At 40.8% G+C, this 72089-nt stretch overlaps 2 protein-coding genes and 3 pseudogenes across 2 annotated transcripts; 2 read left to right on the forward strand and 3 right to left on the reverse strand.

Annotated features, from left to right (window-relative positions):
- Window positions 1–564: 564 nt before the first annotated feature.
- Window positions 565–35004, reverse strand: rell1 (RELT like 1). The gene is made up of 8 exons (XM_085451186.1): window positions 34806–35004; window positions 23234–23431; window positions 19571–19642; window positions 13763–13817; window positions 8740–8988; window positions 6500–6632; window positions 4227–4270; window positions 565–4148 (listed from the first exon to the last, which is right to left on the reverse strand). Exons 1-7 carry the CDS (start codon window positions 34828–34830, stop codon window positions 4235–4237), a joined length of 768 nt encoding a protein of 255 aa, XP_085307312.1. The 5' UTR covers window positions 34831–35004; the 3' UTR covers window positions 565–4148; window positions 4227–4234.
- Window positions 35005–36693: 1689 nt separating this feature from the next.
- LOC146714852 (uncharacterized) lies at window positions 36694–37577 on the forward strand (annotated as a pseudogene).
- Window positions 37578–39813: 2236 nt separating this feature from the next.
- On the forward strand, window positions 39814–43332 carry LOC146714853 (uncharacterized). Its single transcript, XM_085451202.1, has 4 exons — window positions 39814–40605; window positions 40751–40942; window positions 41038–41310; window positions 41935–43332. Exons 1-4 carry the CDS (start codon window positions 40365–40367, stop codon window positions 42975–42977), a joined length of 1749 nt encoding a protein of 582 aa, XP_085307328.1. The 5' UTR covers window positions 39814–40364; the 3' UTR covers window positions 42978–43332.
- A 2334-nt stretch (window positions 43333–45666) lies between these two features.
- On the reverse strand, window positions 45667–48089 carry LOC146714854 (E3 SUMO-protein ligase ZBED1-like; annotated as a pseudogene).
- Window positions 48090–66018: 17929 nt separating this feature from the next.
- On the reverse strand, window positions 66019–68601 carry LOC146714855 (homeodomain-interacting protein kinase 1-like; annotated as a pseudogene).
- Between the last annotated feature and the right edge of the window lie 3488 nt (window positions 68602–72089).

The following is a 72089-nucleotide window of genomic DNA, read 5'->3' on the forward strand; positions in this document are numbered from 1 at the left end:
AGCGGCAACAACGTGTCACCCAGAAGCCTCGTTTAATCACATCCTGGCTGTTGTTCGGAGTGAAGTTATAACCTGAATTAACAGATTTGTATCTTTTTCCTCAGCTCTCCTGTGCCCTTTCTTTTAAGGTCACCAGCTCGGGCATCCTTTGTGTCTTTTTTGCACGACCTAACCCGATAAGACTCAGAAGGTCAAGAGGAGACAAAAAAAAAAAAAAAAGGAGTCGAGCATTGTTAATCCTCCGTCTAGCGCTCAAAACACCCCTCCATCTCCATCTCATCTCCATTATGTGGAAATAATATGATAGAGAGCCGGAGGTCGACAGACTACCTCCTTGAGATGAATAAGACAAATCATCTTTTCATTACGGCGCCGAAAAAGAGAGAGAGAGGGGCAGTGAGCAAAGAAGGAAATGAGACAGAATAGGATATGAAGACGGATGGTTCAGTCGCACGAGGGAAGGGGAGGGAGACGTCAGCCTGCAGGTCAGCGGACACTGGCTTTAATCATTGCAATGCGGCGGCGATGCAGTGCAGGACAACACAAAAAGAGGCGACTTCATGGTTTAAAATGTGTTAGTCGATTTTATTTTTGTCTTTGTACAATGAGGAAAAAAGACAGACCCATAATATCAAGAACAAAAAGTGCATGCATGTTTAAAAGAAATAAATAAATAAAAAATGAAATGGGTGACACATCTGCATGGCTCTCCACTCAGGGGAGGGACTTTTGCTTTCTGGTTTTAGTCACGGTCTAAAAACTGAAAGATGACGTCACACTGACAACAAGTAGGCAAACAAACTTTTATGTCTACAACTGGTGGAATTACCCTTTAAAATGTGCTTAAACCAACACATGAATCAGCTGTTACGTGGTAATCGTAGAAAAAGTAAAAAAATTACAACCTTTACTGTGTATTTCTGTTTAAGATCTTCTAGGAATAACCTTTGAAGTTCATCTTCATCAGAAGATAGCGAGAGTGTTCTCTGCCTCTGCAGCGACCCTTGGAAACTATTCTAAATGTCATCAAACTACAGCTTTATTGTTGCACACTGAGGTGTCAGACGTTGTCATTAAAGGTACAGGGGAGCTTATAAAATGTCTTTATGGGGTAAAAAGAATAACTTAACACATCCTTCAGTAGTTCAGCTTCTCCCCGGGTTGTATGATTAAACTTTGGGTGCAGTCAGTGATGCTGACTAGATGGGAAACCTTTGACTTGGGTGAGACCAATACTGGAGTTTTGGGGCAGCTGCATATTTTTGAAGTAAAAAATAAGTTGGTGTTAGTTCAGGGGCCAATCCAGCAGTAAATTCTGAAACTAGCAAAAAGCTTAAACTGCGTCCACAAAGGACGCAACCGGCTCATCACTTTGAAGCTGATCATTGGTCACAAGCAGTAATTTCAGGATATGGTTACCCGGGTAACCCCCTAATGTCTTTGCTACCAGGAAGTATGTCAGTCATAGGTATTCTTTATTCTCATTGGTAGTTGTTTCAGTTGCTCACCTGCATCTTTTGCGTGTAATCTCCTGAAGTTGCCAAGTAGCATTCACTTTCTACAGTTTTTGGTCGTCACGTCGCTGCTAATTGCTTCCAGTCTGCACACAACTCAACTGGAGCGATCGCTCGTCTCTGAGCCTCTACTGTCACGCTGTCCTGCAACATGAGCTGCAGATGCTGCTGAGACTGTTGTAAATACTAAGTCACTGACACCTGCATCATCTTCAATGCGATTTAGAAAAGACGAAAAAAATCTAGACTTTAACTGAAACATCTCTGATATGAACATTGTTGCTATGGGACTACATCAGGTGCTAAACATCAGCCAATCAATACAACAGTTTTAACCACGGGGGAAAACGTCTTAATAACATCTTTCTTTAAGGGGCGTCCACACAGGAAGTGACTAAAAGTGACGTGGAGATGAGAGACGACTGAAAGTCAAAGACACATTGAAAAGTTGGCGGGTCCTGAGTTAAACTTTTCTCTGCCTGGACATTAGCGAGAGAAGCGACTACCAATGAGAGCACAGGAAACGGCTGACTGACATTAGATAAGTTAGTAAAAACATACAACAGGGTTACCTAAGCAACAGGAGCCTGGAACGGCTGCTCATGACCAACTGTTGTGGCGAGCACTTCCTGTGACACCGCTTAACCTTCATGTAAGCACTTTTTTCTATGCTTAAGTGCTTTTAACCTTATTTAAGGGGAACTCGGGGTTCAGCATCCTGTCCAAGGATACTTTTACCTCCAGACCAGTAGAGCCGAGGATAGAACCGCCAACCATCTGATTGGTACATGACCAGGATCACCATTACAGAATCACGATGGAAAAGCGTTACATTTACATTTTTCAAATATTGTATTTGATGACATAACAGCATCACATGAAACTCTGATATAACATCATATTTACGCTGATCTACGTTAGTGCAATGTTCCAGAGACGTCTTTGGTTTGGTGACCACAGAGCAAACCTGCCGAAATTATGGCCACAAGCAACATGATCCACTGTGTTTATAGGCTTTTTGCCCACTTCCTTAGAGGTTAAGAGCAAAGTTAGCATGGCCACAAAAGTGATAGGATAAAGAGTGAAAATGAGTACACACCTCATCTTGCATCAGCCCATGGCACTAGGCCATCCTCACGTACTCACTTTAAGAGGTTACATTCACAATAAGACTATTTCCTTAAAGATGTAACTCACTCAGTACTCTGCTCTACACAGTAAACGATTCTTGATACAGTAAACAGAATGAATCACAGCACCTACCATCTGACCTTTGCCTCGACACACCTGTGCGAGCACAAGCACGTTTAGAAACGAAAGGCACATCTCATTAGAAAGAGAAAATAAGGCTTACATCCTGGTGGGCCTGCTGATAACATAATCCACAATGGATTAAACCATTTGTGCAGTATCTGCTCTCAGGATGGAATATAATAAAGGCAGCTCACGCTACAATACAATAAATCCAGGCTAAATTTAAAAAAAAAAAAAAAAGGCTTTGATAAATTAAGTCAAGGCAGAACGAAGTCGATAAGAAAACAAACAGCCTCATAAAAACCAACAGTTCATACTGAGGCTCACTACATCACAGCGTCGCCCTTTTTACTTTAATGTGTTTACAAAAGGTTTTAACTCAGAATGTGTTTCATACGTGTTCTCTACGCTAATATAACACAACACTGATATAAACTGTATTTTTGTTATTAAGGATACACTATAGCACAAAAAAACAAATCTAGAGTGGGACCAGTGCAGTATGTGTATCAGCTGCTTTCAGTTTGTCTTTTAGGTTTTGCTTTTTCATTTTAATTCTCTGTCACGGTGGTGGAGACCAAAAACGGAGCTAAAAGGAGTGATTACCAGGCTAGACTCCAAATGTATGCTAATATCTTCCAAGTTGAATGTATTAGCAGGATGCTGCACAGGACAAAAAAAAGAACAGAAATAACAGACTAACAGAAAACATCCAGCGAGCGGCTCGTGTCTGAATATTTGAACCGATTTGCTCTTTGACCCGGAGTTCTTATTAAAAGGGACGATCAGGTTGACATGCACTGTGAGGACAGTTTGTCATCCTGTTCATATGATTACAGGATGTGAGAACCTTGCTTTGGTCACGCCTGCTAATGTTCCCGTTTAGTGTCTGGCCACGATATACTCCTTCCTGTTTGGTTAATGATGACCTGAACTGGTTCACAGACCTGTTCCTGGGATTTAGTTCTACAAATAAACCAAGTAATACGTGTTTAAAACCTCCTTGTGAAACTGTAATGCACAAGCATCACGGACCAGTTGCTTTTTGAGGAGTACGGCTGTAGTTTTTGGGAGGGACAGCGCTGGTCGAGCCTCCATCGTTACATCAAGCAGTTGCCCGGCTTTTTTTTTCCCATTTACTTTTTGACACTCCTGGGCGAGGCACTGCTGTCCAGCTACCATTTCAAGTAGACACACCTGAGCCATCTCTACTTGTAAAATCACCACCACCATCAGCAGCAGCAGCGCATCACTCCCTGTGGAGCGACAGGACAGGGGGACGATTCCCGGATCCATCTGTCCCTCCTGCACTGATGTTGAAAGTTCTTATTTGGGTTTAAAAAGTGTCCAGATGTTGCTCCTCTTCTCCTTTTTTAATAGCTGTAAGAAATATAAAAGAATATGTAAACAGCTCTGAAAAATTAAGACACGCGTGCAGCCGATGCAAACACACTTTACCTGGTTTTCTATCGTTTCCCCTGGTCCACGCTGTCTGTCTGCTCCTGGTAGAGAGAAAAATACACAGACTAATTAACACATTGAACAAATAAAATAATAAAAAATTATAAAATCCATCCAAGAAAGATAAAAGTCAACATGAAAGCTGACAGAAAATGAAACAAACACAAAGACCTTTATCAGCAGGAAAAACTGTAGAATTTATGAAAATACAGTTAAATGTTACAAATTTATACCCTCTTTCACATTTCCAAAGCTGTCCGCTGGGACAGAATGGAGTCTTTCCTGGGCCAATCCTGGCCCCGGGCCCTTATGTTTGACACCTTCTAGTTTAGTGCTTTGTGAAGTAGCCCTCATGTCTCGTTCATCAGCATGTGCAGCCAGTTTTAAAGAATGATCGTACTCAAAGACTTCAAAACAAAAAAGTGTTGAGGACTGTGCACTCAGTGTGTGGCGAGTTCACCGATCCACTAATGCAGAAGGAGAAAACCTCTCTCCTTTTCATCTCTGGCGTTGCCTCTGCAGCTGATATTGATATTTCTGCACTTTTGTGTCTCTGGCAACATTTCTCAGAGAGTGCATTGTCTGTATATGGCTGTAAATATACAGAACATATACGTAGCTTTCTTTTTTAAACAGCAACTTGAGCCAACTGCCCCCCGTCAGAGCTGGTTACCCGTCCAGTTCTCATGGTCTGCTGCCAACCTCAATGCTACTGGAGTAGAGAACAACTCGTCAGGTTGCTGTTCATGTTTAGGCACATCGCTTTGAAGCCGATCCTCGGTCACTAGCAGACATTCCAGTCTCTGGTTGCCTAGGTAACTCTGTAAAGTATTTACCACCCATGTCATATGTCACTCGGCGGTATCTTTCACTCTCACTGGTTTTGCAAACGAGCAAAAAAACAAAAACACAGCCATGTAAAACAGAGTCGTGTGACGATTAGCTGTTTACGGCTAGCATCCATCAAGAAGAAATGCTCACATGTGTGAATGAACATTAAATGTGATGATCAAGGATTCACCTTGATGGCTAATTTCACAGCAGGAGCACCACCCACCCGATTTCTCTAAAGACCTTTGCAGTTTGCTGCAAAGCGCCTGAAAGCACCTTTTTTTGTTGTTCACTGTTTGTTTTTGTTTGAAGAATATGAAAACACGTTATCTGCGAGGAAATTTCTGTTGTTTAACGGCAGCAACAGGACGACGCAGCTTCCTGTTCCTGTAAACACTAAATTAGACATCGAAAAGAGACGAGTGGATGCTGCTCACGATCACCTGGAGCACAGCATTTCATAAACCAGACTTCCTGTGATGTAAACAGAAGACAGCAGGCCGGAGGCTGGTCTTCTTTTTTTCTCCAGCTCTGCATGATGAATTTTTTAAAGACTCGTTTATTCGTTTTTTCTTACAGCCACTGCAATAAACAGCATCAGTGAACAGAAACTAAAAACTACTGTCCATGAATGCAGCTTTTACTCCATCTCATTTATTCTTATTGAAAATACTAGAAGTAATATTTCTCTTGTGCCATGTGTTTATATTTATTCACTAGAAGTCTCCATCTGGACCTGAGTGTTTGCAGACTTCTACTGTAAGTGTTGCAGGCATTTTACTGACTTGTTACCTAAAAGCACAAAGTTTAGAGCCGAAATGACAGGTCGCGTGTAGTTCAGTACCTTCAGGCATTTTCTAAAGCTTTCCACAAGGGTTAGGAGTGTTTATGGGAATTTTTTACTGTTCTTCCAGAAGCACATTTGTGAGGTCAGACACTGATGTTGGATAAGAAGGCCTGTCTCACTGTCTCTACTCTAATTCACCCCAAAGGTGTTGGATCAGGATGAGGTCAGGACTCTGTGCAGGCCAGTCAAGGTCTTCCACACCAAATTCTCTTATGTCTTTATGAACCTTTCTTTGGTGCACTGGTGTGCAGTGATGTTGGAACAGGAAAGGGTCATCCCCAAACCGTTCCCACAAAGTTGGGAGCGTGAAATTGTCCAAGATATCTCGCTATGCTGAAACATTAAAGGGCTGAGACCAACTGCTGAAAATCAGCCCCACACCATAGCAGTGATTTTATAAACCTTTGGTTATTGAAGTGACTGAAACAACTAAATGCAATGATGTGGATGGTTGAGTAATATAGTGCATATTATAAAGAGGAATGTGAGATATGTGCACGCATAAATATTTATGGATACATAAGAAACGGAGCTCTTCTGCAGGCAAGACAAAAGCAGAAACAGGTAACATTTTCATCACACACACACACACCTGAGGGGACTTGGATGTTGGTCGACTGTTCGGCTCCACCGCTGTGGGCGATGCGGGGACGCTCCCATTAGAGTCTAATATCAGCAGAGTTCGCCGCTCCCTGGCTGGTTTTTCACACTTTGTCACGCGGAACCTGAGAACGATAGAAGGGTTTGAATGTTTGTGCAGCCTGCGATCCAAATGAGAGAGCTGGTCCAGGTCGCAGGGCTGGCTCAAACCCCTGTTCTTAAGCAGCTGACATGACAATGACTACATATATACAGTAGAGTGTATGAAGAATCATATTTTTACCTAAAAATAAAAGAGAATTTAGGTGGCACTTCATAAATATTATATTTACATGGAAAAATGACCAAGTTAAAAACAGAAAATGGTCTGTTATTGAGTGATCTAGGACAGAAACTCAGGTCATAAGCCATTCTTAGAGCCACACACACACACACACACACACACACACACACACACACACACACACACACACACACACACACACACACTTTCTTGGTTTCTTACTCACCTAAACATGACATCTCTCTCATCCGCCCACTCTAAAGCTTTAATTAAATCAGCAAATGAATATTTGTATCCAGGTCATGCTGACCCCTGTGCATATGGCGCCATTCATCTAAGTGCGCAAATGAAAAGAAACCTCTTCGCATCCCAATCAGCTCTCAGCGGGACATTGAGGAAGGCTGCGTGACGGCGAAGAGGCTGCACACTTTCCCGGCCTCACTGGTGGATTGAGAAATGGTCTCTTTACTTTAAACTGGATCTAGGACACAGCGGCACTAGATTTATGATGGGAGTACACTGCCAGGATTTAATTCTCACTGTGGTGAATTCTTCTTATAATTACTGAAACTAAAAGTCTGGACATTGAACACAAACACAAGAAGAACCAGAAAAATTCCTGCACACTGCAGGATCATTGGGTTGATGATGAGGGTGTCCAAATTCCCTGCACAGACATTGTAAAAGATGGACATAGGTGAACCCGGTGGAGAAGTGCCTTAAAGCTGCATGCTTTGCCCTCATGACCAGTAGGGGGCGACTTGTCCGCCTCAACAGCCCTCGGCTCTCTTTCTGATTACATTATGCGCTCAGTTGCCAGTTTCAGGTCAATACCAGAGCCAGAAAATAGGATTATGTTCATTGACGAACAATTTTTCAATCAAAAGTTGTTCGCCAATGAACATGCAGTGTCTATGGTTTCTCACAGCTCAGTCAGAGCAGCTCCTTGCCATGTCCAGTTTCTAAACAACAAGCAGGCAACAGCGAAAATGCTTGATACTTTTACTTTTTTTTTTAAAAATAAGACACTAACCAGTGACATCACTGTGATTACACCGTTTTATCTGTCTATGGTACCCTCACATTTGTTGCAACATTGTCCGCTGGTTTAAGAAAGCATTTTTGCTAACACCATTTTATTTGCAAAAAACAAATGTGATGGAGAGGGGCGGGTCGCTCGCTTAAAAATGACTTGTCAGCCACAACTCATCAGCCAATAAGCATGTGATATCAGAAACTAATTTTCTTACACACTTCTACAGGACCAGAACTCTTTTTGGAACCACAGCTATCGCCATCTGGTGGCTTTAAGAGAGAATGCAGGTACTTCGGGATTGGCTTTTCCAACCTGAAGCTAGGTCATGTTTTATACTGATTTTCTACAAGGGGACCAAATACACATGCTTTCTGCAAGCAGCTTGATGTCTATTAAATTGTAAGAATAGCTCCTGTCATCGATTAATGCTTTAGAGTTGAGTGAACACTCACTAGTCAACATGACAGTCCTGGTGATATCCTGAATAAGACATTAGAAGTCTGCTTATTAATGTTCGTGTCTCGGTTTTGTGAGGACCTGTGCTGTTAACAGTGGCACGTGGAGCAGTCTGACCACAAGTTTCTGACCTCCCAGTGTGGTATCAAAGTGCATGAGATGCTTGTGCCTTTTAAATGAAGTGTGAATATTTTCGAGAGTTAATGTTTGATTGTTAGCGCCGTGTGTGTGTCTGTGTGCACTCAAGCCTAGTGTCCCTCTGGGGCAAACAGTGTGTCATTTTTCATTTACTTCTGCTAATTAAACCACCTCGTGATGCGATTCTGAGAACATTTTAAAGGCAGGAAAATCATCAAAAGGCAGTAATACACCCAGGCTTGTCCTTCAGTTATGATTCACACACACACACACACACACACACACACACACACACACACACACACACACACGCGCCCACCTGCCTACAGCCAGGACTGTGACCTCCACACAGTTACTGTGTCGCAGCTCTGCTTTGCGGGCTGACGGCTTCCTCATTAGCGGCCATTTCTTCTGGTTGCAGCGGGTGCAGATGTTCTTGTTGCCTCCCAGGCCCCCGATGGTGTGCAGGTGGTTACAGGTGTGCTTGGCTGCTCCCGGGGGCGCCCCCGGCGATACAGGTGTCATTGGAGGAGTGGGAGTGCCGGGGGAGGTGGGGGTGAGCGGAGGACTTGAAGATAAAGGAGGAGAAATGTGTGATCCTCGCAGCTCTTTCTTCAGATTGCCACTTTTTAAAAGCCTTCATGAATTAATTACACAATATTATTGTGAAATGAACTAAGAAATCTTTTATAGGTCAACAACTGTAAACATCCAAAATGTGAGGTAAGAGGAACAAACCCCAACACGAGCTAAAGACTTCGGCCCATTTTACCCAGAGCATTTAAGCTCGCTGGATTCTGCAGTGCTTCCCTTATCGCAGCCCGCCGCTGCAGAAATGACACATCAATATTTCATACTTCAAAACAATTACTGACAAGCTCTTTGAGAACAATCACCCTCAGTGATTATCTTTAAAGTAAAAATGGAAGCAGTTTACTGCGGCTGCAGGTGAAGTTTCAGACACACCATAAGTAAACAATTAGATAAGCCCACAAATAGACGCAACGCAGACGCGAAGGGTGTCGCGTCACATGATGTTTGTCTCCAGCTTCCTCCTCTGAGAGTTTCTTCTTCATTCACTCCCCGTGTGTTCACACACCACTTTGCATTTAATCATTAGTTATTATTAATCTCTGGCTCTCTTCCACAGTGTGACTTTTGTCCTCCCTCCCCTCACACCCAGCCCGTCGCCTCAGATAGCTGCTCCTCCCTGAGCCTGGTTCTGCTAGAGCTTTTAAAAGTAGTTTTTCCTTTCAACTGTCACCAAGTGCTGCTCAAAGGAGGCCATCTTTGTTGAGGGTTTTTTTCTAATACTGTGGAGTCTTTACCAGTGCTGGAACAAAGTTACATATTTGAGTAATGCAGTATTGTAATGCGTTATCTTACTAAATTCAGTAATCATGCTACAGTTAAAATTACGTTGTGACCTGTATTACAAAGATTATCCGTGCCTGGCAAATAGAAAAGAAAAAAAAAAACATGTGTACTTGCTACAATCAGCTGATTTCAGTTCGTGTGTGTCCAGGACAGGAACAGCTGCATTCCACTGCTTCAGCTCTTTGCAAGCCTCTGCACAGACAGCACGCTAACACTAAGCTAGCCAAGAACCCAGAGTGATGGTAAAGCCGAGCACATGCAGACCCCAGCCCAGCAGCCAGAGCCTGAACTTCAACAGGTAACAAAGGCAGTGATGAAGCTTAAAGCCTCAGCTTCTACCTCTTCATGTTTCTATAGTAGAATCAATCGTCGTCTTTGCTTTGTGCTGATACCTGCGCTCATGGCTCTGGTAGCTATGATAGCTGGGATAGGCTTCAGCCCCTCCCCAGGACACTGATAAGGACAGCGGAAGAGAATAGATGGATAAAAAAGGGTCTTTAGACGAGAGTTGTTATTGTTGATGTTGATACTGCACTATATAAATAAAATTTAATTTAATTTAATTTAATGAGCACTATGTACTTTTAAGCCTCAACAAATCTGGTTATTGGGACATTGAAAGCCTTTAATGCCTTTTAAAAATTATTCCAAGAAATGTGACAGCTCATAAACATATGCAGCCACTGCAGATTGAGTCATTGGCCAATAATAGGGTACAAAATGTGATTTTGGTCCACCGGAAGAACAAAAGACGTGATGTTGGAGATAAAGTGACGAGAACAGGAACTGCTGTGGAAAGATGATGAGAGGGACTAAAGGACGGTAGAGAGGTGGTGGAGGACTGATGGCAGGAGAACGGAAGTTAAGCACTGAAGCTGGAGAGGCAGATAGTGAGCTCTGGCGACACTACAGTCAGTCACTCTCCTCCTTGAAGCCTTTTCTCCATCCCTCTCTCCTGCTTCCTCCCTCTCTCCTTCCCCAAGTATCCAATAAATTACCCCCACCGATATCCTTTCTTCCCCTCCTATTCTGCCATCTCTAAGTGATCCACTGGCAGGCTGCCCATCCTGGCTGAGAGCGCGCGAGAGAGAAAGACAGATGTGGGACATAACAGCAGGAGAAACTACCACAGAGAGCCATCTGAGCAAAATGAAAAAGCGAAAGGCAAACTAGGGGTGGAAATATGTGAAGGAAAACATTTGGAGAGAGAACTGAAGAAGTGAGACACATGAAAGTGACGCTGGGGATTGTGTGTGAATTCACAGTTTTCTAGTTTTTTTTCCCTTTTATGTATTTATATGTTTGTTACAGGACACTCGGTGTGACACAGCAGAATACCTCAGTACCTAATCCTTGGCAGATGCAACACGGCTACCATTTATCCACACTGTTTTCTCCCAACAAAAGAAAACACCTTTCCTCTCTTATCTCCTTTCCGCCCAGCACAATATGAAGCGGAGAGAGAAAGATGACAGCAGGAGAGAGAGAGATACAGAGAGGGGGGAAACATACTCCACTAACTCGATTTACTTAGACTCCTACTGTCACAAGCATCTCCTCCTCTAATCCATCTATCTGCCCAACTCCTTCTCCCCCTGTATTAGAGGCAAAGCACCACTACACTTGTTAATGTGCACTCCTCTGCTCATGGCTCTGTATGGACGGAGGTGGGACGGTGAGCGGTGTTTCCCCTGCACCGATTTTCTCTGTTTGAGGTATGATTGCTCCAAGGAGTAAAGACATTAAGTTACAGGCTTGCATGCGACCTCACCAAAATACGTCTGCTAGATTATAGAGGAGTATTAGGCCAAAGCCCATCATCCTGTGTTTGCTGGTTGGGGGAGTCCAGTTGCAACGCTATCAGCAGGAGAGCTACTGGTGCTCTAGCCGTGGCTTGTTTCCCTGCTATCAGCAGCTTTTATTGCACTTAAAGCTACACAATAAGCTCTTATGAACCCCCAGTAATGTCTTTACGTCACCTCCACGCTCCACCGTGTCATAGCTCTTTTACGGGTGGTGGGAGACACTCCATATGCATTCAGGCCATCGGGTTTTATACTACTGGGTGATCCTGGCCACAGGCAGCAAGCTAAAGCTGCTTTAGCTCATAGCTGCCCAGTTTTCACATGGTATGCTAGACATGTCATTTAATCTCAAGAGCAGCTATTAGAAGTGATTTAATGTAATAATTCTTGTCACATACTGTATATAGTGTGATTTCTAGCAGACCAACAGCTTCGTGTTTTGTTAGCCGCAACACACGTTTAACATGGAGACCTGCTATTCAATGAATAATGATAATCTTATGATAAAAAAAAAAAAAGTATGTAGCAGAAATATATCTTTTACCACCATCTACATTGTAAAAGTGAGTGATGAATACACAACAGTATTCTTTCCACATTTACTGGTCAAAACATCTTAGGAAAAACATTTTGAATGTTATTTGAGGCAGCTCAGATCAAATGGCTAAACAAGTTTTGACTGCCGATTCTTTAGATATAGCTTTTATGCTGTGGTGACCTTCAAAAGTAAAGTTAATTCAAATAGTCCAAAATGACCACCAAATAAGGAACTTCAGGTATTTCATAGCACTGCTAAGTGGCAAGACTCAAAGGACTTTAGCTAGCCAACTTAAGCTAACTTAAGCTAGTTAGCATTATGTTATATAAGTTTCTTTGTATTTTCAACTGACCCTAAAACAACTTAAAGGTTTTTAAAACGGGAACTAGATTTCTTTGTTTGCGACATCAAGCTAAAGCTAATACCAAACAAAAGTTTAAATCAGATTGGAGTTTGCTTGGCAGCCTGATTTACACACAAGGGGAACCACAAACAAAGGTAACATCACATTTCAGATTAGAATGGCCCTTTACTATCATTGTACATGTGCAACAAAATCTAATATTTATTCTATTCTATTTTCAAACTACTTTTTATAGAAAAGACATTTATGATGATCAGTTTAGTTGTCATAAAACTGTTTTAATAATGCTACATATTACACTTTTTTTTTTTAACTGTATAAATTACAAAAGTTATACAGCCAATATGCTAATAACTCAGTTTAACAGATTAGACACTATATATATATTAAATACCTTCTAAGGTTCACTAACTTCAAAAGTTACTCTCACTTATTTTGTCAGTTAATTTAATTTAGTTCAATACCATTTTATTTATATAAAGTCAATTCACATCAATAAACACATCAAGATGCTTTGTATTGCTTAGTCAAGTCCCTTCGATACCAGAGAGAAAATCCCAACAATCCCTTTTGGCCAAGCACTTGGTGACAGTGGGGAAGAAGAACTTACCTTTAAGAGGAAGAAACTTCCAGCAGACCCAGGCTAAGAGCGAGGCAGCCATCTGCTAAGGCCAAGTTTTTGTTAACCAACAATTAACTGTGGATTTGATCTATAAATGTCTATAGTTCGATATTTGACCAGAAGTTCAAAGTCTATAGTGAACATTATTCTTCTAACAAGTGATAAGTGGCTCGACTGACTAACCATCCAAAGCTTCTGCTGTTCTTAAGCCTCCAGCATTTCTTATATTTTCACTCTGTTTAATTACTTGATTTTACAGCCAAGAATCTTATGAGGAAATATGTCAGCAGCTCCAGTTACTATGTTTTAATAATCCCACAATACAGTGAAGTGGCGCACAGTGGCTTTTTGGGAATGGTCTCCAGCTACGTGTCCCCAATCGGACCCTGCCAATGTGGATAGGATCAGGAGGAAACTGTGGCCTCATTGCCTTGACTCTTCTTGTCCTGCTCTGCATGCTCTCAGTTCAGACACACTCAGACACAGAGTCTCAAGGAGGCTTATGGTGCCACCTGGTGGTCAAACCAGTTAGTACACAGAGTCTTTGCCCAATTAATTTAAGATGAGCCCAACAAAGACAGAAAGCCTTTTTAATAACAGATGGACTTGTTCTTCACAGCGTGAGATCACACTTACCCATCCGAATCAATGCTGTTTTCATGAATCATGGCATTTAGGGCATCAGAGTTTGCTAAAGAGGGAGAGAGAGAGAGAAAGTTATACGCTTATAAAGACGGGGAAAAAAAAGGGAGAGAGACGGAGGGAGATAAAAGTCGTGTTTGGAATTAGTGAGGAGTACGCTCCAGTGACTTCAAAAGCAGAGCGCTTATTGAAAGATGGCTCGAGCAGATTAACTCTTTAACACAGCGAAACGGCACATCACATGCAATCACTGCTGTACACAGAAGACCTCGGCTGGGTGGGAGGAATCTGCCAGACCGTGAAAACTTTTGTCTGGAGCAAAGTTGCTTCAGAGTGTTACTCGGAAAAGTTTCAAACTTCCACATAACCGTCGAGAATGCAGCCTTCGGAGGTAAAGTTTGAAAAATTCTCACAGTGCGCACGATCAACAGCGCCCGACCTCTGCTTGCAGACAAAGTAGCTCAGGCGTAGATTTACATAATTTGCTCCCAGAGACACATTTCCCCAAGGCCAGGCCTCGATGCATTCACTGACTTCACTAACACACCGCTGTGTACACAGATAAAGAAATCTGTGCAGAGTTTGTGACAAATGAGCTGCACACACACAAACAAACACAGATGACTCATGTAGGTGGACGTAGGAGTTTCATGTTAAGATTTCACATCAGCGTTCACAAACGTCTGCCTCAAACTTCCTCCTCGTGTCATGAAGGAAGCCTCGGTGAACGGATGTTAATTTTAGTGCAAAAACATTATCTACTTGTTTTTGCCAGAAGAAGGCCCTAACATGAGTAGTGGTCAGAAGAAAGAAAATAAAATGTTGGCATATTGTTGGTTCATGCACAGCTCTCTTAATTTCAGTCCTTCCTTTTCTTTTTCAGTCATTCTGTTGTAGATTTGCTACTGTGCGATCATAGTGCATGACCAGTTTGAGCCAAGCTTTAGCTGTCAGACAGACGGCCTCGCATTAGAATAATTTGGTATTCAGAGGAGTTCTTGGTCGACTCAGTGGCTGCCAGGTGTCCGGGTCCTGTGGCTGCAAAACAAGCCCAAATCATCACCCCTGCTCCACCGTGCTTCACAGCTGGTATGAGGTGTTTGTGGTGATATGGTCGATTTGGTTTCCTCCAAACATAGCGCTAGCTAGGTCTTGTGGTTTTTTTAAGATGCAACTTTACAAAGTTAAACATTGTTGTCATGTGCTTTTTAGAAAGAAGAGGGTTTCCCCTGGCAACCTGTTCTGTTTTTCTATTGTAACTAATTGTAATTGTGTTGTCATGAACTTTAACATTTAACATGCCAACTGAGGCCTGTAGAGTCACAGATACAGCTTCTGGGTTTTTGTTTCTCTGAGGGTCTGACCTCAGACTGAATGACTGACAGCTGAATGTTTTCCATTTGTTAATAATCTTTGATGGATATCAAATTGTTTGGAAATGCCCTCATAACCCTTCTCAGACGGATGGACAGGAACAGTTGCTTCTTTAAAATCGTCATCCTTCCTCCTTGCTACTGTGCTAACAAATAGTTAAACACACCTGATGTGCTCCAGAGCAGCAAACTATCAAAACCTCTGCTTTTATAGAGGCGCTCACACTTGCTGATGGTAAATTAATCATGTGTATTTGACTAGCAGCAGTTGGCTAACCTCTAAACTCGTGGAAGTAGTGAACTGTGTACTGCTCCTGAATTTTAGCTTAATTTTTGCTAACTAAATAATGACACCCACTCTGGAAACCAAGTGAAACTAACCTGGAAAAAGGGGTCACTATGTCATCACTTTAGAAACGGATAATGTTCCTTTACGTCTTTTACAAAGTAAACTTTTGGATGAAAAAGGATAATTTTGAGGAAATTATTTTTTTTGTAACCCTTTACAAAACATTCCCTGAAGATCATTGTGAAGATTTCAACTTCAAAGGCAACTTTCCCTGAAAGACTTTCTGAAATATTCCTAGAACATAATCTTGAGGTTAAAAACATGCAGTTATGTGCCTAAATGTGAGGTAAGGTATGTGACACTGCCGAAGCAAACTGCAGTAAACATTTCAGCAACTCTTTAGCTTTCAAACTCTCAAACATCTTCTTCTCTTCTTTACTTGTCTTAATAGTATAGCTGAGTGGTTCTTAAACTGTGGAGTGGGACCCACTACTGGGCGTGGAAAACCAGGTGGAAAATATAAAGTAAAATTAACTTCAAATAATGAAGAACTTTACTTTTAAATGATATCTGACCAACAATACCAATAAAAATGAGTAAAGTTTTTCCACACTGTACATGTTCAAGTACTTCCCACTGGTTGCAAACATGGTAGTGACTTTTCCTTTGTTTGATCAGTAGAGGGCAGTGTTTTCCTTTGTCTGATCAGCCATCAGAGCGGTGCACGCTATAGCATTCAATTCCTCCTCTCTTTATTTAGACTGAAACGGCTGTTGCTGCAAAAATGTTGAGTGGACACAACAACTTCCTGTTTTCATTAGAGAGAGAGGGGGGAAAAAAACAGCTACAGAGATTTCTTTTTTAAATCTTAACCATCGGCCAAGTTTCCATCAGTTGAGCAATGTTGAAGGGTGAGAGAAGGTGTAGTAAAACAGATATTTATAAATAGAGAGCACAATGACGTGCTGACTCCACAGCAGACTGACACAGGTGAGTCACGATAATCAGAATCCTACGAGCATGACTGCTTCATAAAACAGCCGTGAATCAGCTCAGAGCAAACGTACAGCTCAGGACAATGATGGCCAGTCACCAACATGGGACGATACAGCCTTTGTGTATCACAGGATTGGGTCAAAGTGCAATATTGAATTACACTTAAAGAATCAATAGTGACATGGCACATTTTCAACTCTTATATGATATAACTTCTTATAGATGGGTGCTATACGGCAGCGGTTCCCAACCTTTTCTGCACCATGGACCGGTTTAATGTCAGACAATATTTTCACAGGCCTTTAAGGTGTCGCGGATAAATACAGCAAATTAAAATGATACGACCAAGACAAAAACTGTGGTATTTTGTAAATATAATAATAAACGTCATTTCACTGTGTAACTGTGTAACTTTATTAACAGTGTCCTCCAACAACATTGAGAGTAACATCCTCCTCTCTGCCCCTTAATGCTCTCTGGTCGCTATGGTAACGTATAAATATTTCTTTAAAATAAGACACACAGCTACAATTCGGGAAAAGACCCAGGGAAACCGAGTTAACAATAAAAACCGTGAAAACCATAAATTTCACGCCTCAACTCTCGAGACTCACGGACTGGTACCGGTCTGTGGCCCGGGGATTGCTATTTATAAATTCTCTATACAGAGCTTACATTTAGTAAACAACCTGTCATAAAACCAATAAAACAGAAATATTTTACAAGCCTGTCAAAAACTTCTTTAAAACAAAAAATCATATTACAGTGGAACCCCGACTTACGAAATTAATTCGTTCCCGAGGGTCTTTCGTAAGTCGAAGCACCCATCGCCCGTTTTGACTGAGGCGATGCTGAACGATAGGCTATAGGTTAATTGCTAGCTAGAACAACAATACGTCGTCTAAGTGGAACAGCGAAGCGCAAGTACTGAAGCCAAGGGGTTGTCACATGATTCGGAAGGCATTGTGGGCATTGTAGGCTCAGCCAATCAGAACCAGCAGATTTTGTTACACGGGCATTTTGCCGTAACACAGGCAAAAATATTGCCGCTCAGTGCCTTCGTAACTTGAATTTTTCGTGAAACGGGGTATTCGTAAGTCGGCGTTCCACTGTATTATTATTATTCATTAGGCAAATATGCATTTTATATCAAATTTGAGCCGGCACACTGGAATTCTTGTCAGTAATTAATTAAGCACAACATTAAACCAGTAAGACTAATTTTTCGCGTTCGAGAATTCAAGTAAATAATTGTCTCAGTTATGGTGGCGCTCTGATAAATGTGTTAAGCGCTGTGTCCTGCTACCAGTACGTTTGGACAGTGGTGTGAGGTAACAGTGTTGGTGGAAAGTTTGAGCAGCGCTGTCAAAGACCGAGTCCTCTGTCTGCCCTCAACCCTCCAAACACCGGGGTGAACAGCTACTTTTCCAGCCTCTTAGACTACACACGGCGTCCTAACAGCTGGTGCAGAACGCTGCTAACTTTTACTGTATAATCTTCAAAGTATAACCGTCTCTTTCTTCTCTTTCCTCTCCTGCCTCAGTATAATTCTCTGCCTTAGCATTTAAAAGCCTGTTTTGACTCTTAGTTTGTACAGACATATATCCTGAACTCAGACTGGGCTCCGCAAAAAGACTTGAATAAATCCTTTTGTCCTCCTCCGCTGCAAGAGGTAGTGCCACTTCTGTGTTAAACACCTAATTCTTAAAATGCTGATCAGAGCTAACGGCAAATAAATGTCTCAGTCGGTCTGTTTGTAGCAGGAGAGAAAAAAAAAATAGAAAACCTATGAAGTAAATATTTCGTTTGAAAAGTTCCAGATTAAAAATGACCTAAAACTGAACTTTAGACTGAGTCATCTGCATTTTTTCAACTTTTTAAAAAGACCATATCGTGAAAAAAAAACCCCAAACAACCCCAAAACATTTTTGTTCCTTTGCCCTGTGGTGCTAGTTGCCATCCATAGATCGGTGTGAGATGCCAAGTTTTGGAGCCATCAGCTGTCTTCTCTTGAACATAATGGAACTAAATGACACCTTTCTTGCAGCAATGTCTCCTTGCAGAAGCCATGACCTGGTTACTAAATATATAGGAACTGCTGTCTTTCACCAGTCATGTCACTGTGCACAAGAAAGCGTCCATCTACCTGTGAAACGAGGCTCAAGCTGTGACAGGATGGAAACACTGCTCAGTCCAAAAAAAGGAAAATAATGCTATCGCTACCTTGTGCATTTCTTTTTTCCTGAGTAATGGGGTCGTGACTTCTTGAAGAGATGCTGTTTTCTTGAGCACAACAACGCAAAGTGCTCCTGCAATTTAGTTTCATTTTATTCACAAGCAGGCAAACATCTACAGCCAGTATTTACAAAACCGGAGCAACTCAAAACTAAATAATCAAGATGGATAAACTGCTCTGCAGGCCAGTGGAAAAAAAATGTGCATATTTGACTTTGGTGGGGGTGAACAAGTGGAACAGGGCGTCTTCTATTACACGAAAGCATCCTCTCTTAAGGAGTCAAGTCACAGACAGCTGTTACCCTTCTTTAAATTCAACATCGCTTCACAGTTATGGGAAGTTTATTGGTGCTGTGGAAAACAATCCACACTGTCAGTAAATGCCTACGATGCCACAAATCAAGCTGGTTTGTGTTTCGCACAATGCTGCCATCGATCCTCGTCTCTGCTGCTGCCGCGTTTGAACGCGGCTCAACAAAGGATTACAGAGGATAACACGCTACAAAGCGTTTGCAGTGATTTATCATGAATTTAGCTTCCTGCAAAGGGAAGGAATGGGATGAAATCGCAGATGAAACACTCGTGTGACTTGTACTCAAAAGCGTGAAAACCCCTACGTCATAACAAATGGTCTCAGATTCTTCTGCCGTTGTCCTGAATGTGAACTTCCACTAAAAGCTTCATTTCTGAGCCAGACTCGTCTGAGAAAACATGCACGGCTCAGAGTCCACAACTGTATTCCTTCCCGAGTAGCGTGTGACAATGTACCAAACAATAATGCCAGCTGTAATCGCTTCAGGGAAGGAGGACAAACAGGGGCCATTTCCCTGAAGTCACAGGTTCACACCTTCAATCAGAAATGACAGGTGCTCTTATGTAAAAAACAAACACAACGCCTTGAATACATACCTTCATTTTTCATGATGTAGTGGACAATCTGTCCAACCGTGTCATTGTAGTCACTGAAGGTGTCATTGAGCTCTGGAAAAACAAACACACACGAATAGAAACATCAGTATTATTAAGCACTGAGCTGAAGGGTCGCCCGCTACAGAAACATGATACATGTTGAAAGAAAGTCAGCCTCACACAACTATGCCAGGCACTGAGGAGCAAACAACTCCTGCAGATTTCCACTGTTTAGTTTTCTACATCAGTGAAAACGGAAAAAATCTCCAAAGTGAAAATCCTAATCTTAATCGGACACTTAAATCACCCTCACCCAGAATTTTAACAAAGGCAACGTGGCTGAAGCTAAAGCTATCCAGAGCTCAGAGCTAGCCACAAGCAGCCTCGGTATGAGCAAACGATCAAAGCAGTTTTAAGGAAAATTATGGAGACGAGCAGAAAAGAGAAACTGGTCCATGTAAGTGAGTAGTGACAGCTGGGGCAGGCGGCATCCTTGAGTTGGATCAGAGGATAAAAAATAGATGGCGCTTCAGTAAATTTTCATATAAAAGCTGGTATTTAAATCGTGGGTAAGTAGTGGTCAGCAATATACAAATCAAGGCTGGTAAAAGCACAGCACCAGTTCAGTCAGTGCAGTCTCCTGCTCATGCTGCACTGAACTAATTCCAGTCACTTTCTCCTTTACTTTACTGTACTATACACATTCAACACTACAATGTTGTGTGTAGAGTATGCATAGAGAGAATTAGAAGCGCAGACTTTAGTAAAAATACTCTCTTCATGCATGTTCTTCTATTCTTGGCTTTACAGGATGGCACAGAGAGAAGTTAGTGGATTTCTATAACTTCTCAGGAATAAAGCTTTACGTTTGTAAGAAGAAGAAGAAGAAGAAAAAAGAAGAAGAAAGTCTGCTTAAAGGGGAAGGTGGCCTTAAAGGAAAAGGAGCATTCAAAACAGCAAAGTAAAGCCGAGCTGATGCTAAAAGCCTCCGTACAGCTAAAGGGACGGGGAAAATTCACAGTGGATTTTTTGTGGCCCTTATACCGTATCGCACTTTGATCCATTGTTGACATCAGAAATATGTTTTAGCACAACTATAACGCTTCTGTGGCAGATGTTTATCGATCACACACAGAGCTAAAATGTTCCTTTTGAGTGATTATTGCCAGGAAGAATCAATGACTGTCCCTCGCTCACGCCGTCCCCGGACGTTACTTCCTGCCATTTCTCAAAAGGAAATTGTCGGATTTCTATAATATTGCAAATTCATCGCAGTAATCATTCAACTATGCAGAACAAATCCACTGGTCAGCACACACCCCTGTGAGGCACTTCCTGGAGTTTCCTTTTGATTGCTTCCTCAGTTCTTCCTCGCTACTGATAAACGTAAATTGGAATCCTCTGGTATGCAGAGGCTGACTGCGAGCAGGAAACCTGACACTGAGGAGGAAAAAAAGGGAACGCTTGACTGACTGACCGAGCGAGGCCGCAACACAAAGCAGTGTTGTGTTTTTGTTCTAACGTACGATAGGGTAGGGCTTTTTGAAGAAACAAACACACACAAACAAATAGATGGCCGGGAAAAACCCTAATGGACTCATGACTATTGTGCTGCCAGCAGCAGGAGTTTGCACTTACTCAATGAGCGAAACCCGCTTCACGCCTGTACTTTCCAATACCAGCTCTTGACATAAGAAACTGAGTTGTAATTCACACAGTTAACTGGAAAGATTAATGGGAATGGTGGGGACATCATATGTAAGGGAAAACACTGGCGTGCGGTGCATTGCGTGATGGCAGGAAGTTGGACAGCGCAGCGTAAACAGCTTATTCTTTCCATAACATTTCTCATGCCTGCGACAGAGCCAGGGTGATTGCAGAGATTTCACATATGCGCTCAAGAATTACTAGAACGACAGACGAGCAGGCACGGCAGATGTAGAAGGAGGGAAACTGAGTGAAGTGCGCACACAAATCCCACAGTAATTACGTTTCACCTCACTGAACTCCACATGAATGGATGAAGGGAATGCTAAAAGTCTTCCTGGTTTCTGCTTTCCTGCTTCCAAATAAAATGACAGCCCTTCTAAAAATGCACCCCAACCTCCAAAAGAGCATTCCTAAGCTCACGTTTGTCTATTTCATCTTCTGAACGCATAAACACCGAATAACGTAAAGTTCAGTCTGTTTGTCTGTTATACAGGAAGAGCTTGAAATGCTATTGCTTTGAGATGCCATTCACGTCACACGCCACCGCCTGCGTCTACGTTAAGTAACACACACAAGGTAATTAGATTCAGGAATGTAGTCTAGGGTTGAAAGCACCAGAACGAGGATGATTTCTGCCTTCTAGACGTCTTATTACCACATGACAGGCAAATGGAAAAGATCACATGGGCCGATGACTAATTTGGAAACTCGTGCAAAAAAAAAAAAAAAAAAAAAAAAAAAAAAAAAATCATCTGCTGTGCGACAGCATCGCAGTGGATTTACTGAGACGTGGACAGGCGTGATCATAAATACTTTAAATCCTTTAGATTATGAAACAGTTAACGATAGTATTTATGACGAGCAATGCGTATTTACGCAGTGCCTCGAATCATGTGGACGTTGGATGAGTAAGGGATTTGAGGTAAACAATGCACACAATTGAGCCTCTCAGCTCTAATCGCGCTGCCAGCTCAACATGTCATGAGACCTGAATCACAGTCTCACGCTGGAAATGGAGCGTCAGCGGGGTCCAAAAAGATGACAAATGTTTAAAACAAAAGAAAGGGGAAACAGAGACAGTGGGTGAAGAGAACTGATTTCATTGTTTTCTCGGTTGTGCAGAGGCTAAGCTAAAGGACCGACAACACTGACACTGCCTGCAGGAGGCCGGGTACGCCTGGATCTGCATCATAGTCATGTTCTGCTACTGAAACTGTGAAGCCAGGTCCCAGTTTTGAATTTGGGAGACAGACACAATCTCTACATTTAAGATTAGGCTTGAAACTTTCTTCTTTGATAAAACTGACAGTCAGGGCTGAATCAGAAGCCTCCCTTTGTTATGCTGCGACAGGCTCTGTCCGCTGCGGGACTTCACGTGACACACCGAGCGGTACTCCTCCATCAACCTCTTAAAACTGCCCGCGTGTTTATGCATCGCTGCAACATATCATTACATTTTTGCCCTCTGTCTCCCTCAGTCTGGGTTTTGTCCCGTCTCCCTGCGCTCTCTTTTGTCTTCTTTTTTTCCCCCTCGTTTTCCCCGCATCCGCCAAATGATCGAGGCCCTCGCTGAGACTGGTTTTGCTGGAGGTTTCTTCCTGTTAAAACTGGGTCAAAACTAAATTGAATCTGTAAGGCTTGTTTTAATTTAACCGGTCCTATCTTTGACAATGAACTGGGGTTACCTTGGCTTGCCTTATTTAAAGAAGAAAAAAAGGCCCTTTTTTTCTGAGAAGACACATCAGCAACACAACGACACAATGTAACAATCGTCTTTGCCCTCCCTCACGTCCACTTGGATTAATATGAGCCTGGCTGTGGGATAATCTTTGGCTTGTATTGTATATAGGCGATGGATGATTTAAGCCTTAGACTCAATAAAAACATAAATCCAACGATACTGTCAAATTTCTCAGAACCTCCAATGACCTCCCAGAATCTCTGAAACCTTACCTCCGCCCAGCTCGGGATCTTTGACCTCTTCCTTACACTCCTCCTCGTCATCATGGTCTGTGGTGCACCGGTAGCCCTTCCTTTTCAGCACATGACAGATCACCACACCGAGCAGGCCCAGAAGGAAGAGAATAGGCACCAGCACAAAGGCGATGTAGTACGGATTGGTCCCGCCGCTCGTTCCAGCACTGTCACCAGCTAGAGGATGAGAAACAATTTAAATTTAAAAAAAAAAAGAAAAAAAAAAAAGCAGTAATTCAATACATTTTTGTAAGGCGGCGCAGAAAAACAAAACCCTTTTTAGTTTCTGTCTTCGACTGTTTTTTTTCCCCTTTTATTGATTTATTTCTGAGTGAGGGAGGAGAGCAGGCACTCCTGTAAACCAGCTTTACAAGGGTCCCATAAACTGTGATAGCAGTCAGTCACATGTTTTATTTAAGGTGACTTTAATGCATGTTAAACATAACAGATGTAACCCAACCTGGGCGTAGCGGGCGGTTACATCATCAGACAGACGACAGCAGAAAGCAGACGCAAGGACCACAAACATCTCACCATTTTAGCTCAATCTGCCTCTGCTCCCACTCCTACCTGCCTACCCGGGGGTCTAAAGTCCAGATTATTGGATTGGGTACAATAAACATCTCCTGGGCTCCAAATCCTGTACTTTCAATTAAAACAACAAAAATATATTTTGAAGATAAAAAAAAAAATTCAGGAGGTCTTGCCACTGTCATCCAGGGATGTCAAACTCACTTTACATCATGGGCAACACACAGCCTACTTTGATCTCAACTGGGCCAAACCAGTTTACTACACATTCAAACCCTGAGACGTCTCCATATCAGAAAAAAAAGAAGTGCACTTTCAACAGAATGTCTCCGTTTTTCTACATGACAAAGAAATATTGCTGCAGTAAATCAAGGAAACCTGTCAGCAGGCCTTGCACATTTATTTCTTACAATTTAAATGTAAGAAATACATGTGCAAAATATAAGAAGATGCGCTGGTAGCTCGATGCCCAGATTTTCAAGTAATTATAAAACAGAAAGTTTTTGTTCTTCACAAAAAAAAAAAAAAAGTCCTTTTTCCCAAAACTGTGGACTTATTGTAAAAAACAAACATTTCTAAAGTAGATTGTGAAAAACAGGCACCTATCTGTCATTTAGTTGTGTATCCATTACTTAATTACTTTGTTAAAAGACACAAAGATACCACATTTCCTCAAACAGTAACATTTACCTTAGTGGTGGTAGGCCTGTACTTAAAGCAGGTAAACAGTGTTAATGTTTACCTGATCTAAGTAAGTTTTTACTGTAGTATTCACATGATAGCAAGTGATGACTCTTCCACCGAATGAACTTATAAGCTCACCCAACCCATATGGAAAAGAAATAGTAAAAACTTATATGATTTACTCATGAAAGTGGCCACTTTCATGAGTTTTAATGAGTTTCATTATATAATTTTTCAAGGGATCTTATATCTGTTTTCACTCTTATATGCTTTTCATACAAGTTTCACACAAGACAGATACAAACTTTATAAGATTTATATATATCTTTTCCATATGGGAAAGCTCATGGGGGAAAAAATTGCTTAAAAATCATAATTCATTGTATTTACGCTGCACGGTCAACAGAGGACTGCTCGCACTAATCTGTGACAGCAGGGATGCTCATCAAACCAGCCACCCACTGCACCCATGGTGTCACCGCTAATTATGATAAATAAAACACACCATGAGCAAATTAACTTTTAACCTGACTTCCATTAGATTTGCTGTTGCAAGTACAAAACAAGTCCCTTCAATTCAACTCAACTCAGCTTATATAGCACCAGTTTACAACAGCAGTCACTTCAAGGTTTTTATTATATCGTAAAGGTAAAGACGCTACAATAATAGATAGAAACACCGGCGGTCACATCACCCCCTATGAGCAAGCAGTAAGAAACCTCCGGCAAAACTAGGCTCAGGAAGGGACAGCCATCTGCCACAACCGGTTGGGGTTGATGGGAGGGGGAAGCGAGCACAGAGAAGAACAGGACAAAAGACACACTATGCGTGACAGAGCCACAGTTGAGTAATGAATAACTGCAATACTGGTGTATAATACAACAGAGAGTGAAAAAGAAATGCTCACTGCATCATGGGGCAACCCCAGCAACCTAGGCCTATTACAGTAAAGTAATATCACCACCTTAACTACTCCACTCCCCATTTTAAGCCATGGAGGAAATATGAAGTGTCAATAATGCTACTGATGCCAATATTTTCAGAACACAACTTTTGTAAAACTGTAAAATGACTAAAACTGTAAATGTTTGAATGTAAAAACACAAACAAAAAAAAAGCGTAAGTGTGAATAAATCAGATGATACTATGAAATATTACATTTTGAACCAAACATCTCGATCAGGTCAAAGTTCAAAGGTGAGGTACCACATGACGCATTCCAGCTCTACAAACAAGAGAGCTTTTGTCTGCTCAGGTCTGTGTGTGCACAGCACAAAGAGACTCGGGGTGGGTCTGATAGAGAGACGCAGCACGACAGCTAATCTGCACGAACTATAGAACAGCACCACGCGCGGAGACATGTATCTAAATACTAGCTTATGTGCACCCGATGCATAAACACATTAGTGCTCCTCCATTGTCCCAGTTCCCTGGTGCCCAAACCTGAACACACTGATCATTGTCTGCTGACTGACCAGCCTGTTACCAAAAGTTGCATGTCTATGAGCTTGCAATAACAGTGACAACCACACTGTTGGAACAGCACGGTCCTGTGCGCCTCTAAAATGACTCAGAAGTAATCACGGGCCAATTAGATGACTGTTTTAAAATAAAATAAGACTGGAGACTAGCAAATGGCTTGAACGGGGTCACTGAGGAGTTTCTGAATTGGAGCCAGACATCTTTTCTGTAACCACAGCTGGTGCTGTGGTGGAGCTCCTATAAAAGAGAGAGAACTACAAACTAAAGCTAGAGACATGAGCACTTCACAGAAGGGGATTAACAAAATGAATTTAAACGGCAACAACAGCGGGGCGGCGGTTACATTAGTTTCCAGCTACAACTTCTAAGAAACATTTGGACTTTTTGGATTTTCTGTTGAACGAAGAGGTCGTTTTCTTTTCGTTCTTGACTAAAGTTGCAGTTTTGTGAGCTTTTTTTTTAAAAATTACTGATAAAATATCAGCAGTGATAACCATTTCCAAGAACCCAAGCTGATATCTAAAAGTTTCTCCTTTTATCCAACCGCTGTGCAGACCAAAACATATTCAATTTTCATGATTAATGGTGCAGATGTGGAGGGCAACGAGAGACCAAGAACAGGCCATTAAATTGGGGTCATTTGTACAAAAGAGCAGCACGCTGGCTGTCGCTGCATTCTTTGAGCCCTGCTAATCACATGGGCTGATTTTTAGTTTCATTTTAGTTTTTCGTTTTAACGTCAAACTCTGTGAGTCACTTCTTGGCAACTGGGCATTAAAAAGTGTAAGCTAGGGAATCGGAGACGGCTGCAAGATTTAAAGCACTCAGCTACATTCAGTTAGTAATCTGACCCTTTGTGTGCAACACCATCACACGGGTGGAAATGTAAAGTGCATGTCATCTGATCGCTGACCCTTGTTCGGCTTGTGAACATCCACTAAAACAGGTGGATCCATGACAGACTTTAAAGTAGTGCTGTAATTGCAGCCACCTTGGAAGTCTATGGAGCACACTCTGCTGATAGAGATAACTCTATTGTATGTAATATTGTAGCATTAATTAATAGCAAGACTTTGTTGAACAGCCTAAGAGACACGTGGATCATTACAGGAAGAAATGATTGAAGTTAGTTAAGAAAGCTCCCTAGGAGAGAAAGAGTCTAAAGAGACATTTAATGATGTCTTTTTGAGTTCTTCAGCTTTGTTGTTAAGCAGCAGGGACTAAACCTTGAGAAAAACATTAAAACCGTGTCTATGAAGCACTCAGAGTATCCCAGACTTTATGCTGACGTGTTAGTTTAATTTTTAAACTTTACCAACCCTGCTATCGCAGCTCCTGCCGAGTCACTTTTGTCTTGCCTTTTATTGATGCTCACCTCTTCCTCAATTTTCCAGCTGTTTTCGTGTCTCATCAGTGTGCTGCACTCTTAATTTTCTCTGCTCCTTCCACCTGTTCACTCTCCTGTCCTGATTGCAAACACAATGCAATCAGCATGCACCAATCAAACTCTATCCAAATCTCCCATTTCTGATGTCATGATTGGGTTTTTAACAAGTATTTACTTTATATATTGACTCAACCAAGAATTCAAACACCTCAATAAATATCAGATTGCGAAAAAGCACATTATTAAAGCACTTTTCATGCCATTTATGGATATTCACACTATTGGATGCCAGCTACAGGGAAATATTTACGGCAGGCGACCACATGCAATAATCAGCCTTCTGTTGCTATTTATTCCTGTGGATTCGGTGCCCTTTCAGTCTAATGACGTTTACTCCACATCGCTTCCTCTTTGCACTTTGTCTATGTTTGATGATTCATTGTATTCAGAAGTCCACAGGATTTCGTGAAAACACAATGAGTAAGGAGCACAACGTTGTACATTAACTTTTAAATATCCTCTCTTTCAATGGGGGAAATTCCACAGATTGCACTCAAATTGATTCATTTGGTTTTCCTAAATAGTCTCATACGTTTATTGGAGTAAATAAAAATGCACCATATGTAATGATTCCTCACTAGGTTTCAGTCCTGAGTTACTGACATGCATGGACATAATCGCCTGAGACCATAAACATGGTTACTTACTCTTTTTCTTTGGACATTGGCTGCATTTTCAGTCCATCATCCATCATTTTAAGAGGAACGCTTGTTTATTAAACCACTTAACACTGACCTGTAAATCATTCAAGTATTAAAAGGTCACCTTAACTCAACAGATGACTCAGTGTTGTGTCTACACATAAGAGACAACTTAGCACACACACACACACAATTTCACCAAAATCTCATATCCCGGTATAAGACATTTATCGTTTATCGACAGCCTTCGTCGCCTGGCTGTGACGTAATCGGCCTTCAAATGCGGCCTCCGGAGGATGCAGCCGACGTTTTGGGACTGTCACAAACAAGTGGACAGCGGAGCCATGCGATGGTGTTACCGTCGTTGTGGCTAACGACAACACGTGAAAACAGGCTCTTGTTCGTCCATAGTGTGGTTATATTAAATATAAGAGAAAGAGAGAACTTTAAGAAATTAATATAGCCACTACAGTGACAATCAAAACGATGAAAAAAAATATTGCTGTAAACGGTGTATTTTACGACACCACGAAACAAACGATAGCGTAAAATGAAATGATAGACGTTTTTATATCGTCATCCGATATATATTGTTTTGCCCGAGATTCACAGAATTTACAGAAAAATATTACATTTTTGTGATTTATATCGTTGTCAGGACGATAAATGTCTTATGTGGATATGAGATTTTGGTCATATCGCACAGCCCTACCATGTATGTTTGTACAAGTTTTAACAAATGTGGAAACTATTTCCCATTTTCCCAGCAAAATAAAGAAAGAGCACAGTACTGCTACTGTTCAGGAAATTAAAGAGACAGAACTTTATGTATCCCTCGGATAAGTTACGGGAAATAGGTTTTCAACTGAATGCGATGCAGTTCTGTTCACTGTGGCTTCTCATTTCCACATACTCAGGAAAATGCATGACTGTCCACACAGGAAGTGACGAGCTGCGATGTGGCAACCAGACAGCGACAGATGATAATGAAATTTAGCAACTTGTATTGATGAACTTCAACAATGTAAAGCAGCCAGGTAGAGTCAAGCTTTAAGGTGAGCTGCTGATGCGGTTAACAATTTGAGCCGCTTAGTCTGAACTTTTAAAAAGTTTAACCAGTTCCCAATGTTTAACACACAAAAAATGCATTTGTTGTTCCTCACCTAACTCCTTGACACCAAAGTGTTTAAAAAAAAAAAAGAAGCTTCTAGCTGACCAAAAGTCACTCTTTCCAACATCTTGGCTCAAGCTTACCCAGCTGGATTGAAGGATGCTCTTCGTTGACATGTGAAGAGACGATAAATACACTGGAGGGTTGCCTCATTGTCCCTGAGCCACTCTTTCACAATTTAAGCCCGATGAATCCCGGCAATTACACCACAATAATATGGCTGACGGAAAAACTTGGTCATTCAGTATATTCAGGCAGTCAGCTGACCACATTTTTCAAGCACACAACAACATAACATTACCCAAACTTAGACCTCCAAACCAGTGGAAGGGTTTAAGTATTTGCTTAGTTAAATCCAGGTGGTGACATTTGTGTGTGTGTGTGTGTGTGTGTGGGGGGGGGGTAATCTTCTCTGATGTACGTGGCTAGAGACCAGCTATGTAGTACAACTTATAAGTCACTTTTAATTTGAAAGATCACTAAGAGGTCGTTTAAACTCTGTGGCTGACAGCGAGAAGAGCCACCTCGACAGGACAACACTCAACTCTCAGGTGTACTCAACACTGTACACCTGCACCTAAAGGGTAAAGGTCACACGTTTGAGTTTGCCAGTGTTCACATTTTAGCCCGAGAAGACCAACGGTGTGAAAGAGGAGTAAAGAAGGCAATCTATGTGGAGCAAGGTGTCACAATGGTTTCACTCCAAACCTCTGGTGGTGATTACCCACGCTTTTGTTTGCACACCCTGGCTCATGTGAGGACACAAATGATTAATTAAATCAAGTTCAGTTAAAGAAGAAAAAAAAAAAAAGAAATAAAGAAACCTCTTGGGTGAGAGGTGAAACATCTTCAAAAACCTAAAAAAAAAAAGTCCAGTTTCGTTTTTTCCTTCTAGCTTTTGAGACAAACTTTTCTTTTCTTTGAATCGCTTTGGGGGAGTTTGCTCGACTAAACTGGGAACCACTCTCAGACTCACACACCAGTGACTGCCTGAGTGTCCAGCTGAAACTAGAGTGAGTTTACATTCTGCCTGGTAATTAGGAAAGGATTACTGCACACTCACACATAAACAAACACATGTGATACGAGTGTTTTCCTGTCTCCAAATTAAGGGACTGGATGAGTGGGTCTAATTGAATGAGCTTTGGCCTTCTTCAAGCCACAGACCTCTCATGGAAAGATGGAAATAGTCCCCACTTTTTAAAGGTTATGAAGACATCGGCTGGAACTAAATGAGCGAGACTGACACTACAGTACTCTGTCGTTCAACAGGCATCGCAATAATCACTGCTTATAAGTTATTCATCTCCATCGATCCTCATATAAAAACAGAATACTATCAGAGTTAGCATAATGAAATGCACAGATCAGATTGTGAAGACATAAAGTGACAAAAACAAAAACCCAAGCTCATTATCTGTCTAAGGAAATGCCTCAGAAGCTGTTGCAGTCAAACAGTCAATATTTTAAAGATTATACATAAAGGTTTATGTAAGACAGATCAGCTGTTTTCTTCCTACTCACATCTAGTCTCTGACACTGTAAATAAGGAGCTTCATGGTTGTACACAGTGTTGGAGGATAGTGAACTGCACATCTGATTTGTATCAGGGTTTTGTGCCGTTTTGTGTGTTTTCATCTAACGTCAAAAAAACTATAAATGATGTGGAACAAAAAGAATAAAAACTGTCTACTGTAACTGAACCCTCCTTGTGGCTGTGACTGCAAGCCCGAACAAAGCTTCAATCAGGCGGTCAGCGCCACACTTATGTAAGGCAACTTCAGAGGGGTGAAGTCAGCAAGCATATAACAACAGAGATCCATTTTAAAAGCACAGATTATTGGTATATGCTAACAAATTCGGATAAAGTTCAGAGAAGCAGCTGCACATTGATCTAGGGGCAACCTACTAACTAAGCACTCCTGCTTGCTGCAAAGCTCCCACCTGGACTTTCTGGTCTTTCTGGAAGGCGTGGTAACCATCTCAGTCATGGGCACAAACCCAAGCACTGATATTCACTGAAATTTCCCACAGGTAGAAAGGTATTTATCAATCTATTTTTTATTTTGTTTAATGAACTATTACCAATTTTTCTAAACAGCTTTGGTTAACCAAATGAGATGTCTTCCTATGTTGCCCAATATTACGGGTAGAGATGGGAACTGAGAACCAGTTCTTACAGAGAGCCATAGCTGGACTGGCCATCGGGCATACCGGGCATTTGCCCGGTGGGCCGCTGGCGATTTTTTGTTTTTATGGGCCGATCATTTTTTTTTTTTTTTTTTTGGAAGGGTATAAATAATGAAAGGTGTTGGATTGGCCAGTTGGTCATGATCGACTCTGGGCTGGACCAATTACAGCCGAGGAGGTCGGATGCACCCTCCCCCTTGTTTAGCAATCTTATAGACGAACTAAAGAAAATGGAGAACAAAAAAAGGAAAGAAGGTGCAGAAAAAATTAGGGCCAAAAAGCCCTTCAGGCAGACGCTGCCAAATGTGTAAAAATAACTGAATTGTTTGGCGGTAGCTATGGCATAGCTTCCACAGATTTAGCAACATCAGCAAGTGGTGGAGGCCAGCAGGTGGATAAGGGAAAGGGGAGGCAAGAGGAGGAGAGACCGAGGCGGCCGCCGGTCATAGTGGCAGAGGAACTGAACTTCAGGCAAGAAGTTATGACCTGCTGTCTGTGTCAGATATAAACCAAGTTTAGTTGTAGTTTGTTTTCGTTGTGCTGACTTTTTACAGGCGCTTAGAATAACTGGTACTGCGTACTAGCTAGCATGATGGAGTTTATATACTGCTGGGCGGGTGCTATGAAGTTACTGATAGTAAATTTTATTTTATGCTTCAGGTTAGTTTCTCAAACTCCTCAAAATCTTAACAAATTGTGCCAATCCTTACATGTTGCACCAGGCTGATTTATCATCTAAAGTGGAGAAGTCTGTGACAGAGGAGACAGAAGAGCAGCAGAGAGAGATGGAGAGATGACTTCATGTCATCCATGAGGGATGCATTTGACATATGTTTCACATATTATAGCCCAACAAGTTACTCATAGCAATTTAAATACCAGCAATCAGTTTTTGGCAGACAATCACTTTTTGGCACAACACCGGCTATTGCAGTTAATAATACAACAGCTTCTTGCCATTTTTTGTGTTTCTTTTTATCGCTGTGTAACTGAGCTCAATTGAAAACCTGCATGCGCTAGTACCTCTTGCCACAAGTTCCCAGAATCCTTTGCGGTTTTACCCCTGAATGACGTCACATTTTTGGTGGGCCGGTCTCTAGTCAAAATGCCCGGGCCGATTTTTTGTCCCAGTCCAGCCCTGCAGAGAGCCAATTTCTATCTACTTAGCACTTTTAATTCTTATTCTTATTTTTATATCTATTTAAGCGTTTATGACAGTATGTTTACACTAAGCACCACAGCAATTTCCTAATGTTGTAAACCTGCTCAACATTTGGCAATAAAACCCTTTCTGATTCTGATTCCAGTAGCTCAGTTCCTTGGAATTGTAAGTTTGCCTGCCTATTGATTCGAGGAAAATCGGGGCACAGTCTGCAGCGTGCATATGGACATTTATATTTTGTTGCATAAAAGGAGGACAGAGTAATTTTATAGTGCAAACATCCAAGACAGAAACAGCTGCATTATGCTGTTAATACAAAATCAGCTCTTTGCAAGCACCTTGCACAGATAGCATGCTAATGCTAAGCTAGCCAAAAACCCAGAGCAAAAGTCGAGTAAAAGCCGACCGCTGCCCAGCAGCCAGACCATGAACTTCAACAGGTAACAAACTGATGAGCAGTCAGGCATCTATTTCTACCCGTCTATGTTTCTAAGGTAGAATCACCATGGAGATCACTTTGAAGTCTCTGTGCTCGTTTTCATTTTTCCTTTTTGTTGTCGGCTTTGTGCTCATACCTAAGTACTAAGAGAAAGAGTGTGTCCTCGTTAGCATAGGGATTTATGTTAGTGGTAATTGTGCATAATGCTTTTCAGGTTATTTTATGGCGAAACATGAAAGTAATCTAAGGAGTAATACATTTATAGACTTTGTCCTGGGAGAAATTAAGTAAGGTACTGCGCTATTTTTTTAAAAAGAAAAAGCATTTTGTGTAGTAATGACTCCAACACTGATCACAACACAGAGGGGAAATATTGCCAACATGCACAAACATTTTACTACGTGCAAATTATTTAAGCGAATGTAATGTCTTTATATGCTGCTTAGAAACTCTGAAAGCACCCATCCCTTTTGCAGCAATGATTTATATTTGCCCCGAATATTCTTTTGTTTTTACAGAAAATAATCCAACAATAATTGCTTCGGTTTATTTAGATGTGACGGCGTCGCACTGATGGCAGTTCAGTGTTGATCTCAGCCCTCAAACATCCAGGGTGAGCCTGGCTCTGCTTTTGAGCTTTTAAAGCAACCTTCACACATTTAGGCACAGACATTCTGACATAAAATTAAACTTGATGCACTTTTGGAGAAGCAGCTGACATTTATGGTTAATATTTCTTAATCTGCTGATTATTACAGTAAACCACAAAACTCATGCTTTTCTGTTTTATACCAGAAGAAGAAATAAATAAACATTTTCTCACGGGAAGCAGTAAAGCGTGATCTGACATTGTGAAACCGTTATTAACATAGCTCGAAGAGTCCTTATCTGATGAGCAAATATTCAACTGCACACTCAGTTTATCAGTACTCAGTTTAATCTTACAGGTTATTCAGTCGGCTTTGAGTTTTTGATGGAAAATCTGCAGCAGGACAAACAGTGAGTACATTTAAATGGTAAATGTATAGCGCTTTACTTGGTCCTAAGGACCCCAAAGCTTTACACTATACACAGTCATCCACCCATTCACACACTGGTGATGGCAAGCTACATTGTAGCCACAGCCGCCCTGGGGCGCACTGACAGAGGCTGCCGGATACTGGCGCCACCGGGCCCTCTGACCACCACCAGTAGGCAGCGGGTGAAGTGTCTTGCCCAAGGACCGAGACTGTCGGAGCCGGGGCTCGAACCGGCAACCTTCCAATTACAAGACGAACTCTTGAGCCACGATCGCCCCCTTACATCTTGAAAGAGCTATTATATTAAAAAGCAGAATAGGTCAAGTAATACAAAGAGTTAACTTAACATAACACGTTAACTTTGCAAGCGCCGTAATGATGCCGAAATACCACAAACCTGCAAAAACATATTTCAATCGCTCAAACCCAAAGTTTAACAGTCTTTCTGTGACAATGGGACAGCATGTAAGTCATTATAACTAAATAAAGCTTAATAAGGTGTGTCTGATTATTCAAAAGCAATAGTTTTCCCAAAGCCTCTAACGAGACTCTACTAACTTTTACTTTTCCTCTGCCCTGCAGCGCATCTGATGTAGGTGCGCAATATCCTCCTGAAACTTTACACGCGGGCTTAACAAGTTCGTTTTCCAGGAAGGCTGACATCAATGTCACGACATGGAAAACTACAGAGGTCTTTTCGCAATATATGTACCATATACCATGAACTGCAGCGGTGAAACACGGTTTCATCCACACACAAGTTATAGAAAGCTCAGAAACCAACCGTCAGAAGCGGTCGTGTTGCTCATCGCTGGGCTGATATCCAGCAGGCTGGTGTCGGTGTCGATGTTCTAGGCAGCCGCTGACGGTCAGCACTACGGAGCGATTACACTGATCAAAATAAAGCGGAGAGTTGCAGCGAATATCAACGTGTTTCCCGATTCTCAGAGAGCGGATACGCCCTGTAGTGTCCCCGACAGAGAGTCGAGCTGGAGCGAGAGCACTCACTCACCGACACTTCCGCGTTCGTTGCCGCCTTAAGTGATGCCGTGCCTGATTGCACATTTTTTAAAATGCCGATACCAATAACTACTGATGTGTCATGATTTATGAGATGAATCATCATCAGTTTGCAAGCTTTAAACACACTTAGTGACCACAAAATCACTAGTTTATTTTTCCCCACAATTATTAGTTAACACAACAAAACGCACCTTTCAGCTTTTCGTGTATTTTGAAACTGGGTTTGTTGTTGTTTTTTTTTGTTTGTTGTAAAACCTGAAATGTAAATGTGCCTGTCGCTGAAGCACTTTGGGTCAAGTTATGCTGTTTAAATGTGTTGTTGGCTGCAAATAAAAAAAAGATGGGTCACAAAAACAATACAAAAAGGTTAAAAAAAATGTTCACAATGCATGTTTGAGGTTAAAAAAAAAATTTCATTTCACAAAATGTGACAGATGTGTGGCCCCTGGCTCAGCTGCAGAGGAGGGGTGTCCGTGAGTTTAAGAGGCGGTGCCAGGCAGGTGAGAGAACAGGTGGTGGTGATGGCACTGAGAAGCTCTCTACTGCTTTTAGTGAAGCTGGAGTGGAGAGGATGGGAGGTTTTTCCTTCAGAACGCCGGAAGAAAGCTAAAGTCAGAAGTGTGTTCCAACCCAAAAAGGATTGCAATAAAGCAAAATGCTCAGTACACTGTGTGTGTGTGTTTTATTTTTTTGGAGAGTGACTACTAAGTGACTACTTTTTATTTTTATTTAAATTTAAACATACTTATTTCTGTTCAATTATCAGTCATACACTTACTATCACTTACTATAATAAGTCTCCATCAACTACCTATACCAGAGCACTTTTAATTAACATTTACACACACTCCACCAATAAATGTATGCATGTAGAAAGAGTTGCTATCTTTTTCTAACTCCTGTGGTTACTAGATAAATGTGGAATATTCTGATGACTTATTTTTATGATGGTAATTTTAGGTTCAACATGATTTATTTTTTGAAGTTAGCTGTGAGTGCCAGTTAGCTAAAACAGCTGAAGGCTGTTACATAAACTGACAGAATCTTTCAACAACTGTACAGGTAGAAAGGAATAGTTTAAGACTCTAATAAAAGTCCCGATCTCTTAATTTATGTTTTACTTCCACCTTTAGATTTCAGTGGAGGAAGAGCCCAAGTTGTAGACTTATTTTTACTGTTGAGTACAAACGCTAACGTTAGCCTCTGAAAACAGTTGGAAAAGTAAAGCACATTTGGGGCGATCGTGGCTCAAGAGTTGGGAGTTCGCCTTGTAATCGGAAGGTTGCCGGTTCGAGCCCCGGCTTGGACAGTCTCGGTCGTTGTGTCCTTGGGCGAGACACTTCACCCGTTGCCTACTGGTGGTGGTCAGAGGGCCCGGTGGCGCCAGTGTCCGGCAGCCTCGCCTCTGTCAGTGCGCCCCAGGGTGGCTGTGGCTACAATGTAGCTTGCCATCACCAGTGTGTGAATGGGTGGATGACAGGTTGTGTAAAGCGCTTTGGGGTCCTTAGGGACTAGAAAAGCGCTATATAAATACAGGCCATTTATAATTGCGTACATATTGAAACAGATAGGAAGGATTAGTTAGTATTTGCAGACATACATTAGCTGAGTCCCAATTCATAGGCCTTCTAAGACTGCCAATAACACGAATGCCAAAAGTGAGAGGTACATGAGACGGTCTAGCCTTCAGATTTGCATCACCTGCTGTTCCCAACTGTAATAATCAAAATAATGATTTACACATAAAATCTTTTTTTAAAGAACCAGAACAGCAACATTCATAATGATGACAAGAATAAAACAATTTCTATTATTTTCCACTTTTTCCTTCAACAGGCCGGACCACTGTACTGCAGGATTAAACTGAGTGTCCCAGTCCTGGACAGATTTTTTAATAATGAGGACACTAGACCTGATTTTCGCCTGAGCAGGGAGTCTCTAAAAGTGTTGCTGAATCTGATTAACCAGGATGGGACACATGGTTGGGGTGCCACAATTGAGGTCTTGTTTTTCTTTTCTGACTGACACGTGGAGCGTCCTACAGAGTTGTTTCCATAGCTCCATAGCTCCAGCAATAGCTCATTACACAGTTCACTGCATCATCCACAGGGTCATAGACGGGGGTGGTATGCTGTTCGTCATCGGGTCATCCGCCTCCCTCGGAAACCTGAAGAACTAGATGTCGTGTCTCATGGGTTAGCAGGGCTGGCAAGACACAGAGTCTTTTTGAAAGCTGCTGGTGCAATTGACGGCTGCCATGTCTGCATCAAGCCTCCCAGTGGCCCTGATGGTCAGTGCTACAGGAACAGGAAATTGTTCCCCTCCATAATCCTGCGGGCAGTTTGTGACCATCAGGGCTGCTTCGTGGATACATATGTGGGCTGGCCTGGTTTTGCCTCCTGGGTCAGTGCATGACTCCAGGGTGCTCCGCAACATCCCACTGTACCATTAGGTCCGTCACCCTCTTCCAGGTCATTTCATCCTTGCAGATGGAGCCAATTTTCTTTACTACTATCAAACACAACCTGTTTAATCAATTTTTGATTTAGTTTTTCAGGCATTTTGTTTTTGTTAGAAACTCCTTATACTTTTATTAACTGCAGTTAAGTGCTTATTACTCATCCTCGTACACATCCACAGTGTCTCTATAGGCACATGCATGTAGAAAACCACCTGAAAATAAATCATAAATGTACAGAAGATCTGACCGAATGTGCATAATTCTGCTGTTCATTTCTGGCTTTCAGTGGTGGAAAGAGTATAGAAATCCATCAAGCACATACATGAACTCATGTGCTTTGCATGTGTTCCTCTGAGTTGCAGGTCAAGAGCCTGTTTTGTGTTCAAAAACTCAAATTAGCCTTATTGTGCAAGATTGGGACACACTGGTCCAGAATGTAAATTGGGTATCGGTGACAATGAGTCAATGCACTCTGTTCATCTCTGTGTTGTTCCCCACATGACAGTAACAGTTAGTGACGGGTAGATGACGCCTCGTGGAGTTTGTGGCACATTCCCCATGCTGTGTCGACACTGTGTTGGTGTGCCGCTCAAGAGCGACATCTGCAGGATTTCAAAAACCACTGCAGGCAACCTGGATAAAGAGCATGGGGAGAGACTGAACTACCGGTAAGTTCATTCATTCTGATGTCTGGACACCAAATGAGTGATGAATGCTTCACATTACCAGGTTGTGATGAAGTGCTATATTGTGTCTATATTCCAGTGAATTTGATCTTAACAAAAAATATATAATTGACTAACATAGCAATTTACAAAAAAAACCCCATCTTTGCAAGGAAGTTAAAGTGAAAAACGTGAAATATAAGTTCTCGTGACAGTGGGAGTGCTTGTGTACATGTATGTGAGAGCAGGGTTTATGTATATTAAGGATGAGCGGTTTGAATGAGTTAAAATTAAGTTTGTGTGATATAGTAAAATGAATAATCAATTAATAATAAACTAAATAACAATATTCCTTCCTGAAGATTCCTTCAGGGAGGAATTGGAACATAATTCACTCCAAAGACAAGTGAGCAAAAATGGAAACAGGAAAGGGAAAACACTGACCTAATTTGGCATTATGAGATCAAAATGTTTACAGATTGATGAAAATGTCCTTTTTCTTGGAGGTTCTATTGTACAGTGCCAAAAATGTAAACACACAAACAGCACCAAAGACAGTCCCCCCCCCCCCCCTTCCCCTGAGCACTCCCCTTTCCAATAAACATAATTTGGTACCTCGCAACTGTACACATCAGTCAATGATCTACCTAAAAATTTTGGTCCACACAGACACTTCAGTTTTGTTTAACCGATCACTAAAAAAGCCCAACCCCGATCCAATGAGCATAAACGATCCCTTCTAATGTTCATTTTCAAATAGAACTGCACATGACTGTACACAAGATGGCGCACTTTACCCATAATGAATGAACACTGAAAAGGGTACTTAAACTAAACAGCAGAATAAACAGAACCGATGCGGTTATTACTTCATTTACAGATTCTTTTATTTAAAAAAATACAATCAGCATTTCTTAACAAGAAATAAAACACAATGCAGATTTGCTCTGTGTGATAACATGGTGTTTTGTCAGTTGCACATATCTGACACATATTTACATGCAAATTTAAAGCACTGACTCCAAATACGTGATGCAGTAAGAGAGCAGCTGGTTGCAGCACTTGGAAAACTGACTATTTGACCGTATCTTGAATTTAAACAACCAATTACAATTCACGTTTAATTAATTAGTAATGAACTGCAGTGCCTCCCAAGGGGCTGGGTCTGGGTATACAGTAGGTTTGTGAAAGCAGCAGAAAAGTCATTTTTAGTAACCTGACTTCCATTTCTGGTACATTATGGCGTAAGATGAACTCTGAAGATGTTAGATATACGTACACGTGCACAATTTGAAACAGAAGTATTAGACCACCAACACGTTACACCTCCAGGAGCTTTTTATGACATCCTTTCCATTTCCAGCTGTAAGGGAGGCGAGATACTTCTAGCTGGGGTTATGTCTGGGATGTCTCTGCTTATGTTCAAAACTTTCTGCACATTCAGGACATGTGAGTCAAATCTGTGGCTTGAAATAAGTATCTTTGGGAACATTTACATTTGTTTTGAATAAATAAAGCTTTAGTTTTGGTGGGCTCCGTCAGATTTTTAATTGCCTCCGCATTATTCACTTTGGCAATGGCTTTCTTAAATCCACAGATTTCAGTACTTCCGCCGTTCACTTTAATACTTCCGGTTACTCAAAGCGAGAGCTAGCATTCACTTGTTGCTAACAACACATTCGGTTATTTTGTGCTGTAATTAGCGGCTTTACCTATTCGAGGATGATATCGTGTTCAAGGTGTGCTGTTATCGGCTGCCCTAGTAATTCAAGAAAACTGAAAAACGCGTTAGAAATATTTTGCTTAGAGCATCAACAACTTCGAAAGGCCTGTCCGTGCCCAGCGCCATACCCACTGCACGCTATGCCTCGGAAGGAGGATCGGAAACTAGCGTGGCTGGAAGCCTTAGACTCAAACACCCTCCGAAGAGAATCGAGAACACATCCGGGAATTTTTCGCGTTCTTGGAACAGTACTTGGTCTCCGACTGATGACGTATCACGAGTACACGTGAACGCAAGTACGCCAAGTACGTACGAGACAGCCCCTATGTTTGCTCCCTTCATTTTATAGGGCTTTGAGCGTGACGTCACGGGAGGGGGCGTGGATAGGAGTTTTGGTTGAGGCGCCATTTGTGTAGGCCAAACAAAGTGCTAACAATTGAGAGAAGCTAAAGCACACGAATAACATCAGCCATGGTTCGTACTTGCTGTGTGGTCTTCTGTAATGTTCGATCGCATGACCGACAAGGAAATAAGCTTGAAAATGGGCTTTCTTTTCATTCTTTCCCCGCCTGGAAGCAAAATGAGGGAGCTCATGTATCGGATGTTACCAAAAGAAGGCGTCTAGCATGGATAGCAGCTGTGGGACGAGCGGATATCCAATTCTCTGCCATCCCCAGATATCTGCTGGTGTGTTCCAGACATTTTCATTCGGGTAAGTTCTAAATAAGTACTCTTTATAGCCTAATGGTTTTATTTTCGATGCGCTCCGAGGTCATAGCAACTTAGAACAACGAATGACTATTTTCGCAGAACGACGTTCTATTTATAGAGTTGCTAATTATTTGGCATTATTGCAGGCAAACCAGCCTATGAAATGGATGAAACTAATCCTGACTGGGTTCCAACGCTACGCATGGGGCACTCTGAAATCCCTGCTTCAAGCTTGGACCGGCACCGTCGGCGAATGCAACGAAAACAACAAAGAGCAGCAGTCGGAGGAAAATACAAACCCCCCACTTCAAAGATAGAGAAAATTCTCTCACTGTCCGGTAATCAGCATATAGCTTTTTGACGATTCATGCACTTTTCATTGGACTTCTGGTGAACATTTACCTCATATGTTTGCACTCATTGTGTCTCACAGGCTTTGGTAATGAAGCAGCAGAGTCTGAGGGTAAGGCCTGCGCACAAGAGCTGCCAGAGATGGACACGATAGAAGACCAACACCATAATCACCACGTGATGGAGGCTGTGGGCAAGAGTTGTGTTGGACAAGTGGAGGCAGAGGTAGTAGCAGCAACTCAGCATTGTCTGGGCTATGATCGGCCCCCACCTAAGAAAAGAAGAAAGCTCACTCAGACCACTGTGAGTCAGACAGCTTCCAGCAACACAAACAAAGACACAGAATCTTTACCTGGTGAGTGTAAATGTGGTGTGTCCACGTTTCACATTTTAATCATGCAATTCTAATTCTCCTAAATAGTAGGCTATGGTGAATGGCGTTAGTCGGCACTAGCTGGTTATAGTAACAAGTGTGTTAGGCTGGATGTTAGCAGGTTATTAGCAGCTAATTCTTAATTTTAAAGAAAGTTTAGGCCCATGGTTAGTAATTAAGACCAGCCGCATGCTGACAAAACTATGTCTTCATTTATTTGTCCCATAGACATTAGCCCCAATGGCTGTGAAAGTCTCAGGTTTGGGTTTATAAAGAACATGCTAATGAGTTATTAGAGGCAGTTATTTTATCATGTATTTAAAGCAACTGTATGAAAACCAAGTAAAATAATTTAAATGCAACCTTTGCAAACCAAAGTTTGTGATTTTTTTTTTTTTATTTTCATTTAAAAATGAAAACTAAAATTCTGACACATTTTCAGGGACTTATAAATGTAAACAAAATGTTTCTGATTTTCCGTGTGTGAGAGATTATAGAATGAGAAATTCCCCTCAAAAATATAATACGTGCGACTCGACAGTTTCTCTTATTGCTTACAGGTTTTTTTTTTGAGTGCACATCTGATTGTATTTTTGTGTTATTCAGACTGCGCAGTGGCACCTTCAGTCATCTTAGACCAGGCCAGCATCTCCAAACAACCCCCTGAGCTACATGTGCACTCAGTCCACACACAGTGGGAGGATCCTTCACAACAAGATCACCAATACTGCAACAGGTCTCCCAGAAAAGAAGTGCAGGATAAGATGACTCAGTGTGATGAAGTTGCATATTTCATTCTTCAAAATGATGCAGACGCTTTGCTGTACACTGGGATAGCCTTGGAAACATTTAACATTCTTGTGTCGACACTGGAAGGATGTGACGACAATGAATTTACAATGCCTGTGCGAGATCAAGTCCTCATGACTCTGATGAAATTAAAGAGTAACCGTGTAATAGGTGACCTAAGCCGCCAGTTTCGTATATCACAGAGCATGGCCAGCAAGATCATCTTACACTGGTTGGACAAACTGGAGGAGGTTTTCCGGCCATTAATTCCATGGCTGCCAAAAGAAACTATTAAAGCAACTATGCCTGCAGCCTTCAAGAAGACCTTTCCAAATACTACGTGCATTGTAGACTGCAGTGAGACCTTTTTGCAGAAACCCAGAAATCTGGACTCAAGAAGGCGATCGTACAGCCATTACTACTCAAGCAACACGGTCAAATATTTGGTTGCTGTTGCACCATCTGGTCTAATCATGTTTGTGTCTGCAGCATATGGCAGTCAATGTAGTGAGAAATTTATCACAATGGACTCTGGAATGTTAACATACCTTAAACCTGGTGATGAAGTCATGACAGGTGGAGATTTAACATTAAAAGACTTGCTCTTTGAGAGAGAAGTTGGATTAGTAATACCCTCTTTCACAAAAAAACGTGGACAACTAACTAAGGAACAGGTAACAGACACGCGTCGGATTGCAAATGTAAGAATCCACGTTGAACGAGCAATCAGACGTTTGAAAGTCTACAAAATACTCTCACAAATCGTTCCCATAAGCATGGCTCCTAAAATAGGAAAGATTCTGAGGATATGTGCTGCTCTAGTCAACTTACGAGAGGATATCATCCGTGATACAGAATAACTGTGCATGTTGTAAACGAGCGTAAACTCAGGGATATCAAGATCGTTACCCAATGTAATTTTATTTTAAGGTAGAAATTTGATGTACATATTTGGAGGGAGTAAATGATTCCAGGTCTGTTTTTATCTTCTGTTCTACACGATGTAAATATTTTTGTAGAAGAAAGGTTACGTGTTTAAAAAGTGCACATATAGTGCAATCAACTGAACAATTAGTGCTTTTTTTTTTTTATTCAACCACAATGTGCTCTTCAAGTGGAAACAAATGTTTTTCTCAAAGCTACAATAATTAGTTGTGCATTCTTGACATTTTGTTATTGTCTTGGAAAATTACAGAAATACAGAACTATTTTCAACAGTAAATGTTGTCAGTTTGGTATTTATATTCCACCATGTGTTAAAATGTAGTTGTTGTTGCCACTGAATGACAAAATGAAAGACCCAGTTTTACGACCTACTGAACGACCCATTGACCCAATCACTGAACTGAATTTGGTGGTGAAAAATGTTTCTTATGTTAATTTAAGAGCAGTTAAAACTGACGGGGAGCGACCAGTGGAACAGAGGCGGTGGTTTACGACAACGGTTGTCTGCCATCTAGAATCCAGTTTTGAGATCCCTTCCCAGATGCCTTAGCGCCCACTCACATCCTGGGCCATTTGACCCGATAAGTCAAATGATAGGGTGGGGCTCGGTTTCACAATGGGTTCACCTGAAACCATGGCTGATTGTGACCCACGCTCGTTTTCATACCTTGGCTCATGTGATTGGGTTGAGGATCATTAGGGGGTCCGTTGTCCCTCTCAGGTGGACAGTCCCACAGGCTGTAATCTGGGGCTCTTCACCATTTGACCCTAGAACCGAAGAAGCTTCTCAGATGAGGTGAAACGTCTTCAAGCCACCTAAAGGTATCCAGATGCTTTTCTTTCCAATGTCTCCTTTCATTCACAAGACAGACCAAACTCTGCCATCATGTTAGTGTTTATCCCGTTTATAGTTGTCACATGAGCAAATGTGCATTAAAGCTTGCCTAGTATTTTGAAATATCTCTCATTTAACTGAAACCTGCTGTGTAATCCTCTACAAGTTGAGATAAGAAACATGAGAAGTAAAACCCTCTTAAGGGCTTTACTTGTTCCTTTACAGATGCCTCATTATGTTGCACTGTAAATGAAACATGCTCACTAGCACACAAAGCACTGTACGTTGCACTTCCATGTAATAGCCTCTGCAGCTGCAGATCTCCATCTACCAGTTTGATATCGCTGCACTTCTGGCTAAGCTGCTCAGTGAGCGAAGGATGGGTCGGCACTGGACATTTTATTTCTATCAGCTCATCTGAGTCAATGACCCCGTCAGGACTAGCAGAGCGCAATGGCTCCTGGATGCTGATAACACTACCCATGTGAGGAATGTTCATGCACTGTTCTTTCAGCTGATGACAATTTCTAACTTCATTTTCTTTACCATGGTTGCTCTTCAGAAATTTGAAAGATAGAACGCCCTGAATGGATTACAGATTAGTTCATAACTGTGTGCTTGGTGAGGCTGAAAAAAATGCTTATCAACTTTACTGCTGCAGTGGTTTCATTGGTGTTTTGCCCACACTGTCTTGTGTGTGTAAGGTGATATTATGTGCTAGGGAGAGTTTGTGTCACTGCAGTCTGGGAGTTCACGTTGTACTGTTGCTCTACCCTGTGAAGTCTGAAGTTTATCTGGCTTAGACGTTTGGGTTCAAGGTTCTTTGCTGTCCCTGCATTCCACCTTTCTCACTGTCAATCCTCGAGATTTAACATAATGAGGAAATGTACACTAACAGAAGTACTACAGTGTCTGTTTATATCAGTGTTGGACAAAGGGCCAGTGTCCTGCATGATTTAGATATGACCTTGGGTCAACACACCTGAATCATAGCTAAACCACTGAAATAAAAACACTGGCAAAGTCACTCATATTTTTCAAATTTCATTGATGCAGAAAAAAACATCCACATTCTGTAATTTTTGGCTCATAAGGTGTCAGTGCAATCTGAATGGAGTGGTGAAGCGTGTTGTCAGTCAGTGAGCGAGAGCTGCTGAGTTCATGTGTGAAAAGCTTGATTCACGCGTGTACGTTGACCCAAACATACTGAGGATGACGACTGCTACTTTCTTAACGTTAGGGAACTGCTGTGTATTGACATCAGTCCAAAACTTTGCAGGCCCGTTAGTGCGAAGATCCTGTGCCATGGCTAAGGATGACTGCATGTCAACAACTTCAAGTATGAACTTCCCCTCGTCAGTGGAAGGGACCACTTCCTTTGCTCTGATGGAGTCGCCTTCTGTTGAAACACTAAATGGGTCTCTGGCAAAACTCATCACCTCTGTGGGTAAAGCAAGTCCATCTAGTCGACCAGAAAAGTTCTCTTTCAACTAGGGCTGCCACAAACGATTATTTTGATAGTCGACTAGTCACCGATTATTTTTGCGATTAGTCGACTAATCAGATCATCATCCATTGGATGTAAAACGTACAGCTTATTGCACCAGCATGCGTCTGCTCTTTTAGACCTATCATTAGCTTACAGCTATAAGTGTTTAAGGTATGTGAAACTAAAAATAAAGACAAGATAATAGTTTATTAGACTTTTAATGAAATTTCTAGTTTGAAGCAAACCGAAAACAAATATAACAAAATAGCATTTTGTGCTCAGTCCTCACAACTATATTGAACTTTGGGACTATATAGTCAGTATAGCAATCTACACGAGATTATTGTTCATAGCCAGGAAAGTTAGCTTTTCTACATGTTCTGCAGAAAGGCTTGCTCTCTTTTGAGTGTAGATGTTCCCTGCTGTGGAGAAGATCCGCTCCGATGGGGTGGAGGTTGCAGGAATGCACAGAAAAGATTTAGCTAGCTTTGATAGTGTGGGGAAACGTCCCTCATTTTTGCTCCACCATTTAAGAGGATCATCCTTTTTATAAAGTGTGGCTTCTTTAAAGTACAGCTGAACTTCACTTCTAACAACTTGGACATCTTGGTCCTCCTTAGATGCTTCTTCCTCATTGTCACCCTGACTGTCTGTGTCAGACTCAAGGAGGTTGTCCAGAGCAGTCTTTTCAATTCTACCTGAACCATTGACTGTCTGCATTTTTGGATGCTCATGTGTTTGCTTTTTTGACAGCAAGCACTTCAACAGTCCCCTGCACTCTGATGACATCTTCAGGAGCCAAAAACTTCAACTTTCTGTATCTGGGGTCCAAGCCAGCTGCGAGAATAACAGGGTTTTCTTTGTCTGCTGAGAAAGTGCATATATTCCCACATCTCTGTGTTATGCCTTTTTCTGCACTGGCAATGAAAGATTTTCCTGAGCTCGTCTCCAGGTGGCTTTGGTGTACAGCCCGTGTCAGCCCTTTGACCACCTGTGGAAGACCTGAAACAGTTGTGTACTGCTGTCCACTAAGGTAAACAGTAGCAGTCTCAAAAGGTGCCAAACCTTGTTTCAGTTCTTCAAGCAGCACCCACTGCTCTGGCTTCAAGTTGAAGTAGTGTTTCCCCCTTGGTGTTACCTCGGGATCTGAAAGAGTGGCAGTGAGAGGCCAGCGCTGTTCGAGGAGTCTCTCTATCATGTGGAATGTACTATTCCATCTTGTACTGACATCTTGGATCAGTGTATTTTCTTCACATTCATTTGCTCCCGTTTCATTTTTAGTCTTGTACTAGCCAGCTCGCTTCTCTTAAAGTGCTCCACTAGCTGCCTAGCAGCACCTAGTGCTCTGCTGATGGTGGTTTCTTTGAGAGCAGTATCGACTATGAGCTGGAGTGTGTGTCCAGCACAGCGGATAGAGGCCCATCCATGTTTTTCTTCAAGCAGTCGCATTGCTGCCACCATATTGGAACCACTGTCATGTACTACTGCTTTTATTTTGGCAGGCAAGATGTCAAGCTTTGTTAGCACCTCTTCCATCCATGTCACTATATTGGCACCAGTATGCCTCTCCTCAAGAGGCATGGTATCAAGGATGAAGCTCTTCATCTTCCAATCTGTTGCAAGACTGGTCCAGATATCAGCAGTCAGGGTGAAGAAACCTTTGACACCACCAAGGGTCTGCTTTACCTAAAGATATGAGATGATTTGGAACAATAGTAAGCATTAGTGAAATATATTACAGTATATTTTTTCATTATTAATAATGCTTGTCAGTTTATGCATCAAGATTTAAATTTACCAATTGAATAATTCATTTACATCAAATACAGTTACGTATATTAAACAATAAACATTCAACATATCAGTAAAAAACAAAAAACAACAACTTTCCATTACATGCTTTAACCAAGATTAATTTATTGGTTGCTCAGTCAGCAAGCTCTTAATATTATTTCATCATGAAATGTATTAAATTCTAATACAAATTGCTATTTTGTGTTTGTGGTGTGAGAGAGTGGAGAGAAAGAGAGACCAACCTTCTCAAAGGTAGCATCATATTTCTTTTCCATCAATTTGGTGAAGTGGGATCGGCCTGGTAGGTAGTTAGCATGTTAATCTGGGTTGAACTGCTCGATCATCTCTTTGAAACCTTGATCATCAACCATAGACAGGGGTCTCATGTCCGTCACCAACATGTTCAAGATTGATTCAGTCAGGACATCTGCTTGTCGAGGTGTACATGTTGTTGGCTTAGTGACAAAGTCGTCCACTGAAGACGAACGTATTTTTTTAGCAGTCCTGTAACGTCTCAGCGTTAATCTCGTCAATACGATGTTAACGCGGCAAATCCCCGTTAGCTCAACAACGCGGTGCGAGGGCTGCACGGGACTCGCTAACGGGGATTTGTCGCGTTAATGCGGTTATGGCGTTAACATCATATTAACGAGATTAACGCTGACAGCACAAATAATTAGCTTGTTGTTTACGATAATGTTAGCAGCTAACTAGCCAATTAGCTTACCAAGATGACTGTACCACTTCGTCGTCGGATGCCACGACGTGCTTCTTTTTTAGATGCTCGTGCATCGCCGTCGTACTGCCATGGAAGGCAAGTTCCATTTTGCAGATTTTGCACTGGACCTTCTTTTCTTTTGTTTTGTCAAAATGCTCCCAGACTTTCGAGTTCTGTTGCTGAGTAGCCATGATAACGGAGACTGCTTCTTCTTCGTCTTTGGCGTTTAACGGTATCCTTGTAGATGCATTTCGGCCATCTTCTGTTTCAGTCTGTTATTACACTCTTGAATCCTACTGTTATTCCTGCACCTTTCAGGATTTTACGGCATTTAAACGACGCGTCGACTACTAAATTAGGCGTCGACGTAATCGTGACTAGTCGACTAATCGTGGCAGCCCTACTTTCAACCTCGCAATGAAATCAGTCATCACATCTGTGATTTGTGTCGGTGATGAGATGCATTTGCGGAGTGTTGGAAAATGCAGCAACCGGCCTGCGCTCAAGTCAGTTTAGAAAAGGTTCAACTTGACTTGGAATGCACGCATCTGTTCCACAAGTTCAGTGACAGTTTTGCCTCTGTTTCGTAGTCCCACACTGAGGTCATTCATGTGTTTGAATATGTCAGTCAGAAAGCAGACATTGGCCATGAAGCTGTTGTCCATTATGCGATTCAAGTATGTTTCTGCTTTTTTTTTGCCTGCTGTTGCAGAGGAAAGCTGTGATCGCCTCTTTGAGATCACAGAAACGCTCGAGTGCCCTGCCTTTGGACAGCCACCTGACATCATTGTGCAGTAGCAGCTCATGGTGCTCACCAGACATTTCTGAGAGCAGCATGCGGAATAAGCGGTGCTGGAGGCTTGATGCTGAGCGAATAAAATTAATTGTAGCCATCACGGTGTCCATTGTCGTTTTGAGCTCTGCGCTTAGTTTCGTGCACAACACAGTCTGATGAACAATGCAGTGTAAGGTTCTCATCTGAGGTGCAACAGCCAACCACCGCGCTGCCAAACCACTCACTTTTCCTGCCATGGATGGAGCCCCATCCGTCACAAGCATACAGACACGCTTCAAATATCCAGACCAAAGCTGAAATCTTCTCAAACATTATTTCGCCAGTTGTGTGTCCCTCTAGTGGCAGTAAGCCGAGCAGTTCCTCTTGGAAGCATTTGCCATCAAAAAAACGGACATATATGCACAACTGTGCATTATCAGTTCTGTCTGTGGACTCATCTACTGCTATAGACATTACATCAGTTTTCTCCAGGTCATCTAAGGCTACGTTCACACTGCAGGTCTTAAAGCTCAATTCCGATTTTTTGATCAAATCCGATTTTTTTGTCTGCTTGTTCACACTACAAATAAAATGCGACAGCAAACGTGCTCTAGTGTGAACCCTCAAAGCGGCCCGCATGCGCAAAAGAAGACGTCACACACAACGCGCTCTGTTTTGACCCAGACCAAACAGTATTGTTTGACTGATGGCCTTAATATAAAGACTTCGGACTTCATGTTTCCCAATTTTTGCTTTAAGTTATTTTGTTATTTACATAATAATGCAGATAACCTAATAATTATCCTTATTGCTGTTTTAGAGAGGAGCGTTGCTTCAAAGGATAGCTGCAGATTTCTGTCAGAATCTGCAGATTATACAGTACAAATAAAATGTTCACGTTTCTCCAACGTTGTCTTCCCAACAGTTTCACTGACATCTACACTGGATGGCCAGGAAGCGTTCGCGATGTCTTCTCCGGCTCTTCTCCTGGAGCTGATAATTGGCGTCTGTCTTGTGTCAGTGACGTAAAAGATGGGTTTAATGCGACATGACCGTTCAAACAGCAGTCGCCTTCTAAAACATCAGATATGTGTCGGATTCAGTACCACATACGAAAGTGACCCAGATGGGATTTGAAAATATCGGATTTGTGCCGTTCACACTGTCATACCATGATCGGATATGGGTCGCATAGGGTCAAAAAAATCGGATTTGATGCGCTTTCGCCTGCTGTGTGAACGTAGCCTAACAGCATTTCAAACACATATGAAGCCAGAACTTCAATCCTACGAATATTTGAACTGTCTGACAGGGGCACGTTTTCAATAGCAGATGTCACACTCACTTTAATTTTTTCGTCGTTTATCACCTCATCCACCACGGCCAGTATGCACTCTTTCAGAATCTGTGTAACGTCTTTTCTTCTTTGCCAGGATCCAGCAAACACGAAGGGAAGCTGCTGCAGCTCTCTCTTGGGCTGTACATGACCTCACCATGGTAGTACAGCTCTGGTTGTAAGATGCAATTAAACTCCGTACTTTTGCAGCTCTCTTCTGAGATCCCTCTGGAAAGTTTTTGCAGAAAGTCTGGTGTTTGTCATTGTGGTGTCTTCGTAAATTGTAATCTTTAAGTACCACAACACACTCACTGCAAATTAAACACATTGGTTTGGCATTTGGATTTTGCGGTAAAATGAATAAGTACTTGTCAGTCCAGGCAGGGTTAAACCGACGGTTTTCATTGTCAATTTAACGCTTGTGGATTGAAAACGACATGCTGTTGTCGCATCATACATTACGATGATAGCTTGATATGTTTACAACACAGTGCATTGTGGGTGGAATATTGCTAGGCTACTAGGAGTGTTGCATTCATAGTCCACACTATGCTGTATTTTCTATATATATATTTTTGTTTTCTCTGTGTTTCTGCTAGGACCATGGGCAGGGCCACTCGGAGGTTGCTTCTGGGCCGCATGTGGCCCGCAGGCCACCATTTGAAGAGGCTTGGTGTATATGGATAATAGCAAACACTGAAATACATTTTTTGCACGCAGCAATGAATTTTGTTCACTCAAATTTAGCTTTTCTTTGCTCAAAATAAATTTCTCCTTAAAATGCAACACTTACACCTGAAATTTTTTTTACGTGGGCTCACATTTTTTTTCATGTGCGTTCAGAATTTTTTTATTTTTATTTAACCTTTATTTAACCAGGAATGTCCCGTTGAGATCAAAGACCTCTTTTTCAAGCGAGTCCTGGCCAAGAGGCAGCACATTTCAAGACAAATACATACGAACAAACAAAGTTAAAATTACACAAAACAATTACACATTATTGAGGCAGCCTGTAGGCCTTTGAGTTTAGTTTTAAAAACATTTAAAGACAACAATTCAGTTAGTTTCCAGTCTTTCTGTAACATGGCCACGAAAAAGGCGCAGAGTGGACAAAGGCTTTCTTACCCAGCTCTGTGCGGACAAGGGGAACAGACAACAGCAGCTGATCATTTGAGCGCAAGGAGTAAGAACCACTATTTGTCCTTGTGACCAAAGTACAAATATAAGGAGGCAGCAATCCAAGCATAGCTTTGTAAATAAAAGTGTACCAATGCCCCTGTCTTCTAATGGCCAAAGAAGGCCATTTTACTCTTAAGTACAAATCACAGTGATGGGTCAGGTATTTACAATTGGTAATAAACCTCAAGGAAGCATGATACATCGTGTCCAACATTAGAAGACATGAAGAAGAAGCGTTCATATACAGAATGTCACCATAATCTAACACAGATAAAAAGGTTGCAGTGACAAGACGTTTTTTTACTGCAAAAGAAAAGCACTGTTTATTACGGAAGAAAAAACGAAGTTTAAGTCTCAGTTTCTTTACTAGTCTCTCTATATGTGGTTTAAAGGTGAAGGAGTCATCAATCCAGACACCAAGGTATTTATATTCATGAACTATCTCTATGACATTTCCTTCAAGGGTGGACACCACTGGAATAGGCTCCGGGACCTTCTTTGACTTGGAAAACAACATTAGCTTAGTCTTGTCAGCATTGAGAACTAATTTTAGCTGAATAAGTGAATGCTGGAAAGCAACAAAGGCTTTCTGTAAAGTTTCAATGGCCTGAGCAAGAGATGATCCATAACAGTAAATAACTGTGTCGTCAGCATAAAAATGCAAATTTGTGTCTGAGACATTTTGACCCAAGTCATTGATATATAAAAGGAACAGAAGGGGACCCAAAACTGAGCCCTGTGGCACCCCCTTGTGGACAGCAACAAATTTAGAACAAAGACCTTCAAGTTTAATGCACTGGGTTCTATTTTTCAGATAATTTGAGAACCACGCTAATGCATGTTCTGACAATCCAAGGCTGAGCAGTCTGTTTTTTAGGACTGCATGATCAACAGTGTCAAAAGCTTTTGAGAGGTCAATAAAGAGTGACGCACAGTACAATTTCTTATCAAGTGCCACAATAATATCATTTATCACTTTCATAGTGGCAGTGTTAGTACTGTGTTTTTTCCTGAAGCCTGACTGAAATTTGGAGACAATATCATTAGAGTACAAAAACTCTTTCAACTGGTCACAAACTAGAGATTCCAGGATTTTGGATAAAACACACAAATTTGATATTGGCCTATAATTAGTCAACACCGATGGATCACCTCTTTTCAATAAAGGCAAAACGAAAGCTGATTTCCAAACCGATGGAATTTCTTTGGTTTTAATTGAAAAATTAAATAGAATTGAGAGTGGTTCTGCAATAAAATCAGCTGCCAACTTCAAAAAATAAGGTTCCATCAAGTCTGGACCAGGAGGTTTTCTGTGATCCAAAGCCTTTAAAGCTTTATGCACTTCATAAACACTAAAAGGTACAAAGTTAAAACAGTCTCCAGAAAACATAGAGAGTTCTGGGCAAGTATTTGTTAAAAAAGTTTCTGCAGAAGCAAACAAGGAACCCACTGATAGAAAGTGTTCATTAAAACAATTCAAAATTTCAGTTTTATCATTAATTGAGACTGAATCTTTTACAACAGATTTAGGAAAGGTTTGAGTCATTTTATTGGCGGAAAAAGACTTGATTACTTTCCAAAATTTCTGTGAATCATTGAGGTTCTCAGTGGTGACAGACAAAAAGTATTCAGATTTGGCCTTTTTAATAAGAGAAGTACATTTATTTCTAAGCTGTTTGAAAACAGACCAATCAGTGGAAGTATCTGTTTGTCTCGCCTTGTCCCATGCTCTATTACGCTTGTGTATGCTATCTGCGAGTGTCTGCGAAAACCAAGGATTTTCTCGACCTTTAATTCTAACTTTCCGTAAGGGGGCATGTTTATTAACAATTCCCATAAAACTTTCCTTAAAATATGTCCAAGCTAGCTCTACATCTGGTAATAGTCCGATTTTTTCCCAATTAACTAATGACAAATCATGATGAAAAGCCTGTTCATTAAATTGTTTAAGATTCCTTTTGCACACTATGCGTGGCTTACATTTTGGAATTTTAGCATTTCTGCAAACAGCAACAACACAGTGATCACTTAGGTCATTACAGAAAACACCAAGTGAAGAGAATTTATGAGGTACATTTGTTAAAACCAAATCAATTAATGTAGACTTTTCAGGGCATTTAAGATTTGGCCTGGTAGGAAGATAGACTAGCTGGGTAAGATTAATTGAATCGCAGAATTCTTTAAATTCACCAGAAGTTGCATTTAGCCAGTCCCAGTTCAAGTCTCCAGCCATTAGTAGTTCAGTATAATTTAGTTTAGCCAAAAGGTGCTTTAATGAAGATAATGCCTCTTTTGAAGCAGATGGGGGCCTGTAACACCCAGCAATGGTTATCGAAAAAGTATTAGCAATATCTACATTCAAGGCCAAAAACTCTATTTGTTTGCATATCGATTGGGACAGAACAATCGAAGCATTAAATCTTGATTTGACATAAATAGCTACACCGCCTCCTTTTTTTGGCCTATCAGTGCGATATACATTGTACCCATATATGTTAATGTCTTCATTAGTAATAGATTTAGTTAACCAAGTTTCAGAAATTATAACAACATCTGCATCTGTAGATTTAACCCAAATTTTGACCATGTCCATCTTCGGTAGTAGGCTGCGCACATTAAGATGAATATATTTGACACCAGACATTATTTTAAAATCAGAAGGAGTCTGGGAATATTGCAGTTCAGGGCCAGGATTTGGTTGCACATTTCCTGACAAAAGTAGAAGCAAGACAATCAACAACCTCTGTTTCGCCTTTGATTTGGGTTCAATGCTTTGATATGTTGAACCCGAGCTGAAACCTCCATTAAATGGGCAAATGAAATAAGTATGCAAGGCCAGAATAGACTGAAGTTTAGGTAAGTCTCTGGGCAAAACATGCATGAAACTAATGTCATGATCCAACTGAGTTGATAACTGCTCTGATTTTTGCAACATTATAGAGCGTGTTCCTTTTTCAAAATTCTCTTGTAGATAAAAATCATTTTCAGAGGTTCCCCTGCTATGTGTCCATGAGCAATTGCTTATCCGAGGGTCCAAAAAGGCCAAGAGGCAAATTAGAATAGTAAATACTGCGGAAATACTGTGGAATCAGAATAGAGGCACAAAAATAACGCCACACTACTGAACTGTCCTTACTGCTTTTAAAACATCTCTGTGTATCCACCAACCATGTGTTGCCATTGATGCTGAGTAAAAGAAACTGCAGTGAGAGAAACCTTTATCGACAGTGAAGGTGTAACCCCGCAATTGTCAACAATAGCGCAAGTGGAAGTAAAAAGCCATCTTCTGCTATGAATCAGGGGTAATGGTGCGAACTTAGGAATACTGTGGATAAGAAAAGACAAATCTTTATTACTTCCACGCGTGGAAAATTTCTTGTTCATGGCAGAAAGTACAAGTTAAAGAGCAGTAAAAGTTAAGAAAAACATAATAGAATAAGATAAAATAGAATAACAGACTTTACAACATTAATAAAATACTGTATAAAATAAAATTAAACAGTAACTGTTATAGCAGGAAAAATAAACGCGCTTGGTATTGGACCTAATATTGCATACAAGGGAGACTGGGCGAAGGCTATCATGGTGTATTGGATGTTTGTGTGTGTTGCACATGTGTGGTCATCTGCAGAGACCATGTTGTAGAATCTGACAGCAGTTGGAAGGAAAAAGGGAGAGAGAGAGATGACACTGTGGAATCAGAACAAAAAAATACACAATTGTTCCAAGAGAAGGAAGACCGGGAGGCAATACAACAACAGATGCACTGCAAGCTTCAAGACATTGAAGCTATACACCAAGAGGTGCATTGCAAACTCCAAGCCACAGAGAAAAAATAGTGAAAGGCTTGAGAGTAATGTTGGATGAAGCGACAAAATACACAAACACTGAAAGACAAAGAACAGCAGGAGGCAACATGCCAGCTGATGAAGTACAAAATTCAAGAAATGGAAGCTGTAAATCAAGAGATGCAATGCAAGCTCCAACACATGGAAAAGAAAAATCAAGGCTTTCACACAATGTTTGATGCAGCTCGTCAAAAAAAATTCACAAATGCTGAAAGAGAAGGAAAAGCAAGAGGCAACACAGCAAGATGAAGACATGGAGAAAAAAATATGAACAATGTGATGTTTGATGAAGCACTCAGAAGAAACAGAGATGTTGAAAGAGAAGGAACAACTGGAAGAGACACAGAGAGAGATGCAGGATCTTCTCCACGACTTTGACAAGAAAAATTCTGACTTTGAGGTATTTTATAATGAAGGAGAAAAACATTGGATTTGAGCAGAGAAACAACTGGAGACAAAATGCACAGAAATTGAGTGCAATACCCAAGAAATGGTGACCTAAAATACACATTTGCAAGGACTCTATGATAAAGTCAGTACACAAATACTGAAATGTGGGAGGAGAAACAATGTCAGGAGAAAAAACATAAAGACATGCTTGAAGAAATGCAGAAGAGACGTCAGAAATTACAAGCCATGCATGAGAAATTACAACTAAAAAATGACAACATCAAAGAAAGCACAGGATAAGAATTATAAAGAACTGGAAGAAAAACAAAGAACTTCAAGAAAAGGACCAAGAGAAGCAAGAAGCACTGAAAGAACTGGAGAAACGGTCCCACACACTGGAGCTGCAGCATAAGGAACTTTTCAGTGAGATGACCAACCTCAGTACAGAACAAAGATCTGCAGGAACGGTGCCTGAAAAAGAAGAGAAAGTGCTTTGGGCTTTTCCGGAAGAAGACTCTGCTGCTTCGTCACTTCAGCTCCTGAGCCTAAAATCTCCTAACCCTAAAAGCTGTACCTGAGAAAGAACCCGGAAAACTGAGGTTTTCCATTTTCATTTTAAAAAAGAATCCCGTCCACACGTAAACGCAAAAATGAAGCAAAAATGCTGCTATGAACATGCCAAAGCAACAGGCGGCGATATGTTACTAACCGTGTAGAAATGTTGGCCAATCAGAAGTCTAGAAGCCTCAGTGGGAAATAGTAAACAAAGATGGGGCATAGAAGCAGAACCGAGTCGTATGTGTGGAGGGACAGTGTGTGTATATGTAAGCATTTAAACACTGCAGAGAGTACATTGATGGATTGATTGATTGGTAATTTATTTCAACATGTGAACAATATACAAGTACATTTAGAAAAGAAAATAAGAGAGAAAAAAATACTATACAAATTACATACAAAAAAACATTCTGATGAATTTACACGTTGAAAAGGAGTGGGAAGAAGTATACACTTATTTAATCCCACCCCTTTGCCATAAATTATCAGTTAATATTTAGTCAGCTTCCTTACTGATATAATTTGTAATAAAAATAGTGAACAGATTTCTGATATACTATATACTATAATATCACATCATGAGTTTTTTTGTGTTTGTTTTTAAATAGAGACATTTACTTAATTTAAATAGTTTCCTTTTCTTTATAGTTCAAGAAGATCATATTTTTATAACTCTTTTTGAACAGTTTTATGTTTGGACATTGCTTTAATTCCATATTCAGACTGTTCCATAGTTTCACTCCATGAACTGAAACACAATAGCCTTTTCTTGTAGTACGTACCTTCATTGTTTTGAAGTTACAAAAACCCCTTAAATTATAACTTTCTTCTTTCAAAAAAAAAGTTCTTTATTTTTTGCTTTGAATAGAATTTGTGCTGTTTGGAATTTCACTAGATCGTCAAAAAGTTAGCTTGTTTATATTATGCTAACATAGCTGTGTCGCTAGCGGTCACGTAGCACATCATTATATACCAGCTAGCCAAACTTCAGTAACCCTACAAACGTCACTGCTGTTTCGTTTTCTGACTTCATTTATGCTGGAAGTGATAACAGAGCTGTACGTTTTAATTTGTTTCCAAAACCCCGCAGTCAGGACATGCTATACTGTATTTAGATGGAAGCTAGCGAGCTAACTTCCTGCTAACGTCTAACTCTGTTAAATGTCATAAATTCCGTTTTCATGGATGGCTGGATGTTAAACTCAATTGTTACACCTGGTAGAGCAGAACGCTGATCATTTTATTAAAGATGAAAGACTTTAGACAGTTTTTCTACTCTCAGTAATGCCATAGTGATCGTTTGATATATGGACCTGCAGCGGAGTTTAGGCCCAGACACGGCTAGTGACGTCAGACTGAACAACCGGATAGAATATGAAGTGATGTTCTGTCGAATACCTGTTTTGCCTTGTTTAGTATTGCAATGCTACGTGATACTTTGGAATGAATATACAGCGGGGAAAATAAGTATTTGACACATCAGCATTTTTATCAGTAAGGGGATTTCCAAGTGGACCATTGACACAACATTTCCACCAGATGTTGCCATCAAGCCAAATATTGACGTCATACAAACAAATCAGAACATATAAGTATACAAGTTAAACCACAATAAATAAAGTGAAATGACACAGGGAATAAGTATTGAATACATGGAGATAACAAGGGGCAAAATGACATAGAAAGCCAGGAGATCACCTGAAATCTGTCAGTATTGATAGAGAAATCCTGTCCCCTATCAGTACTAATTGATATCAGCTGCTTTAGTCCTAATTGATGGCCTATAAAGGCTCCTCATTACCCAGAAGGCACACAGGAAAGACTTCATGATGGGTAAAAGCAAAGAACTCTCTCAAGATCTTCGTAATCTTATCGTTGAAAAGCATTTTGATGGGAATGGTTATAGGTGCATTTCCAGAATGCTGAATGTTCCTGTGAGCACTGTGGGGGCCATTATCCGGAAATGGAAAGTGCATCAGTTCACCATAAACCTGCCACGATCAGGTGCTCCACGCAAGATCCCTGTCCGAGGAGTCCAAAGAATAATCAGGAGGGTTCTCCAAGAGCCAAGAACCACTCGGACAGAACTTCAGGAAGACCTTGCATCAGCAGGTACTGTTGTTTCAAAGAAAACTATAAGCAATGCACTGAACCGCCATGGCATCCATGCACGCTCACCACGCAAGACTCCATTGCTGAACAAAAAGCATGTCAAGGCTCGGTTAAAATTTGCGCAACAGCATTTGGAGAAGCCTGTGGATTATTGGACGACTATAGTATGGTCAGATGAAAGCAAAATTGAACTTTTTGGCAGTCATTCTACACACCATGTTTGGAGAAGAAATGGCACTGCTCACCACCCCAAGAACACCATACCAACAGTCAAGTTTGGGGGTGGAAGCATCATGGTTTGGGGCTGCTTTTCAGCAAGGGGTACTGGCAGACTTCATATTATTGAAGGCAGGATGAATGGAGAGATGTACCGGGACATTCTGGATAAAAATCTGCTGCCATCTACCAGGAAGCTAAAAATGAAAAGAGGGTGGACATTTCAGCAAGACAATGATCCCAAACACAAGGCCAAGGAAACAATGAAGTGGTTTCAAAGAAAGAAAATCAAGTTGCTTGAATGGCCCAGTCAATCACCTGACCTAAATCCCATAGAAAATCTATGGAGAGAACTGAAGATTAAAGTTCATAAAAGAGGCCCAAGGAACCTTCAAGATTTAAAGACCGTTTGTGTGGAAGAATGGGCCAGAATCACTCCTGAGCAATGCAGACGACTGGTCTATCCATACAAGAGGCGTCTAGAAGCTGTAATCACCAACAAAGGCTTTTCTACAAAGTATTGAATAAAGTGTGTTCAATACTTATTCCCTGTGTCATTTCACTTTATTTATTATGGTTTAACTTGTATACTTATATGTTCTAATTTGATTGTATGACTTCAATATTTGGCTTGATGGCAACATCTGGTGGAAATGTTGTGTCAATAGTCCACTTGGAAATCCCCTTACTGATAAAAATGCCGATGTCTCAAATACTTATTTTCCCCGCTGTATCTTATGTGAGCTCTCCAGTTAAGTTTTCATCTATTATTACTGTCATGGCACAGTGGCCCGTGGAAATGGGATGGACTCAAGTGCAGTTTCAAACCCGGAGGCCAGAGGTGTGGTGTAACGAAAAGAGTCTTTATTTACAATGCTCAGAGGCTAACAGAAATTTCAGACTAGAATTAAGGAACATAAACTAGACGTCTGAGGCGAGAGAAAATACTATGACTATGACTAAATGGCAGGGATAACTGGGTGCAGGGACTGGGCAGGGGAATCTGTGGCTGGCCAGGGCACTGAAACAGAGGAGAGAGCAGTCAGGGGAATCCCACAGAGAACTGCGAGTGAATCTGAGAAAAATACACCTACAAGCTTGCAGGTGGGGGTTGCGTGGAGGAGGGAGGCAGGAGAGGTCCAGGTGGGTGCTGCGTGCAATGCAGGGAGGCAGGCAGGAGAGACTGGCAGTTTGAAAAAAGGGAGAGATTACCGGCGGCTGCAAACTTGTATCCAGGAGAGCTTGGTAGGTGGGTTTCAGATGCTGACGAGAAAACAGGAAATAAGGTGTTTGTATCGTCAGCAAAGAGAACCATTTTTAATACTTTGGACTAGAGATGGACCGATCCGATATTACGTATCGGTATCGGTCCGATACTGACCTAAATTACTGGATCGGATATCGGAGAAAAATAAAAAATGTAATCCGATCCATTAAATATCACGAAAGCACCTCACAAAACTTGCAACACGCCGTAACTCACCTCAGAACGTTAGCACGTCGGAGCAGTATGCATCACGTGATAGAGCGGCTGTGGCATGCGGGACCTGTTGGTGGTCTGGATAGCATTTGGAGCTTCGCTAGCAACCCGGCATTTCATCTCCGACAAAGTTATCCTGAGAGAAGTAAAGCAAGTGTGTAAGTCCATCTCTGAATGTTTGTAAAGCATTCCTGCGTTAAGCTTAACAAACGATATATGGAGCGACTGCCTCTTCTTGCTGCTACTTCAATCATGAAACTGCTTAATGATCAGCTGATCGGCTTTTCTGTCGCGAGTCCTGTCTCTAGTTTGCTTTTGGCCCACTTTGCACCAGAAAGAGGAAACCAGCGGATGAACAACAGCAGCACGTTTAAGCTTGATCAGCTGTTGTTAGAATTTATTTAATATTACTTTCTACTCCAGGATCTTTTTCTACGTAGCTGACGGCTGTAACTGTGCAGGGGCGGATCTAGCAAAGTTTAGCCAGGGGGGCCAATAGGGCATTAACAGGGAAAAGGGGGCACAAAGACATACTTTTCTTTCTTATTCTCATTTAAAATGTCGAGCTTTTAATAAATAATTATCTGACACCCAAAGTTTTAATTTGATGTAAAATGAATAGAAGTCTATTACTGTATATAGTAACTATTAAGTCTAATATATATACCCTAGTAAGCTATAGTACTTTTTCCTTTGGGAAGGTACCATCTGTGCAGTCTGCAATTTTGTTGAAGAAAGATGTTGAATTTATTTAATATTTCTTGAAAAATAATTGATTTCTGTGCATTTTTTTTCACACTGCATCAAATTAAGGTTGATTACGTCGATTAAGCATCATGAGGTGGAGCGTGAGGGGTGGTTCCCTATTTTTTATTTATTTATTTTTGTTGTTGCTGGGAGTTGGAACCCTATTAGTTAGGTTGCTTAATATTTATGCTAAGTACTCTTTAAAATACCAGAATAGGGAGGATGGTGTAGGTTTAAGTTTATTAGATTGATCAGTATTGCTGAACTATGAAATTTTTTTTTTGCATACAGGTATAACAGAATAGCTTTAGTGTAGTTGTTGTTTTAAACTTGAGTATGAACTTATACAAAATGCAGCAAGATATTTTAAAAAACAGTTTTGTTGATTGAAAAACACTATATCGGATTCATATCGGTATCGGCAGTTTCCACAAAACTGCCATTTTTACATTTACATCGTACTATTGTTTTCCACTTTAAATGACTCTGTCTTTTAAAACCTTTTCAGCCCGAACTATAAATATCAAATATTATTTATAGTTTTGGGGTTTTAACCCTTTAAAGGCCTGTTTGTTTTTCTCTCAAAAAAATCTCCCAAAAAATATCATTAAAATTTGTAAACTACTACTATTAGTATAGTAAAGCATATGATTATTATTTTATTAGACCCTAAGATGAGTCAAGGATTGGCAGTAACATTGATTTTCATGTATTTTTATTTTTTCTGATACATCAAATTTAAAATTAAACTGGTATTCGTGATCCTGAGGACCAATAAATGGTAGTTTAACCCGTTTTGCCCCACTGGCAACAATTGTTGCCAAAGTTTATCACTGTCATTTTCGACTCACAATAAAAAATCTCAAAGGTACTAATGCAACTTTTTCCACTTATATGCTAGTAGACAACTTAGACAAAGGTTTTGATTTTTAAAAAATCGTTTCCAAGTGCTTCCTATCGCATGACATCATCTGCTTCCCGCTCTTTCTGGCTGAAGACATGGCGGATGCAAATCATCCTGGAAAGAGGTAATTTTCATAAATTTCTTATGACTTTCCCCCCAAACATATTTATAATTATTTAATCATTCAAGTCTCTAGAGTAACCCTCCCCAAAAAAATTGTACCTAGGATAAATATTTTTTTGTTCATGGGCTTATTTCTGTGAGTGGCAACAAAAGTTGCCAGTGGGCACATAGCATGTCGCTAACTAAAGGAAAACACTGTCTGCAGGATTGCTCCTAATTTACTTATTTAAAATTGTAGAATGATGTACAATGGCTCATTTTAGTCCTTTTAGAATAATTCCTAGCTAAATAAATTCACAGGTATTCAAGGCCTCTGTGTATAGGATTTTTATACATTACCATACATCATTTTCTTGCTAGCTAAAATTCGCTTGCTAGCTAACATGTATGTTGTCCTTTCCTTAGGTACACCGTAGCAGAGATCCTGGCCATGCTGCAGGACTCTGAAACTGTGGCGGACATCACAGTTGTGCCTGAGTCAGAAATGCACGCACATGACACAGACTGTGACAGTGACCAATCTGATGATGAGGCCACTGGTGACCATAACCGCCTCCCATCAAGAATACTCAAAGGTGAAGGCTTTCTACCTAATTCGGACATGCAGCTGCCAAATCCCCCCGATGATGATCCTGGGTGCTCATCCTCAGTGAGTCAGACAGAGACTAGAAAGGTCAGTGGCACAAATGAAAATGTGACCAGTCAGATTGTTGGGCCCATGCTCCACAAAACTAAGAACCAAGACAGGAAATTCAAAAAAATCAAAATTGCGGCCAAAGCTGGCCTTGGCCTTGGCCTTGGCCTGGCAGAGAAAGCTGAAGTGCCACCTGGAGTCAAGTTTTACCACGACAACCTCTTCACAACCCTGTCCCTGGTGGATGAGATGACCCTGAGAGGCTATGGCAGCTGTGGCACGATGCGACAAACTCAGCTCCATAACGTTCCCTTCACAGCACCCCAGACCTTCAAGAAGACACCCAGAGGAGATGCTGAGTATCTGGTTGAGGCAGAGAAGCTGATTGTAAGGTGGAATGACAACAGCGTGGTCACCGTGGTGTCGAACATGGAGAGGGAGTTCACCGAAACTGAGGCGAAGAGATGGAATAAACAGAAGCGGACTATGGACAAGGTCAGACAGCCCAAGTGTATCCAGGACTACAACACACACATGGGAGGAGTGGACCTGCATGACCAGTTTGTCAGCCGCTACAGAGTCAACATCCGGTCCAAGAAGTGGTGGTGGCCATGCTTCAGCTGGGCCCTGAACAGTGCCATGGTGAACAGCTGGTGCTATTACAGGTACACAAGGCTGTATGTTATTTAGTGATATCACAATCGAGTTGGTGATGTTTGACTCGAGGTCATCGCTAGTGCTCTTCGGTCGACAAGAGCAACAGTGATGATATCCAGACCAACATCACAAACTCAAGTGTGATATTGCTTTTACAGAACATTCTACATATGGGGCATGACGTTGTAGAAAGGATGAAACGATGCACATTCATGCATCTATCATGCTTGTTTTGTCATTCATTTAGGTCCTGGAAAAGCGGGGAGAAGGATCTCCTCTCCTTCCAGAGGCTGGTAGCCCAGACCCTCCTCCTGCGCCATGGAACAAAGCCAAGTAGGCAGGGCAGAAGATCTTCAATGGCGGTGGCGATAACTGATGCCACCAGGTTTGATAATTTGAACCACTGGCCCTGCAACACTGGTAGCAGGTACAAGCGATGCAAGAACTGCGGCGGACGCACATCATTTGCGTGTGGAAAGTGTGATGTGCCACTACATGTGGAGTGCTTCAAGAAGTACCACACTGAGTAGAACATGCATGAAAGATGATGGAATGTATGGGAAGAAATATGTTATATATGTATATATGTTTTTAGAGGTTCTAAGAAAAAAATGTTTGTTGAGTTTTTGAGTATAAAAAAATTGAGAATAAAGAAATCAGTTCAAATTGTTTGATGTTTTGAATTTTATACAGGGGGAACCTGAGGCTCCACCTTTTTGTTATTATTTATTATGACTATATTATTATTTTGTTCTTATTATATTATTATTATTACTTCTCTATTATTATTATTAGGTGACATTTGACCTAGTGACAAGCTGTGTGACTACTGGCAACAATTGTTGCCAGTCATAAAAATGCTATTTTCTTCAAAAAAAAGTACAAAATGGAAAAAATAAATACATAGCATGATTCAGAGGGACTCAACTGATAAAATGATATGCCTTACAACTCTGAAAAAAATCTGGGCACAAACGGGTTAAAATAAAACTGCTGTAAAAATGTTACATCGCACTATTTTTTTCCACTTTAAATGACTCAGTCTTTTAAAATGCTTTCAGCCTTAACTAGAAATATCAAATAGTATTTATAGTTTGGAGGTTTTAACCCTTTGAAGGCCAGCATGTTTACATAAATTCATTGTTTTGTATATAAATTTTTTTCCCCTTAAAATACATTTCATAGGTTTTATGATTATTAGTTTTATTAGACCTAAGATAGGATAGGTCAGTGATTGGCAACAATAATAATTTTCATACATTTAAATTTTTTTCTGTTATGTCAAATTTAAAATAAAACTGATATTTGTGGTCCTAAAGACAAAAAAAAATGGCTGTTAACACAAAACTGCTGTAAAAAATATTACATCGTACTATTTTTTCCACTGTAAATGACTCGGTCTTTTTTTTTTTTAAAACAACTCCCAAATAATGTCATTAAAATTTGTAAACTACTACTATTAGGATAGTAATATATATGATTATTATTTTATTAGATCCTGAGATGGGTCAAGGATTGGCAGTAACATTGATTTTTATGCATTTTTATTTTTTGTGTTATGTCAAATTTAAAATAAAACTGGCATTCATGATCCTGTTGACCAATAAATGGTAGTTTCCACAAAACTGCTATAAAAGTATTATATCGTACTATTTTTTTCCACTTTAAATGACTCAGTCTTTTAAAGCCCTTTCAGCTTAAACTATAAATATCAAATAGTATTTATAGTTTGGGGGTTTTAACCCTTTAAAGGCCTAGGGTTTGTTTTTTTTACTCAAAAAAAAAAAACTCCCAAAAATGTCATTAAAATTTGTAAACTACTACTATTAGTATAGTAAAGTATATGATTATTGTTTTATTAGACCGTGAGATGGGTTAAAGATTGGCAGCAACATTGATTTTCAATGCATTTTTATTTTTTCTGTTACGTCAAATTTAAAATTTCAACACAAGTGTTATTAGCCCCCTGTGGTCAATGGACACACCACACCTCCAAATCACGTGACCGGTTTAAGATGCTAGCAGCTTGTTGCTGTTTTTAAGCTCAGTTTTTATGTTTTTGTGTGATTTCAGTGTAACAATTTAATTATTTCTAATAAAACGAGTGTGAAACTTCTTGGGTTTGAACCAAATGAATTGCTCCATTTTGTGTAGCTTTCTGGATTTTATGTTAATTGGGCTACACACTTATTTATTATGTAGGCTGTACAGTACATAAAATCAAAATTCACATCTTTTATGTAACTGAAATGTTTAACTATCTGGGCTAAATAACATAAAGTTATAGACTATATTTATTTGAAATGTGTATACTTACTGCATTTGGTGTTTTTTAACCACATATAATGCATATTGCAGGACATAATACCAGCGTGTAAAAACATGGCTTTGCCACCCCATTTGATTTTAATTACCACCCTTATGCCACCTAAAGAAAATTTCTTTAGATCTGCCCGTTTCCTTGTGAAATCCAAACACCCAAACAAACTTCACACTGCCATACTTTAGAGCTCGAAATTTGAGGCTTGTGTCAAGAAGGGCATTTGGTGTAAAGTTGTTGGGGAATTTTTTGAAATGGGTTCTGATGTTATCATTTCTAAGTAACTAGTGAAAATTATATTTCCAGAAATCAGATGAATATGCCTATCAGTGCGGGAAAAAATATTCAATAAAAATGCCAATTCACAACAAAAGTCAGCTGAAGGCACTAAACCCCCAACAATCAAGTGACCCCCTGCGCAAGCATTTTGCGACATTGGAAAGGAAAAGCTACCTTTTACAGGGGCAGCCATCTACTGCAACCAGTTGGGGGGAGGGAAGGGAATGATTAGACTGTGACAGTGTTAGTGACATAACACACTGATTCAGTATTAGCTTTACTGACCTCATTACTGCAGATATGAATTTTAACAGTGTATCATTTTCATTAGCCAAAAGTTATAAATTTGATGAAGTGAGGCACTCATGTCACGTTAAAAAAGTCACGTGTTACTCTGCTTGTCCTCCTTTTGCTTTTCTGCAGCGGTGGTCCTCACCCCGACTGTCATTGAAGGTGTTAACAGAGATATTCATATTTGGCTCTGGCCAAATCAGAAACAAGATTTATGTTTTACAACATATTAAAAATCAAAGGTTAGAAAATAAGAAATATGCTAATAAGTTTAAAGACTGGTATACAGGATTAACCAGAGCAGTGGTGAAGTGGTAGTTGCCGTGAGTTTCCAGTGGTATTTGCGACAGGAATTTAACTCTCTGCAGAAAAACTGGACACTCTTTTGCCCAGAGTCTAACATTTTCTCTGGGGGTTGTCCTTGGGTGTCGATTATGTATCTCAGCTGAGAGGACAGCAGAATATTTAATCAAACTGGGAGTCAAACACAGACTTTTAAGTGACATACAATTGTTGTCAATCATTTCAATAAAGCTTGAAATTTTGTCAGCCATTCTGACACATTTTGCAACTGTGCCATAAGACCCTTCTCCAAGGAGAGTTCAAATCTGGTACTTGGAGGATCTGGAGGTGAATCAGCCTCTAGGGACTAACTTGTCCTGGGAATTGTTGGAAGACATGTCTGATGCCATCACAGGGATTAACACTAAAAGTTTGTTGTCAATCATTTCAATAAAGCTTGAAATCAAGTTCTTCAGAAGAAATACAAAGCAGCATTTAGTCATATTGTTTTACTTATTCACTGTATCCAGGGTACAGCAAGAAACCAGTGCCATTCAGCCCAGAGACCATACGTCTATGGCTTCTGTAAACGGAAGCCCTGGAATAATCTCCGGAGACCTGGTGGATGACAAAGAGAAATGATTGTTACATTTTTTGTTATTATTGACCATTTGGATAAGTATGATTTGTACTACAGCTGACAAACCCATAACAGAAAGCACAAACACTGGATTTTGTGTCATAGTGCGAGGAAGAGATTAAATTTGATTCCAGCTACTTGCCGGTACGGATGGGTCTGAATGTAAGAGCCCACTTTGGCAGCTGAGTTGTCACAGGCCAGGCCGAAGTCAATTACTTTAATTCGGTACGGCTCTTGGTGATGTTTCACCAACATTTCGTTTTCTAATTTCAAGTCTGCATGTGCTGTTCCAATAGACTTGAGGTGACTAAGAGCAGTTGCAATCTGAAAAGTATCAAAGAATATGTCATGTTATGATCAAATTTGATCAGTATCCATGTTCAAAGCATTTATTAATGTAGAGAATCATGGAGTTAAACATACCTGCATGACAATGGGACGAACTGCCTTGAAACTGTCTGCAAAAGCTTGGTACCAATCAAGTATAGTGTGTTTGTTGGAGTTACAGGTGTTAAGTTTTCACAGGGCAGTGAGCTAGAATAGGTTACAAATGGTTTTTACATTAGTGTAACAGAAATAAACATTTTACAGGCATTTCATCACAGTCCTTACATTCACTCCACACATCTTTCTAGCGGAAATTTTTGGCAGCTGTTTTTACCTCTTGGTTTTCCAACAGGTCTTTTGGGTTCTGATGTTTCATTATTTTAATAGCTACAGTCTTTTTGTCAGCCATTCTGACACATTTTGCAACTGTGCCGCAAGACCCTTCTCCAAGGAGAGTTCAAATTTGGTACTTGGAGGATCTGGAGGTGAGTCAGCCTCCAGGGACTGATTCACGTTTTCAAACGAATCAGTATCCATGTTCTTCTCCAATATGGTGTTCCAAAAATGTCAACTTGTGTAGCGTTCTCGTCAAAGACTAGGTCAAAAACAAACTTCAGGACTGAATGCAGAGCAGGCACTGTCAAAATAAAACATGAAGCACACGACAGGCACAGAGACACAGACTAGATGCAGAACAGAGGGAGCACGGGAACCAAAACCTAAGAACTAAAAATCCTAGCAGAAGACATAACCAGAATTAAACCGAAACATAAGATAATATTAATTAAAACAAAACACTGAGTCCTCAGACTCAGAACCATAACATAAACTTGTTTTTTACAGTGATGAGTTCCCTGGCCTTATGACATTATCATCAAAGGTCCTTCCAAGCCTCTGTGTCTCTGGGTGTGTATGCAAATTATTAAAAATAATTTATTTCATTTCCAAGTGAGTCTAACGTAACTAGGGGGTCATTTTTGGAGCAGTTCTCTGTCATGAATAGGTCTGTAGAGTTGGAGAAGTTAAGCACACAGCTTTGATACCTCTAAATTGGTAATGGTTACTCACCATAATTGAATATTAAATATTATTGGATGACTGTTTACATGAACAAAGAAATAAAGCCCTACAAGAAATTGGGGTTTTCACACTCGGGATGCCAGCATCCTGGTACGTCCTGCAATATCTCCTTGAAACTGTTGCATTGCTGCCAAAATAACGTGGCATGCAGTTGGGTTTAGGCATTTGTGTTGGTGGTGGTGATGCTGAGGTAACTCAAAGTCAAGCAACGTGCTCCCGGAACTTTTTTGTGTCATTGTCTCCTTACCCTAGCTCTTGCATAACTCCATATGCAAAAGAAAACTGTTAACGACAGCAATGTCTAAGAAATGATAAAAAAAAAGAAGTTTTATACCATTTCATAGTTTTATGGAGGACAGTGTAATAACCAATCAGAGGATCGGACAAATCAACACCACCCATGTTCTTGCTGTAGTTCACAACACAATCCGGAACAGGTACAGCCTTTGTTGTCCAACCTGCAGCCCCCATCACTTTTTGCTGCACAGTCTTTCCGCTGAAGGCCTTGTGCACCGTGGAGCACATTGTGACCTCTAGGGATGGGTATCGTTTAGGTTTTATCCGATACCGGTGCCAAATCGGTACTTTTGAAACGGTGCCGGTGCTTAAACGGTGCTCGAACCGGTGCTTAAAGAATGGAGAACACAAACTTTGTCCAAAAACCTCTCATGTTCAGCTGTTTTTTGTTTTTTTTTTTATAAAAAGATAACAACGTTAGCCTTTTAACAAATTTCCCACGTGTGGGACTAATAAAGGTTATCTTATCTTATAAAGGTTATCTTATCTTTTCTGCAGCTATGGGGCATATATGGTATCACTCTTGGCTGGAAGCAGTGCTTAAACAATGGAAAAAAAACACAAACTTTGTCCAAAAACCTCTCATGTTCAGCTGTTTCCCACTTTTTCTTTGGTCATTTTAGCCTTTTTGGCCAGGGTGGAGGGAGTATCTGCCATCAAACAAGAGGACAGCCGCATGTAGCTATGATGATGTTTGCTAGTTCACCTTACATGCATTAATGTAATAACATGGTTAGCCTACTCAACGTAAATTACACTCGAACAACATTAAGCGACTCACGCAGAGAAGAACGGCTGCTGCTGCATCAATATCCTCATCATTTCTGCTACACTGGCAGGGCTAGGGGCCAGGACTCTATTCTTCGGGTTTTTGGGGGATGTTGCTCCGGGTCCGATAACTGGCAACCCACCCAACGTGCACAGTGTGAGGTCTCGCAGCAAGCTATCAAATACGGCGCATTTCTCGGCTTTTAAAAAAACGCTATGCGTCGCCAGGTGTTTCATCAGATTCGAGGTGTTACCTCCTTTGACAGTATCACAGTATCAGCTTAAAGCACTTGTTGCAGGCTGCTGAGTTTGCATATTTTGCTGTGAAGTACAACCAGACTTTTGACCGCTTCGCATTGGACATTTTTAATCTGTAGCTCTGCTCTAACTGAACGTACGTACCTGGCCCCGCCTACTATCCTGGGAAACGTAAAATGATTGGCTAGAAGTGTATCAAAGCTTAGGAAAAAAAAGCACCGAAATAAAGCACCGAAATGTGCGCTGCTTTTCGGTCTGGTTACTACCGTTTATGTCGGTACCCATCCCTAGTGACCTCTCGTGTGTCAGTCCACTTCCCAAACAGCAGTTCGTCTTTCCTTATACAGCGCACATCTCCCCTCTCTGCCTTCTTAGGAAAGCCGTTTTTGCTTGTGTGCGGAAAGCCAGTCTGTTTTTTTCTTTACATTTGTTAAAATGTTCATTAATATGTATTGTCCCTCATTCTAAATCAAAATAAATTAAATTCTAATTGTGCCACAACAGCCAATTTATTTTTTTTTGGTATAGCTCAACAAAAAAGAGCTTGTGTAGAGCTTGTGTGTTGTCCACATACAAAATGTAGCCCTGGCCAAGCAACAACAGAGGTAAAAGATCCATAACAGCTGAGTAGCTTAGTCCATATGTTGTGCTGACCTCACTCTTTCCCGTGCAAACAAAAAAATTCCAGGTGTAGCCAGTGTCTGAATCAGCCATTTGGAAGTCTCAGCCTTCCACGTGAGAGCTGAAATTTTTATAACAAAATCATCTGTTTTTGGTAGGACACACAGCGGGGAATGAGGGAGGACGAGGACGACGATGAGCAGAGGAAGAGACAGATACTAAATACAAGAGGGGAACAGGGCAGAGAGGAAACACCTAGGAAACACAGGTGGCGCTAATCACACAGATGAGACGGGGAAAGAACAGACATTAAAACATAACTGAGACAAAGAGACACAAGAACACGGGGAAGGCACTGTAACAAAACTAAGAACTACACATCAGAAATACTAAATATATAGGGGAGCTTGAAATTCCAAATGTAAATAACAGAAACACTAAATCAAAGATTATAGATAAATCAAAACCATAACCACTGGGATCCAGGTATCCTAACATGTAGAAAACGTGATATGTAATTTCATGTTTAATGAAATTCTCAGCCCTATCTGTTTTTAAACATACAAATTTGATCTATATAGAATTTTTTTCATACACAGGATTCATTGGATAGAATGAATTCCATAACAAAATTGTGATAACATACTTTTCAGGCAGCAGTGTCACAACTTCTAAATCGCTATTTTCTGGAACTGGAATGGTGAGGTCCAATGTTCCCTCTAATTTTTCACATGTCTGAGCGAACACACAAACTCCCTGAGCGGTCCCTTGTACCACTGTGAGCAACAGCAGACGTGTCCACTGTGGTCACGCCAGCATCGAATCCATCCAAGTTACATGGTTTATTAAAATAATCAAAGTACAGCATTTACATTTATGTTAGACTACTTTTAATTAACTGCTTTAGCCCACTTACAATTAAAAAAAAAAAAATGAAAACTCTGAAAACAAAACTCTTTTTTTTGAAAAGCTGTGACTTGTATTATGAGTCTGTGGTCTGGGAGAGAGTCCTGTAACTCTCTGTCTGCATAATACAGTATATTAATGACCAATGTTGGGCAATTAATTATATAGTTACTTCTTCAAAAAAGTAACTGAGTTTTGTAAACAACAAAGTTTTTTGCAGCTGTTTAACCTAAAAATGCAGCCAAGGCGTTTTTTAAATAAACATTTCAATCTATTTACAGAACAATCAGCTGTTCTGCATCAAATCTGATGCCACACAAATTATTTGTGCCACTCCAAAAAATAATTTCTGTCCACTATGAGATAAAGGAGAACATCACAAGCCTGATACCTGCAGGCCTGACAACAGGACATGTATCACTCCTGTAACACCTGTAACATTCAGCAGTCACCTCATTGTTCTGACACACAAAACAAAACTATTGACTATACTACACACTAACTACACAAGATTTGTGCTAAACGTCACAAATCTCTCACATCTCAAAACACTGCTGTCACTCCTAAAACTTCCCCCCTTCCTAAACAACTAAATGCCATGTTGCCATATCATTTTTTGATTGGTGGACATGGTACATTTTTCGACCAATAGGAAAGGGTGGGGTTTTGGTTTTGCTCACAGGTGGAGTGCTTTCAAGCGTTTTCCTTGTAAAACGCCGTTTTTACCGTTTCTTCCCGCAGTAAATATAAACAACGATAGTATTCAGGAAGAAAACCAAGCATTGCATATTTTTATCATAACCCTGGTTATCAACACAATTTAAAAACTGGTGTAAAGTCCGCACATTTTCCCTCAATTGTTCCGTCTGTTCTGCTCACATCTCCAATGGTTGTACACGTTGTCATTAACGTGGCTTCACTCCACATCAGCCATGCTGCTTTGGTAACTAAAACACCGGTGTCGGCCCATAAGGACGCTGTCATAGCCTGTCAACAACGTTGATTAGCTGCGTATATACGAATGTGAATCGCATTATTGGCTGGACTATGGAATAAGGTGGCATCGTTCTGATCCCATACTGGAGCAGCCAGTCAGTCACTGACTAACACTGCAAAACAGAATTGTTAGAGTATTCATTTTAATTTCAATTCAGGTTAGATTT

Source organism: Copadichromis virginalis, linkage group LG3, assembly GCF_057382275.1.
Source record: "Copadichromis virginalis isolate Kocher_CV1m ecotype Utaka linkage group LG3, C_Virginalis_male_GT1.1, whole genome shotgun sequence".
NCBI classification, from domain to species: Eukaryota; Metazoa; Chordata; class Actinopteri; order Cichliformes; family Cichlidae; genus Copadichromis; species Copadichromis virginalis.

What these genes read in the sequence shown, in the direction of transcription:
- rell1 (XM_085451186.1), bottom strand. Translation starts at nt 34,830, where the DNA reads ATGAGCAACACGACCGCTTCTGACG. An exon ending in ACAGTCCTGGCTGTAGGCAG is followed by an intron (nt 6,633 to 8,739) that starts GTGGGCGCGTGT and finishes TATCGTTCTCAG; the next exon opens with GTTCCGCGTGACAAAGTGTG. An exon ending in CAACATCCAAGTCCCCTCAG is followed by an intron (nt 4,271 to 6,499) that starts GTGTGTGTGTGT and finishes TCTCTCTACCAG; the next exon opens with GAGCAGACAGACAGCGTGGA.
- LOC146714853 (XM_085451202.1), top strand. Translation starts at nt 40,365, where the DNA reads ATGGTTCGTACTTGCTGTGTGGTCTTCTGTAATGTTCGATCGCATGAC. An exon ending in GAAAATTCTCTCACTGTCCG is followed by an intron (nt 40,943 to 41,037) that starts GTAATCAGCATA and finishes TGTGTCTCACAG; the next exon opens with GCTTTGGTAATGAAGCAGCA. An exon ending in AGACACAGAATCTTTACCTG is followed by an intron (nt 41,311 to 41,934) that starts GTGAGTGTAAAT and finishes TGTGTTATTCAG; the next exon opens with ACTGCGCAGTGGCACCTTCA.